Raw genomic sequence first — 72,089 nt, 5'->3', positions numbered from 1 at the left:
CTAAGGGGGCTGTTTTAAAGGCCGCAGGTCCTGATGCGGTACCCTTGGATCTATTTAAACATAACCGGGAGGTTTGGTCCCCACTACTCCTGAATGTTTTCAAGGCAATAACGCTGGGGCCCATTCCGATTTCTTGGAAAGAGGCAGTGGTGGTACCCATTTTTAAGAAGGGTGATAAGTCTGACCCATGTTGTTACAGGCCAATATCACTAAAAGATGCCTCTTGTAAGTTATTGGGTAGGGTGATATTGGCTCGCTTGGAAACATGGGCGGAGTCAGTGGGGGTTATTGTGAACTCCCAATATGGATTTAGAAGAGGGAAAGGAACCACTGAGCAGTGCCTAAATTTAGCATTAATTATAGGCAAGTACATGGGTGCCAGGAATAGTTCCATTCACCTGGCATTCATGGACTTGTCCAGTGCATTTGACACTGTATACAGGGGTAAGCTATGGCGGAGGATGGAGTCTATGGGGTTTGAGGAGCCTTTGGTTACCTTACTTCGAAGGCTCCATGCCGCCACAGTAGTGAGAATTAGATATGGCCTGGGTGGGGAGAAGACTAGACCCATATTATCTACTGAAGGTGTCCGTCAGGGATGTATTTTAGCTCCTTTCTTATTTCTGGTTTATACTAATGGATTCGAATTTTTTTTGTTAGAATCTGGTGCTGACTTTCCACAGATCAATGGTAAAAGAATTCCAATGTTGTCATATGCAGACAATACTGTTCTTATGACCCTTACATCCAACAGCATGCAGATTTGCTTGAATGCTTTTGATCTATTTATGGGAAATTTAGATCTTAGGGTCAATTTCACTAAATCATTTACCATGACTTGCGGTCCGAAAAGCGTAAAAATCCGCAGGTATATGGTGAAGGATTCAATTATAGTGAATGTTGATAACTGTAATTACTTGGGTAACCTTTTTAATAAAAAGTTGAACTGGGAACCTTTGATGTTAGCTCGGGCCCAAAAAGTTACTCAATCAATTGAAGCTCTTTTTCGTTTTGCCAGCAAATTAGGACAACGGCGAATAGCAGAAATAATATCCTTGTTTAAAGCTAAGTGTGTTTCTGTTATTACTTATGGTGCTGGAGTTTGGGGGTCACAAAATTGTGAAAAGTTGCAGATTATGGAGAACAAATTTATAAAACGTCTCCTATCTGTTCCATTGGGTACGTTGAACAGTTTTTGTCATGGGGAGGTTGGTATGGAGTGTGTGAGTGATACCATACATGTAGCTCCATTACTTCTTTGGTCTAAAGTTTGGCAATCTGAGGAATTGAAACTAACAAAAAAATATCCTAAAAGATTGCCTCAAACTCGACCTTTATAAAAAGATTCCATGGCTTCGATATGTTAGGGATACCCTTTATAAGATTGGGTTAGGTGATATGTTTGAAAACCCTGACATGATCAGTAAGGATGCAAAGCTAACTATTAAAAGTGCTTATGGTTCTAATTTAAGGAACAGTGAACATACACTGTGTGTCAGGGGCAAATTGTTGCGACCTTTCTATCTTTCATATATCACCAATACGCAATGGCGTTTTTACTTGACAAGGTTCCGCATTAGCACTTTACACTTCCTTTTTGCATTTCCAAAGCAAGGGGGGTGGTGCGAGAAACTACCATTTTGCCCCTGTAATGATAAGGTTTCGCAAAATACTCTGCACCTTATTCTTTTTTGTGCTCTGTATAAGGTCCCAAGAAACACCTTTATTAGACCATTACTATTATCCTTCGGTTCACGTTATTATAAAGAAGGTTATGAATATCTACTATCTCTGTGAACCCCGAACATCTGTAATGCCGTACTTAATTTCATTAGATCAGCTCTTGTTATTAGAAATCGATACTAAAACATGCTGTGGGTTGAAAATCACATAAAATGTATCTATGTTGGTCTAATGATAAATTTGATTCAGTTTCTTATGCCAAGATTCTAATATTGAAAACCAGAAATATGTAAAATGTATTGTGGCTTTTTTAATAATTAATAATTTGTGTCTTTTTTTTATCTTGATGTATACTTTTATGATTCCTTTGTGGAACCGAAATAAAGTTATTTGAATTGAATTGAATTGAATTGACTACAATAGTTTCAATAAATGTATTGTAAACTTTCATTGTCACTTTCCTTTGTTTAATAAGGGCTTGCATGAGTGAGAAGGAAAAGGTGATGATCTGTTTCCATGGTTCCCTTAGGTGACTAGAGGGTCATGGTCTAGGTTGCTCAAAGCGCCTGCTACTCTGGGAAGGTTAGGAGTTCAGGTAAGGCACTGTGACCTAGTGAGAATTTAGGCAGACAGATATTGATGTTGTAGAGAGACTCGGTCCTTACATTCTGATGTTCTGTCATCCCAAGGCACACTTCTGCTTTGCCAGCAGAATCCCTGCGACAAAAGTACAGAGCATGTGTTAAGTTCCCACAGAGATATTTGGAAGCAACAACAGCCTGACACACATTTATTCCAGTGTAACTTATTATAGCTTTAGCTTGAGGACAACTGTGCTGGGGGCACTCTAAGGTAGAAATGCTCAACCCAGGGCCTTTTAATTGGAACAGATGTGAGGTCTGTGAACACAGCAGAAAGGTGGGGGTGTGGGGCATAGTATCATTCTCTCACATAGAGAGAAATCATACAGGACTCCTTTTTAGGATACAGATATGTTCTTTAAATTCTATTTTTATTAATAACCTGTACTAGAGCAGACCCAAGTATTTAATTATCTGGGCATAACTTATCATCCAAATTAGACCGGAAACAGCACACCAACCAGCTGATCACGAAGCACGCACAATTGACAGGAGCACTCACTAAGGAATTTTACTTATCTCATACCAGGCCAATCACCCCGGTTCTAAAGATTTACAACGCCAAAGTTGGAGCAGCAGTTCTTTATGGGGCGGAACTATGGGGGCTCAGTAACTTAAAAAGGTTGACGGGTGCGCAAAATAAATTTTTGCGCAGCATCACAGGCTTACCGGCTTCCACTCCATTGATCCCTCTCCACTATGATCTAGGGTCTCATGGCCTCGAGGATATGGCCAGATACAGATCGGTTGCCTACTGGAGGAGATTATGGGTCACCCCAGAACTCTCCCAGTATGCACGGGCCTTCCTCGAGGTGAGAGACTCCGATAAGGCCCATAAAATACTATGGATGAAGGAGGTAAAAGCAATATATAAGGCTATGGGATTATCTCCATTGTGGGATGACCCAGTAGGGAATCCTTTTCCACCTAGAAAAACATTTCGAGACCTGTACTGGAACATGCTGGAGGCAAAGAGATTTGGCCGCTCTATTGAACCATCTTTTACGGCAGATTTCCTAGAACTTAAGCATTCTCCGGCCTTTGAGGCTTATTGGGACTGGATTACCATCCCAGGGGACAGGAAGAAATATCATCAGATTAGGGTGGGGACATTACCACTAAATGCTCTCACTGCAAAATGGCGTGGGGGACAAGGTTTGGCCTGTCCCTTTTGTCCCGATCAGCGGGAAGTCATTGGGCACGTTCTCTTTGCCTGTCCAGAATATAAGGTACCTAGGAGATCTTGGTTAAAACCTATTTGTTCCAGTTAAGTGAACAAATCACAAATCGCTGTTTTTTCTTCTTTTTCTTTCTTTTATTTCACGTGATGAATGTTCATAAAATTTCTCTAGCCAATTCTCTAGCCGACACGTGTTTCGTCTGAAATGGTGTTTGTCCACAGACTTCTTCAAGGCTAGAACAATGTAATTTTATAATTAAAATCATCAAACATATGTATATAAATGTGATATTATCATTAAGGAGAGCTCTAATTATACACAGTCCCATTTAAGTTGTTTAACCGATTTTAACACTTTTCAACTAATTCGTTTACACCCAAGTATAAGGTGCTTGAGATAAAAAGGAGGATTCTGACTCCTCAAGAAACAAGGTGTAGAAGTACAGAGAGAGAAAAAAACCCCATCACCGGATTCTTGTCGTGTCATCTTAAACATGCTGACACTGTTTGAGTCTGCCCTGTCATAATTTAGAGTTGAGAAAAGAGATAAAGTAAATGTAAAAAGAAGTGCTCAAATCAAATAAAGTGTTTCACGTCAAGGTCATAATGTGAGGTGAGAGTTATGTTAGTAATTTGTACCTTTTTTTTTCCAATTCGACCTGTAAAACTTCCTTCTTGTCACCCCTACTGCAATGTTTTTTTGGGGTTGATATATCCAGTAAGCTAACAAGAAAAACAGCTATTTAGAACCTAACTCTGGTACATTTATAAACACGTTTTAAAGGCATCGGTAGCTCTATTGGTGAATTACTCACTCAATTCTCCGCGTTCTTCCAGCCCGTTAATAAAAGAAGTAGTGTCATTCTATTTTCTCCGTTCTATATCACTCGGGTATTTTCCTCCTACAACCAAAGTGAAGACAGATGGAACCCTTTTGGTTAGTAAATATGTTCCCATCGTCACTGGAGACATAAATCTTTTGCCATTAATGAATTTAAAATTTAGCTGCTCATAAGACCCATATTTGCGCCAAAATTGTTCTATATATCTATTTAGGCCAGATCTGATCAACTCTACTCTATTATTTTACGTTCTCAAAAGTAACGATCGTCACCCGTATATCAACCCATATATTACTGGGGGCAAGTATTCATGATCTCCATTGGTAATTTTATATGTTAACCTATTCCATTTCGTTCAAATCTTAAACGCGGCACTCACCAACTTAACGACCCAATTCTACTCGTTCTTGTGGCATCCCGTATTACATCGGATTGCCTATGCCCCTATGAATTCCACCCTTAGATTCTTACATTAAGTATACGTGTAGACGCTATCTTACCTGTGACGATATCTCGTCTCCATCAAAAAGTGTCTCTGGCGTTCAGCATCCGCGCCATGTTTCGCTATCTTAAAGTACACATGTCCGGTACCAAACACAAAAAGCGGACTAACTACACTGTGTGTCTTTCCCTTCCCTTCTTAGTTGCGCCATCTTGCAATATGCAATTCCCGTTTTTTGCCATTAAGTAAATTGTATCAAATAGGGATAGTAATAGTGCTCTTAATTCTATTGTCCTGTGTTATTGAACATATTTTCAATTATCGTCGTGTAAGAAGGTTCAATTAAAAAAACAACCACCGAAAAAAACCGTCACCAAGTGTTTCTTCCATATCTATTGATCAGTTACATCATATCGACACATTTCTCATTTTACTTGTCATATACATCATCCTAATTAGTACTCCTTTGTTTCTTAACATTGACTCATATTTCGAAGAATCTATAGTATTATCATGTTGTATCAGCATCACAAAAAAATATTTTTTCGAAATTGCGTTGTATATCTGAGCAACATTATACCGGACAGTGCAATAATTTAAATTCAATATCATATCTTAGTATAATACTTGTAAACAATGTCACATGATTAGAGCACCATAATATAAGTTTACATGCAATGAGGTTAAGATACACAGATTAGTGTATCTTGTACAGTTAGATTTTTAATCATCTGTCATGTTGACACAGTGACTATCCCTTTAAGCATCAGTCCTAGGGAGAGTCATTTCCAGATGATAGTCTAAGGGCCAACTATATAGTAAATTTAAGCATTTGGTAGGTTTGGTCTGGAGTACATCCTAAATTAATTTCCCAGAAAAAATTGAAGCTCATCCTCAAAGTTAAGACCCCTCTCCACCGCATGAACCCGCATTATCCATCTTGCCTCAAGTTGTCTGAGTCTGAGCTCCCTATCACCTCCCCTCACATCCGGAGGCATTGTTTCAATCCCATGAAAGGACATGGATAAATGTTCAGTTTGCAATTTGCACTCCATGGCATGTGCTGTCAAAGGGTGTCTTATGTCCTTATTTTTAAGTGCTCTAAAATGTTCCGCCATGCGGTCCTTAAGTCTGCGTATGGTACTGCCAATGTATACTTGGTCACATTTGCAAGTTATTGCATATACCACGTAGGTGGCATTCACCTACGTGGTGAATGCAATAACTTGCAAATGTGACCAAGTATACATTGGCAGTACCATAACCAGACTTAAGGACCGCATGGCGGAACATTTTAGAGCACTTAAAAATAAGGACATAAGACACCCTTTGACAGCACATGCCATGGAGTGCAAATTGCAAACTGAACATTTATCCATGTCCTTTCATGGGATTGAAACAATGCCTCCGGATGTGAGGGGAGGTGATAGGGAGCTCAGACTCAGACAACTTGAGGTAAGATGGATAATGCGGGTTCATGCGGTGGAGAGGGGTCTTAACTTTGATGATGAGCTTCAATTTTTTCTGGGAAATTAATTTAGGATGTACTCCAGACCAAACCTACCAAATGCTTAAATTTACTATATAGTTGGCCCTTAGACTATCATCTGGAAATGACTCTCCCTAGGACTGATGCTTAAAGGGATAGTCACTGTGTCAACATGACAGATGATTAAAAATCTAACTGTACAAGATACACTAATCTGTGTATCTTAACCTCATTGCATGTAAACTTATATTATGGTGCTCTAATCATGTGACATTGTTTACAAGTATTATACTAAGATATGATATTGAATTTAAATTATTGAACTGTCCGGTATAATGTTGCTCAGATATACAACCCAATTTCGAAAAAATATTTTTTTGTGATGCTGATACAACATGATAATACTATAGATTCTTCGAAATATGAGTCAATGTTAAGAAACAAAGGAGTACTAATTAGGATTATGTATATGACAAGTAAAATGAGAAATGTGTCGATATGATGTAACTGATCAATAGATATGGAAGAAACACTTGGTGACGTTTTTTTTCGGTGGTTGTTTTTTTAATTGAACCTTCTTACACGCCGATAATTGAAAATATGTTCAATAACACAGGACAATAGAATTAAGAGCACTATTACTATCCCTATTTGATACAATTTACTTAATGGCAAAAAACGGGAATTGCATATTGCAAGATGGCGCAACTAAGAAGGGAAGGGAAAGACACTCAGTGTAGTTAGTCCGCTTTTTGTGTTTGGTACCGGACATGTGTACTTTAAGATAGCGAAACATGGCGCGGATGCTGAACGCCAGAGACACTTTTTGATGGAGACGAGATATCGTCACAGGTAAGATAGCGTCTACACGTATACTTAATGTAAGAATCTAAGGGTGGAATTCATAGGGGCATAGGCAATCCGATGTAATACGGGATGCCACAAGAACAAGTAGAATTGGGTCGTTAAGTTGGTGAGTGCCGCGTTTAAGATTTGAACGAAATGGAATAGGTTAACATATAAAATTACCAATGGAGATCATGAATACTTGCCCCCAGTAATATATGGGTTGATATACGGGTGACGATCGTTACTTTTGAGAACGTAAAATAATAGAGTAGAGTTGATCAGATCTGGCCTAAATAGATATATAGAACAATTTTGACGCAAATATGGGTATTATGAGCAGCTAAATTTTAAATTCATTAATGGCAAAAGATTTATGTCTCCAGTGACGATGGGAACATATTTACTAACCAAAAGGGTTCCATCTGTCTTCACTTTGGTTGCAGGAGGAAAATACCCGAGTGATATAGAACGGAGAAAATAGAATGACACTACTTCTTTTATTAACGGGCTGGAAGAACGCGGAGAATTGAGTGAGTAATTCACCAATAGAGCTACCGATGCCTTTAAAACGTGTTTATAAATGTACCAGAGTTAGGTTCTAAATAGCTGTTTTTCTTGTTAGCTTACTGGATATATCAACCCAAAAAAACATTGCAGTAGGGGTGACAAGAAGGAAGTTTTACAGGTCGAATTGGAAAAAAAAGGTACAAATTACTAACATAACTCTCACCTCACATTATGACCTTGACGTGAAACACTTTATTTGATCTGAGCACTTCTTTTTACATTTACTTTATCTCTTTTCTCAACTCTAAATTATAACAGGGCAGACTCAAACAGTGTCAGCATGTTTAAGATGACACGACAAGAATCCGGTGATGGGGTTTTTTTCTCTCTCTGTACTTCTACACCTTGTTTCTTGAGGAGTCAGAATCCTCCTTTTTATCTCAAGCACCTTATACTTGGGTGTAAACGAATTAGTTGAAAAGTGTTAAAATCGGTTAAACAACTTAAATGGGACTGTGTATAATTAGAGCTCTCCTTAATGATAATATCACATTTATATACATATGTTTGATGATTTTAATTATAAAATTACATTGTTCTAGCCTTGAAGAAGTCTGTGGACAAACACCATTTCAGACGAAACACGTGTCGGCTAGAGAATTGGCTAGAGAAATTTTATGAACATTCATCACGTGAAATAAAAGAAAGAAAAAGAAGAAAAAACAACGATTTGTGATTTGTTCACTTAACTGGAACTTTTCTTGGTGTTAGCTCAGGATAAATGCTGTACTTTATAAAAGGGCATTGACTTGATCATGCCTGTTGTGTTTAGAGAGATGGCCTAAACCGTATCCTTGGAGCTTTCCAGATTGTTCTAATCTTGACTGATATCACTGTGACCCAGCGCAAGTGTAACCCAGCCATCATTTCTTGTATTTGCTAAAACCTATTTGTGTCCAGTTAGGTCTCAAAACGGGTTGTGAGGCTGTCAGGATTTTACGAACCGACAACTCCCAAGCCGTAGTTATAGCCATAGCTAAATTCCTCCACTGGATGTGGATAATTCGGGCCCGTAAAATGAGCCTACAGTAATTTTGGCTTATGACACTTGAGACTGTAAAATGTTCTTAGTGATTAATGTACCTAGTGATCAATTTTAAAATATTTTTTTAAAGAATGAAATGAATTATATATCCATGTTCCTCCTTTTTTCTTCTTTTTAACATAACTTATTTAATGACTAATTTATGGGTTTTATGTTTGGTGGTAGGCCAATAATTGTTAATTGAGAGTTGAAGTGACGAACTGTGGATTTTACTAGCTGTCAATGAAGGGTAATTTTAAAATATTAAATTGTAACTGTCTTTTATGATTGAAAAAAATCGAAATAAAGACTTTTTGAATTTGAATAACCTGTACTAATTTTCTAATATTCATTTCAATTATTGATAGCCAATTTTTCTGCACTAGAGTAGTTTACAACTATGATCTCCAGACACCATTTAGTTGTGAATTTGGACTTCACACACCCAAAGTGGAGGCCACAACCTATCTAGCAGTCATCAGGATGGACATCATGTGCAATACCTGACAAGTACGTCAGTGAAACTCCTGTCTTTTCTCCACTCCATAGTCTCACTGGTTATTGACAATTTTCTGGGGGTAAAGGGAGAAATACCAGTATGGCTGAACTCTTTGGCTAACATCAATTTAAGGATTATCGAGCATGTAACTTTGGTGCCCAATTCTAGCATAACAAATAGCAAAGTTGTTGAAAGAATGATTGAATTAATCTCAGCCACTGGCAATAACTCAGACTTATTCCAGTCCATAGTTTTCCACCACCTATGACATTCTAGACCAGGCTTCTCCAATGGGTAACTTGTGTACTCCTTTGCAGATCTTCAGCTACCTTTAAGTAGTTCTCCTCTGTACAACCCAGCCTACTAAATTAGAAGTTGTTGCTTGGTTAAATTATTATATGTAAACTCAAATTGTAAAGTGTGTATTCAAAATGAAAGGTGTGCATGTTCAAAACAGATAAAGTGATGTTTGGAGAACAATGGCAACAGTTTTAAAATATATTCAAAGTTATAATCGAATGATAAATCATGAAGCATTGATGAGATGTATTACTAATATTATTAAATTGGTGCCAGAGTCATTTTATATTGACATTGCTGCTGGCATCCATGCCTGATACACTGTGGTCATCACTGCTGGCAATCTTGTATATGGGGGTCACAAATGTAATCGTGTCTGATGTGGTCATTATTATAACATTAATATTAGTAGCCATGGAGGATTTTTAGAGAGAATATATAGCTCTTAATAGAGAAAAGGCTAGAGGCTACTGCTCTAGAAAAGGACTACTAAACATCTCAGCTCTGGTCCAAATGGAACAGTCCTGCCTGAACTGTCAGTCAGGTCCCCTCCAGAGGGGAACACAAGCAATAAAGATGGTGTGGGATGCAGCTTAAGAGTCCTCTAACACAGTGACCAAGTGATCACATCTGAGCATGCGTGTCACTTAGACCATGACTACAACAAAGTATATAGTGATGGGAGAAATGCTTGAACTAATCACAACCAAGACCTATTGTTCAGGCCTGCAATCCAGACAATAGTTTTTCAATTACTATGCCAATTTAGATAGAGTCCACGCATATAAAAATTAGTTTTTGATCTGCCTAAGTAGAAACAGTCCTGTGCAGACTGCCAGCCCAGATGCCCTGCAGAATTGAACATATGATAAAATGTGGGTGGGTGGGGTTATTTTTGAGTGGGGAGTGGTGTTGTGGTGTGTAGATATGTATATCCATGTAGGGGAGAGGAATTTATCTCTGCAGTGTAGGTGCACACACCTACTCTATGTACCAGATTGGATTGTGAGACCATCTCAGAATACCTGATATTCCAGCTGCTTTGTTAGGGTGTCCTGCAAGCCTCTGTGACTCCTGACATGTGCATTAGTCACCAGCAAAAGGTAGTGGACTGCAGAGTGTTTGGTCCTATATAGGGTTGTGCAGGCTTACATGGCATGGTATGTACATGTTCTGATCTTTGACTGGGAGCATAATTTCTTCCTAGGTCCGATAATGCAGCCTCACCCTAAGGCTGTACTACCTGATAAGCTGTGGGGACACAATGCTGCCCAGAGAAGCCTATGTAAATGCTGTTCATTCTTCCAAATGGGAGCTGGCTGAGGGCAAAGTCGATCTTCTCGTTTCAAAGGGGCTTGCTGGCAGACAAGGGAGGGAACGCCCTCTTTTGAATGACTGATCGCTAGAATGGTGGCCCCATTCAATATGAAGTTCCTCCTAAGGGCAGAGGGCACTTAGTGTCCTTTGAATTTAAGATTCAACTTTCATCATGTGATATTCTTATAAAAGGGATTCATGTGTACATTCCTCCAGGAGAATGTAAGTGAGCATTCCTTCAGAAGGATTACTCTGTGGATTCTTATAGAAGGATGCATGTGTGCATCTTTCCAAAAAGTTGAAAGTGAACATTCCTTCAAAGTATTGATCTGAGCATACTTAAAGAAGGATAAATGTTTGCATCCCTCCAAAAGGATGGAAGTGGACAGCCTTAAAAGTATTGATGTCTGCATGCTAAGAAAATGATACATGTGTGCAGCCCTTCAAAAGAATGAATGTGAACATTCCTTTGAAGTATTGATCTGTACATCTTTAAAGTACAATAAATGTGTGCATCCCTCTAAAAGGATAGAAGTTAACATCCCTTGAAAGTATTGCTTTGTGCATACTTAAAGAAGGATGAATGTTTGCATCCCTCCACATGGATGAAAGTGAACATCTCTTCAAAATATTGATTTGTGCATACTTAGAGAAGGATGAATATGTGCATACCTCCAAAAGAATGAAAGTAAACATTCCTTCAAAGTATTCATCTGTGCATACTTGAAGAAGGATGAAAGAGTGCATCAATCCACACAGATGAAAGTTAACCTCCCTTCAAAGTATTGCTTTGTGCATACTTAGAGCAGGATGAATGTGTGCATCTCTCCAAAAGAATGAAAGTGAACTTTCCTTCAAAGTACTGATCTATGCATACTGAGAGATGGACGAATGTGTACTTCCCTCCATGGGTTTTTCGGTGGTGGTGTATATTAGGATATGACAGTCGAAGCCTAAGCAACATTAATTGTCTGCCTTTCCTGAAAAGGAATGATGGGCCATTAACCCTTAATAAACCTACTTGTAATAATCAGCTTTGCATGCCCACTTCCACTCACCAGGAATCTCCAGTGCGCATGTCCAGCAGTAGCTGGAACAATCACAGGGTACCCAGATTGGTCTGAAGGATAATGATAGCATTTTTAAAAGATGCTGTGCGCTGAAAACAATGTAGCAACAGTTGTAGTCTACAAGCTTGTTTCCAGTTGCTATAAAAGAGCTTTTATATCGAACAGGCCTAATTATGCGGCATAATTTGGCTCTATTTTAGAGCCAGCCGATCCCGGCAGATCTTACCACCACCCTCCTGATCTCGGCTTGCCCCCATCACAAGAAGGCCCAGATTACGTCACCCAGAGGCCGCGGCTTCCTTGTGAGTCCATTGCTCGACGGAATGCTTTGCAAGAATTAACCGCGCTCCCTCACCCCTATCTGTCTCCCTCGGATGTGCTCGGAATCTAATCTCCCGTCCTCAGCCGCCGGATCTCTGCGCCGAGGAAAGGTGGCATTCGGGCCTGACAGGAAGCGCATATGATCAGAGAAGCCCTCCGCGCGCACCTCGGCTGCTTTATCCCCGGCCGTGTCTTTAGCATCCCCGACAAAGCCCGCGGCCTTTCATCTCAGAGGCTCCAGTTAAATGCGCATTCAGCGGGGCTTAGTTTGCTAAGCCTGCCGGCGGGGCCAGGCCCTGAAAGGATTTTGTTTGTGTAAGGGAGGCTGACCTCCCCTGCATCTTCCATGTCCCGTCGCCTGCCTCTGACTCCTGCTTTGATCTCGCTGTCTGTTACTTAGACTTTCACATTAGTACAGGGATTTTTAGAGACCCCCGCTGATCGATTCCGGACAGTAGCTTAGCAAGGATGTCCTGGGCCCTGATGCAAGCAAGAAAAAGAATGACCGGTTTTCCTGACGTTCATGTAATAAAATATAGCAATAATCAGGGTTAAATCGGCCGTCAAGGTCTCTGGTCCTTGGTGCCACCGCACCTGCTGCACAAAGTGTTGCCCTGCCCATGCACGACCTCAGCACCAAATTAATTTCTGCTCTCTAGTATTATGAGATTTTTGAGCAATCGAACAACGAAAACAGTATAAAGGGTCAGCATTGCATAGGGAGGGGTGACCTGAGAAGGAGTTCTCCAAACAGGGCATCCTATTAAGTTAATTGCCTAACCATCATTACTTGCACCATGTGTTGGTTAGCAATGCATTACTTCTGCACCAGATATTGGGGTGCAAGTGCGACGTAATCCTTAGGTGCGATTTATCGAGGGGTTGTATGTCATGACAACGGGTGGTATCACCACGCATGCCATTGCAACGCGGGGATTACAACGAAAGTTGTTACTACGACTATCGCTGGAGGGCGCTGGATAGTGGAATAGTTTAATTTTCTATTCCAACTCCAGCCCACATTGACAGTAGGTAAGGTGTTGCATAGAAAATTAAACTATTCCCTATCCAACAGCGCCCTCCAGCAAAAGTCGTTGTAACGACTTTCGTTGTAATCCCCGCGCTGTAATGGCATTGCGTGGTAATCCCCGCGTTGTCATGGCTGTTCCCCTATCGAGGCATGCAAGGCCATCTTGCATGGCTTGATAAATCTGAAGTAACGCAATACAGCACAAATCGATGTGTTGCATCACTCTGCTCTACGGAGGTATTCTACGGGTGGTGCGTGGGTGTTCTCATGCAACGTCCGTGGATTTTGGTGCAATCCCAGATTTAACATTACTGGTAGACATGGGTAGGTACCAAAATGCTATGCCTTCTCAGGGGAGGTGTAACGAGGAGAAATATCTTTACTTTTACTCATTTTTAACACGTTCTATCCTCTGGAGATTGATTTTGTGCCGGATGGTGTCCCTTCTGGCACAAAAACAATCCTGCTTACAAGGGTGTCTGCATTGGTACTAGGCAGCACATTGTGCACCAGCGGTGGCTCCTCCGCTAAGGTGGAGGAGCATCACCCCACTGCTCAAAACGAAAAATAAAAGAACAGTCAGTGACTCTTGAGCTGGGCTGGCCAGAGCAGGGGAAGAGTAGTTTGCTGTCCCTAAGTGTGCCTCTAGGGCCGGCAAAACAGTTCATGCGCACTTTGCTTGATCCCTACCAAGCTGCATTATACAGCCTTGTGAGGAACATGCACAGGCTCTCTGTCCCCGTCTGAGTTCTGAACCATGGTGCTCAGACCAATCACAACACTGCATTGCAGCATTGTGACTGACTCAGGGGAGCCTGTGTGTCCAGGTGCTTCCTGCTACTGGCCGGGACTGCCGGAAGAAGGAAGATGATGAGGAGGGAGGAGAAGCGGTGGCCAGCCGTAAAAGGCAAGTCCATTTTTTCTTATTTTGTTCATTCCCCCGTTCCCGTGGTCCCGCGCCATCACCCCTGTCAGGTTGCAGTCACTACTGACCAGCGCTGGGAAAAGATAGGAATGTGCAATATAATGTGAAATACAGTGCAGTCCTGTCACGCAGCTCAGCATGGTGGTATGGTAGGCTATGCCGCGTGACTTAAAAAAAATATGCCCCAATACAGTATAAGGTGGTAGTATTTTGCTCTATTTCGTGTAGTACTATTTTGTAAGAGAGAAAAATAATTGTGCTGTAAAAAGAAATAAAAAAAGTGCCCACTTACAATGAACCCTGATCACCTGTGAAAAGGTAACCCTGTTGTGCCTGCACAACTGCAGTTTCCATCTGAAAAGGGCTTGCAAGTTTCAAGGTATTACCTCACCCGAATGTATTAAATCCCTGGCACAGTCTTTTTTCTTTTTCACAGTCTTTTTGCTTTACAAGAGAACCAGATTATACACATTTTTTGGAACTAGGAGATGAAGTGATTTTCCCCAAGCACAGGACGGGAATCATAGGTCAAGAATCAAACCCAATTCCTCAGTATTAAGGAGAGCAGCTCTAGCTAATAGGCCACATCTGTGGAATTTATGTCTGATATATTGGCCAGTAATTGGTAAACTATGCAGTGACACATGCAGTACTTTTGTATCCTGCATGCGATTCGTATTGAGTCATTGTCTCAGGATTGAACAAAAAGGAGGCTGCACAGTAACAGTAATTACAGGTGCTATCACAGTACTACTCGTTATTGAGCCATTAATAGGATGTTTGCACAGATTTTTGCCAGTGGTGTCCCATGGCGCCCATCCTGCATACCCACAAACTGGCCTTCAGCACTTGAATCATAGGATAGTGAGGAAGAACATTACATGTTTGACTCGCGGAGGTGCGGTTGGACACAAACTAAAAACTTAGCAACACATTAAGTAGCACTCAATAAATCATTGTCCAGTCAGTGCATTTTATTTTTAAAAACAAAACATACAACTAAATGCTACACACACAAATTCAAATATTTACAAAATGTCCAGTGCAAAAAGCAAGTGGAACCAATCCTATAGAGGCCTCACAAACTATATAGCATGATAAACATATACCCAAGAAAAAGATTACAGTGGCCAACTCCCTTCTTAAATCTAGACTGGACCCTGTAACCCTGAGGGGCCTTTCAAATATGTGCACCAGCAGACTTTGACCACTAAATTAACTATTGGTTTTGCCACGGTTGTTCAAAATGATAAAATCAGGCAAACACTCTTTGACAATGCATGTACTAAGTCAAACTTTAAGAGTATATGTTTTTTACACTGATTATACAATTGGCCCATTACCATTAAAAGCCAGAGCTACTGCCTTTGACAACATTGCAACACAAAGTGAACATTTCAGTACACATGAATATATTTGTTTTACTTCAGAATTCCCATCAACCGCTTAGGACCAAAAATAAAAAGTGTCAAACACTCAAAGCGTAACGCATAAACTAAGTCCTCAGTGTAACTCAAAAGAAGTATCAACTTCTCTTTGGGTCACTAACTCTCACCAGACTTCAAACAGTGCTTTTCTCCTTGCATGTAGGAGTTTTAGGGTCGGATATGGGCTCCATCTTGTCCAAGAACAAAGTCAACAAAATGATTTCCCTGTCCTCAGGGAGTATCTTTGCCAATATGCACATTTTAACGGACTTCCATGTCTCATTGGGTACACCTTGACCCTAACAGCTTTGATCACTTTATTTTTTGATGTGGCTGGTGAAGCTTTGCTTCTGTTTTTTGCTGTATAATTAATGTTGCTTGTTGGGCTTTCCAATCTGCTATGCAGGTGTTATTTTCTCAACCTTCAATTTCCCCTTTCTCACTGTGCAGCATCTATAAACCTCTTCCATTAGGACCATGCTGTTAAAAACTGTCCATGTGGTCTGCCTGGCTCCTTCTCACCCACTAGACTTTTGCAGGCTAATGTTGAGTTGCAAAACAGAAGCTCACCCCCTCTTCACGCACATCCTCACTTGTGATGTGGTGAGTCCACATTACTCTGAAGGCCTACCGGTGAGGAAGACAGATTTTCAGTCTTCACTTCTAGTGCGCTGACAGGGGTCCCAGCTTAGGGCCATGGTGGTGATACTCAACCTTCTCTCAGAATGACAAATATATGTTTTGCAGTTATCGTAGGACACTGAGGCCCAGATTTATCAAAGGATCCTGTTGCCCTTGCGTCATGCAGTCTCTCTAGCTCTGACACAGGAGAAACCTTTCACTCCATATGACAGCACCAGGTTACCCCAGGGACACCCCACAAAGGGAGTAACTCCTCCACAACAGCTGCACACATTGTAGTTTTCTTTTCTATTGGCATTCTAAGCCCTCCAGGAAGACCTTCTATAAGTGGCCTCTTGAATTTGTAATATTTCAGTCCATGATGCACGGATTTGCATGGCAACTTCTGCATTGTGCTCCCGGTGATGGTCTCCAGACATAAGGGACAATATTCTGGGATCTCCTTATCCCCCCAATTTCAAGGTTAAGAAACATCTACACCATAAAAAAGTTGCCCAGAACGTTGCCTTACTTTGAGGAATTCGTTTTTGTTGTCCATTAGGACTTTGTGCACCTTACTTCTGCTCACCAGTGGTAAAGTATTTGTACTCATTGTAAAAGAGGTGTGCACTTAACTGGCTCATGTAAATTACCTATTGTCCCTAGTAAATGGCTTTATATGTACCATAGGCCTGTAAGTTAAATACTACTAGTGGATAGAAGCATTCATTGTGCTACCCATTAAGGTAACGTCATGAAACATGTCTCAGACCTGACACTGCAGTCTGTAGTGGAGTTTTAAACTGCCATTTTGACCAGGCCAGATAAACCTTTTGCCAGGCCTAAACTTTCCTTTTTAATAATTTTACGTTACGTTACGTTAGAACACAAACACTCATTAGGCAGGGTATTTAAAAAGTAGGATATGTGTATTTCAGTTTTACATGTACTGTAAGAAATTGGGTTGTTGGTTAAGAGGGGGTTAAACCCTTCTCAAGGAGCAACCACAATTCCTCTTATGGTTTGTCACAGGCAAACCATAAATTAACCTGTGCTGAACATTCGGGTAGCTTGGCACAGAGCAGTCAGAATGAACTCAGAGGCAATGTCTAAAGTATTTGTGCAGCACTTTTAATAATAGCACAGTGAAAACACACCACAAAAGGAGCCCACCGCAATTCAGAAAAATAGAGTAATTTTTAATAAGTGAATCAAGACAATAATGCAATTAGTAGAACCAGAAATATTCAATGTGAGAGATTTTGGTAAAAATAGTGCCAAAAGGCATAAAGCGCCAACTCTGGACATCTGGTTGCACCGTACTGGGATAAAGTCACAACATTAGGCTGTCCGCGATGGAGCGTGGGCCAGATACAGGCACCTAGTTACACGTGCTATATAAAGTTCCAAGAATCCTGGTTGGAAGAATGTTGCACGGACCTTCGTTGGAAACCAGTCGCACAGCCGAAGAGATGCATTTATTCCAAAAGGCAGTGAGGCTGCGATGCAAGGACCTGCATCGTCATTGAGAATCTGGTCGAAGAGGGCTTGCTGTGCGACATCCAGCATTGAGAATGCATCACACAGCTGAGGCGATGCATTGGTTCCAAGGACCTCTGAGGCTGTGATGCAGAGTCTGTCTTCGTCATTGAGGCTGCGGTTGAGGGCTGCGACGGCCTGCTCTGAGGATGTGTTGTACAGTGGCAGTTCCAATACATTTAAGGGTGCAATGCATGCCTTCATGGCTGTTCTGATCCACAAAGTAGCGGCGATGCGACAGTCCTGCTCTGGGTTGCACTGGGCAGCAGAGGAGATGCGTTGGTTCTGCTGGATCCACAGAGGGTGGCAAAGCACCTTAGGCCCATTTCTCGATGGATGAAGGCACCACTTGACAGGCTAGGCTCACAGATGGCCACAACCAGGTGCAGGTGCATGGTTGTTGGAATCCTGTTTTATCCCTAAGGCTTCTGATCAGGAGGCCAGTCAATTTTGGTGTTCTTGGTTCAAGAGATGCAGGTGCGGTCCTTCCCAGTCAGGTAAGAAGGCAGCAGGTCAGCACAGAATGGCAACTTTCCAGCAAGGTAGGCGTCCAGCAGGGCAGCAGTCGAGCAGAGTGGCAGTCCATTCAGCAGCACAGCAGTCCTTTTTCGTAGCAGAGTATCCACAGGTTTAGAAGTGGACTGCAGTGGTGGTGTATGAAATCTACTATTTATACCCAGTTGACCTGGGGAAGAAGTTCCAGACATTTCCCTTTGAAGCCCCCAGGCATCCCACCTTCCATGTCCTGGCTCCAGACTAACTACAGGTGGTATGCAGCTCTTCGTGTGGAGGGAGGACACAGCCCAATCAACTGTAAGTGGGGCTGTGCCCAGCTCCTCCCTCCCATCTTTTCAGTGATGGCCCATCCAGGTACACCTACACTCCCTATTGTGTGTGGGTGTCTAGGAAGAATACACTAAGCTCAACTGTCTGGTACACCCAGTCATGTGACCAAAGTACCAGCACTAAATGGCCGGCCAGGAAAATGTATACTTTCTAACAATGGCATTTTTTAAATTGTAAGATAAAATCTGACTTCACCATAAAGTTGGACTTTTCATTACATTTCAAAGACACCACCCATGAATGGGTTACCTGCTCCCATTTGGAAATCACAGCTTATTAGGTATGTTTTTAGCAAAATAAATACAATAAAATTTTCTGTACAACAACACTTGAAAACCAGAGTTTAACTAATGCATCTTTAATCTAAATATACTTCCTTCCTTTATGCATCTATATACTTTCCATGTACTTATGGATCTATATAATTATTACATTCTTCTAATTCGGCATATCCAATGCACCACCATATTTCTCACACTATACCTTTCCCAATATATCTTATACCTTAACTCTCTGACTCATCTCAAACCTCTTTCTACCACTCTTTCCAATGCACTACCCTATTTCTCACCCTGTACCTCTATCAATATATACTCTACATCCACTCTCTCATTCATCCCAAATCCCATACCACTACTATGATCGCCAAAATAACCCTTTCTAGACTCTCCCCTACTCTACCCCTCCTTGCATCATCTGAAACCTCTTTTACTATACTAATCCCCCAAAACAAGCCTTTTAAAACTCTTCCCTCTGACTCTTCTCCTCCAACATTCCTTTTTACTCATCCCAAGCCCCCTTCTACTGATATGACTTCTAAAGCAAACAAAAAAAGGTCTAAATCCTTCATTCTTCTATCCCTCCACTATTCTTTTCAATCAAAATAACAGACTAACTTTTCCAATTCTCAAATTTCATATTTCACTATACTAATTCACCACTAATCCTTTAAGGGTTCTAGAGTAGCGTGCTACTCGCTAAAAAAGCACCTCAACACCTCACCAGGGGTAGCAAACACTATATAAATGCAAACCTTTTTCCCTCCTCTGTCCCTTTGGTACCGTTCTCTATCCAAATAACTACATTCCATACCCACCACTCAAATTACTTTCATATTTCACTATACTAACTTAACACTAACCCTTTAAGGGTTCCAGAGTAGTGTGCTAATCACCCAAAAAGCACTTCAATACCCCATCAGGGGTAAAAAGCGCTATGTAAATGAAAGCCTTTTTCCCTCTTCTATCCCTCCGCTATCCTTCTGAATCCAAACAACCGACTAACCTACCCACCACTCAAATTACTTTCATATTTGACTATACTAATTCAACAGTAATCCTGAATATGTTCCGAAGTAGCGTGCTTACTCGCTGAAAAAACACTTTGACACCCCATTAGGGGTAGTAAGCGCTATATAAATGCAATTGCAACACAATACGATACATGAAATAAGGTAATTCTGCTGCTATCATATGGGAGAAGTAGGCATTGCAGGAGTGAAAAACTAATGTAAGGGTTTTTCACTACCAGGACGTCTAAAACATAAGAGTACATGTCCTACCTTTTAAATACACTGCGGCCTGCCCTAGAGACTGTCCAGTGCCGACTCTAGGGATGACGTCTATGTATAAAAATTGAAGATTTGGGCCTGGCAAAGGCTTAATTTTGCCTGGTGGACATGGCAGTTTAAAACTGCACATACAGGTTGCAAAGTAATCCTTGAAACATGTTTATTGGGCTACTTAGGTGGGTAGCACAATTAGTGCTGCAGGCTCACTAGTAGCATTTAATATAGAGGCCCTAGACACATGTAGTTCCACTTTACTGGTGACTTATAATTAAAAATGCCATTTGGGGATAAGAATTGTTACCATGTTTCAAGGAGTGAACACATACACTTTAGCACTGGTTAACAGTGTTAAAATATGCAGAGTCCTAAGGCCAGCAAAATAAGATCTGCAAAAGTGTAGGTGGCAAGAAACATTTTGGGGGAATACCACCGTACGGACAACAGGTCTACCATGTACCAACAATTAAAACCTACTAAAGTCATTTTTCACTGTGGAAAGGCTATTCCGCCTGCAGAATAACTCTGGGCTAGTCTATTGCACTTAATAAGTGATAACGTCTGTTTGGGTAAAGACACAGAAAAGCTTCTTCCACTCAATTCAATTGTGATTTAAAACACTGTTTAATGGAAAAGTCAAATTCTAAGTTGCTATTCTATAAATGCCACTTTTAGGAAGTTTGCATTTTGCTGCCTAAACCAAATGTGCCTTTCTGCTTGTGTCCAGGGTCATACAACTGTGAATGGTAGTCCTCTAATGGTTTGTGCATTCTTTCTGGATATGGGGGAAAAATGACCTTGGGTTTGATTCCTCACCTGGGCAGGATATTCTGTGGGTTTGTACTCAGCCTGCATGAGCTTTAAAGGGTAACATCAGGGCTATGCCCAGTCCCTCCGTGACTACTGGAGGCTGCCTGCCCGGCCACTGACAAATACACCACACACCTAGACCTTTCTGCCCTTTTTTACCGTGGCCAGTGTTGAGTTCAGTCCAGGAAAGGGGGAAGGTCAGACAAAGGGAGCATCCCAAAACCACAGGCTGGCACTGGGGATAAAAAGTGCCACCTTCAGAGCCTCTCATCAGAACACTTCTGGACCTGTGGAAGATTCAGAAGAAAGAGGGCTCTGCTGTTTGAAAATGGAAGACTTAGCCTGCTTTCCTTGAAGCCTAGCTCTGCAGAAGTGACTGCAAGGGTCAGTTGGCTGACCGCCTGTTTGAACTAAAGGAACACAACAAGCTTCCAAAATCCTCCTTGCAGCTGCCTAGTGACCAGCATCAACTGGGCCTACCTGAACCTGCTTGAGTCCTGCTGCTTGCTCCTCCAGAGTGAGTCCTTATCCCAAGAGACTCCCTTCAGATCCTGGACTCTTGGTTGACATAAGAGTGTGCTCCTCCAGAACTCCAGCTGAAAATACAGAAGTTTTGGACTCCTCGCGACCTGAAAGCAGACTCTACACTAAACAACACATGACTGTGATGTCCTCTAACATGAATCTCCAGCGACTACTGCTCTTCTGATCAGTCACAACAGTTTGCATTAGGAATCACCTGTGTCGACCACCAATGCAAAGCTCCAGGGGAGACTGTCCTCAATGCCCCACCTGCTCCTTGTGCCAGTGGTCTCCTCATGGTCCCCTCCAATGCACTTCTCCACCTGCAGCTCATAGTACTGAATTGGATTTGAGACGGTAACCTCTTCAGCAGGATGAACCTGGTCCCTGGATCCAACCTGTGCTCCATTGCGATCTGCCTGAACTTGTTACTTTACCCCAATGCAGCACGACCGTATAACCTTAAGTGGCATGTTTTGGTGCTATGTTCACCTAAAACATAAACAAATGCATAACTCCAATTGGATTTTTGTTATTTTGGTGTCTTTCTATATTTTTTCATTAGTTTGGGCTTTTATGTGTTGTGTTTTCACTTTATTACTGTTTGAGTGCTGCATAAATATGTTACATATTGCCTCTAAGTTATGCCTGACTTATTTTGTGCCAAGCTTCAGAGGGTTAAGCAAAGGTTTATTTAATGACTTTTGTGGTTCACCCTGACAAGGTTTATTACTTGTGTAGGACTCTCACTCCTCTCAACAAATAACCCCTTTTCTTACACTGCTTATGGTGATATTCTGCCCTCAGGACATAAACACGGGAATGCAACTCTAGGGCAGCAATACCAGGATACCAACACAGGAGCACCAACAAAGATATGAGGACAGAGATATACAGAGGCTTGTAAACTACTCAATTCGCTTCCTATGCTTCAACACATTTTGCTTAACCTTGTCTCTATGAACTATCCAGCATAAGTATCAAGCCTTCGTGTTCGTAAACGGGCCGATTCTCAGAATCGGTCTGTTTGCGAACGGGAAGAAGCCTTTTGGGATGTATAATCCCAAAAGGCCATTGCAAAATAGAGAATGGCAAAATTTGTGATTCCCTATTTTGCAAATGCATTTAGGGATCGCAATTTGCTATGCCTTGAATAGGTGGGTGGTAAACTCCGGCATACGGCCGAATGGAGGTAAGTTAAGAAATAAATAAATAATACTAATTACATTGCGCACGCTACAACGCAAAATGGCAATGCAACGTGCACAATGTAATTTGTTTTATTTATTTATTTTTGTACTTGCCTCAGTTCGGCCATATCCCGGAGTTTATAACCCCCCTCCCTGCCCCTCCCCACCCCGCCTCACCGCCAGTAGCACTCCCTCCAGGAGTCGCTACTGGTGTTAGAGAACTGCTTGTCATTTTAGTCATGAAAGGTGGGCCCTTTCTAAAAAAAAAATTTTTTATTTATACCAATGGGCTACTTCAAAGTCCTTCGGGACCTCATTTCTCAACTACTTGTTATAAATAATCCAATATATATCATCGATTCAGAATAAAAATTACTATAGGCAACTCTGTGTTTTCAATTAATCCATGCTAATTGACCATATTTTATGCAACGCAGCACACTGCGCCATCTGCACTATTTGTACTAACTGTTTTTTGTCTTGTATTATTTGAATGCCAATACAATGCAAGTTCATTATACATAAGTAGTGGGTCCCCTGTGCATTCCTTCCAGATTCTTTTTCTAATGCAGCAGTCTGCATTTTGGTTTACTGTTGAATTCGGAATCTGGTGATAAACTTCCTCTAATAAAACCTGTAGCGCTGCTGTTGCTTAGTTTCATTTAATTTAAAAGTGTAACAAAAAAGATAATGTGTATTTGAAATTAATGTTAAGTTTCCTAGAAAAATGGAAAAGAAATACAAAATGATTTTTTTTTAAACAAAGCAAATGAATAACACCACAGCAGCAATGTTCCTAGTACATCATTAGATAGTGGACTACGGCTGCATGATTAAGCAAGCACTGGCAAAACCAATAAGTTGTTCCTTGAGGCTTTGTCAATGATGTATGCCAATGCTGCATTAACAATGAGATATATTAGGAAAAAAGAGCAATTCTGATGATGTAAACATGGATATGTGTCACTACACATGCACATTTGTTAATTATGACACTATGTTGGCTCCAGTGTGAAGTCGTCTGCATGTGCATACTTAAAAAAAAAAATATATATATATATATATATATAGATTTATTTACCATTCAAAGATGGTGGATGCCCACTCTAGAGCGGTAAATAAAAAATAAATAAAAGGGATTGCTTGAAAGCGCATGTAGGCAAAATAGCAGGCTAGTAGCAAATTTCAGAATTCGAGGCCTTTGTTAAAAAAGAAAAAAGATTACGGAGGAGCCATGGACGTCGACTCACCAAAATGCCAGTGGTAGTGGAAGTGACATCACATGCCATTTCATCCTAATGACATCACAGGAAACGACGCCAGAGGACCCTTGTCCCATTGTTGATCTTCACTCAGCTATCTGTTTCTCTGTTCTCAGTCTTTTTTTTATTATGTCTCTCATCTGCCTCACTCACCTGTTGCTGTCTCTTTCTCACTGCTCCTGTCTCCTCCTTTGTCTCAACTTTTTTGCTCACTTATCTACTTATAACTCCTCTCACTCTCTCCTTTTTACCTCTTCTGTTTCTTTTTCATCTCATTGCCTTTTTGTCTCTTTCTCATTTGTCTCTGTCTCAACAGCACCACTTTCTCATTCTTTCTCTAAACTATATAACTGCTCCATTTCTCATTCTGCTCTGCACCCAGGTGATAGTAAGGGAAGATGGAGTTATAATGGACACCAGGAGGGGTGATGCACCACATCCTGTGTCCAATGTCCACTGAGCACAGCTGCAAGCAATGCCTGACAGGTAGTGGGCACAGTATAGGCTGTTAGTCACATCATGCACCTAATACCAGGAGGGCACCGAGGCAGGAAAAGTCCAAAGTCATACATGCGCTAGGTTCAAGGCAGGTCAATGGCAATGCCTAGCATGAAGCTCATGCAGGGCATGGCGAAGACGACGTGCAGTGGGATCACTAAATGCAAATTTTGTTTTTGTTGCACCTTACTGATTTGCATTAATTGTTTCCCCACGTAAAGAAAATAAACGTATTAAAAAAATCCTAACCAGACAATTAAAGTTATTCAGCCTATGAAGAAAATATATTTTATTATTTACTGCAGAAATAATGTACAAAAAAAATACGACGAAGAAAAAAATAGTTTTCTCTAATGTAAACTCTTTTTCAGTTTTCGTGCCTATTATGTAGGGCACTTTAACTGATTTTGGTCAGTTTAGGATATAAAGTTAACCCCAAGATTGTTTAGACAGATATCTCCAGGTTCTTCGGTTAGCTGTGTCTTATGTGCGACCACAGCCTCCAATGCAAAACCCTTTCTTCCATTGAAACCATCCTTTAAGGCATGTCTTAGCCACCTTTTGGATAGCACCTTGCAATTTCCATGAGGCTTGCTGAGAGACGGCTATCTGCCCATGTTTCCTGTCTATGGGACATAATCCCCTGAAAGATAGCGTCCAGTGCGGCCCAATCGCCACCCATCTCCCGGGATGCCATTAGACTCACTAGCTGAGGCATGACAGAGTAATCCCATTTGAGACCAGCCTCCTCCCTAGTCTTATCTCCTAATTCTCTGAGAGGATTTTTCTTAGAGGATGTACTGATGCCTTTATCACAGGAACTGCTGTCACCCTCTTCACTTGCCTGGCTGGATGGGCCTGTGTCATTCACTTTTTAACGCTACCCCCCCTGTTTATCGTCCAGGGATTCTGTATCCTCCACTGGCCCTTCTGACTGCTCTATCAGAGAAAAACATACTCTAACAGCTCCACTTCTCCAGTTATAGATGTCTCCATCTAGCATCTCGAGACCACCCTTCCCCCATTCTTTCACATGATACTCACTGCTGCTGATCCATTCGGAGGGGGGAGTACTAACAGCACTAGTTTGAGGAGACCAGCTACTCACGTCGTCCGAAAAGCACCCACTGACACGTCTATCTTGTGTATCGTAGGCAGATTCTGTGGAGATTGTCCGGTCAAGACGTCTGTTTGACTCTCCAGCTACACCACCAGGTTCTCTCTCCTAGGAAGCATAAGCTGAGATGCGCCCTCTGAGGATTTATCCCCCAGTCTCTCTGTCACGGTATCCCCCAACATTGGCAATGGCTTTTTCTTGAAAATACTTGCCACGTGTCCAGCCTGGCCCACCAAGCCATCCTTACGCTCTCCCGGCTCTTTCCTATGAGCCCCTGTTGGGAGGTTTCATGCAATGGGCTTACCCCATCCTGCACTGACAAAAGAGGCAATACTGCCACAAGCTCTCACACCTCAGGTGTTTGTAAGATTATGTAAAATATTAAAAGAAGGAAAAAGGAAATTGTGACTGCCTATAAGTAAAGGCATTAACCTGCCAGATAAAAAAATAAGTTAGAATTAAAAATGGTAGTGGATGGTCATCTTTGAATGGTATTGTACATAGTGTACTATTGATTTAAAGTTCCAACAAGGCGACTGCATTTGGATGCAATGTCCTGGCTATCTTTAAATGTTAATGTCACACTTGGTGGCCATCTTGGAAAGTCATGTACCACGTATGTCACTGTATAACTGAGGGTTGCTTTAAGATCAAGAAGCTCAAGATGTAACTGAAGCCCGCTTGGACCTTGAGATTTTGCACAATATTTCTCATTGTATGACCAAACAAAGATGGCCGATATGTTGCTTTCAAATGTGAGGGCATCTTGTAAACATTTCAACACTATTCTAACAGGAATTCATTTTAGAGACTGTAACTATTCAGCATGAGATGCACTGCAGTTGAAAATATGTGGTAAGTGAACAGCTCAGGTAAACACTATATGGGGGCTGCTGGGAGCTCTAAAAATAACAACATTTAAAAAAGGAAAAATAAGCTAATTATCCCCTTAGCTGCTGATGTCTTTCTCCTCCCCATTCTGATCCCCTTTTCAGGTCTAATCTTTGAAACAGCTTTAGTTAAGTCTCCAGACTATATCTTATATAGGGGGGCTCTTTGTCAGTGGGCTTCCGTCATTGGTCTGTTAATCTGTCATTCACACCTTCTTCTGCCCACAATAGCACAGAACTTGGGTCAATACATCAGCCTCACTTCCCTCATTGACTTCCTTCACTTTGAGAGACCTAACAAAGCATGTGCGCATTGTTCACATCCACCTAAAAACAGTTATTTTCACCTCAGTAACAAAGATGGTTTAAAGGGTTTTATATAATGATATTTTTATAATAAATTTAAACACCAGCAATTTATTTTACCTGCAATTTGAATGGCAAGTCAGATGACAAGTTATTGTTATAAATTCTCTAATTGATCATGTAGAACTATAGCTGCCTGAGGATTGAATTCCTGTTTAGGTGCTGAACTACTCTTGGGTCCTTCACAAATATAAATAATCACTAGTAAAACAGCTGCATCAGTATTTTTTTAAGGTTTTTATTGAAGTTATATTGCAACTACACTTATTTTTTGTTTTTTATTTTATTTTATTTATTTAGTTTTATGGCACATGCTTGCAATAAATAATATGAAATAGCCATTACACCAGCTTGCAAAGGTCATACCTATTGGTTTTGCCAATGCTTGTTAATGTTTGGGGCACATAGCAATTAAGCTTTCATAAGTTTTTTTTTTTATACACAAAAGGTATACATTAGAAACTTGCATCCTGTTTTCCTACATTTTGGGGATTCTACAGTTACCAGGGTTTGTGAAGTACCATTAAAGGTACCGAGAAAATACAAAAATATAGCACAATTTTAGATTTTTGGAAAATGGGAAAAAATGCTGTGCAACAAAGCTTTTGTTTTTTCATGAAAATTTCATCAACCAACAATGTGCTGTATGTAGATCACTATATTTCAAACTTTCAAAAAAACCAGAAGCCAGGTTTTTAAAAAAATCTATTTTTTACAACAGTTTTTCCATTTTCTCTAAGTGACAGTCTATTTTACCAATTGTCTGTGGTTTTTACTTTGTTGCACTTTCTGGTGAAAACAGGTGTAAAACCAGTGAGTGAACCCAGAAAGCTATGCATTTTTGAAAAGTAGAGACAATTTTGAATCAGAAAGGTGCCATTGTTGTAGATCGCTCATGGTTTTACCAAAAAAAAACAAATCATTAAAATAAGAAATAATGTAAACATATAGGAAAAAACAGAAATAGACACCAATATTTTCATCTGTAATTTTTTGCTCCGATGGCTGATTTACAAAAGTAGTATACTGTTGTCAGAGGTATATGGTGTTTCTTAATTGCCCATAAATTCGATATAGGCAGAAACAACAACTAAGCTGCACCTTTTTTTTGTTCTTCATTGTGTATAAAAACATTCAGCAATTCAGCAATTCATATTTTAAAATCTAATTAATGAAAAATGGACAAGCAAGAAAACCTATGCATTTTTTTAAACATGACAAAGACAATGAATTTAGTAATTGTGGCTATTTGCACAACTCTAAATGTATACTATCATGTGATGCACAGGGCATTTTGCAAAATGTGTTCTTTATTACATACTTGCTTACATTTAGAAGTCAATAAAAATCAGAAATTCAATTGATATTAACACATGTTCTACTATTCTGCATTTTCTCATTTCCCCCCAATAAAAAACACATTTTGTAGCACCCAGGGGCTTTCGAGGGGGTGTGACTTTCATGGGTCCAATGACCTTTTCTTACCCAGAATGCCCTACAAACATCAAACTTTGGCTAAAATAATGCATTTTCAGAAAGTTCTGGACCATGTAAGGTATACATGAAATTCCTGGTACCCAGCATTCTCACATCTCTCCGATAAAAATGGTACCCCACTCATGTGATGGAGCCCATTGCCAGTGACAGGAAAGGCCCAAAAATGCAACATGGAGACATCAAAATGATTGCATTGCAAATGGACTAATTTTGAAATGTTGGTAGCTGTGGCATGTGGGCTCGCTGTCACCCAGGGAGACCTACTAAAATTAGAGATTTCTGAAAACAAGGCACAAAGGGGGTGTCCAGGGTGGTATAACTTGTGTGAATCCCGCTAAGTTTTCTTTCACAAAATGCCCTGAAAACCTCAACCTTTGGATAAAATCCCACAGTTTCCTCATATTTCTGTGAGGGAAGGTTTCAGCAATTCCTATTACTATGCGTTCCTACACTTCCCCTCCTACAAACTGTACCTCACCAGATCATTTCTCATGTACATCCTTCCTCCTACAGCACCAAGCATACTCGTTATTCTCCCTTAGTCATGTTTCATTTTTCCTCTCTTCCAGATTCAGTTTCCCTCACTTGGGGGCATATCAACAAGCGGCAGCGATATTTATCGCTGACCGCTTTTAGCGTGATAAATCCTAATGCCGTCTATTGCAAGAATCTATCGGCCGGTCAGCTCACTATTAACAAGGTGCATCACCGAGGCGATATAAATCCGGCCAGTAGCAGCGATAAGGGCCAATATCACTGGAATTCCAGAGATAAGGAACAGCGTTAGGGAAGAAAATTGTAAATAGGGAGATGTGGACTCAGGATGATAATCCACCTCCCATGATAGATATGGCATAGTCAAGAAAAAAGCAGGTGTAAGAAAACGGCGAAAAACCTGGTTAGCGCAGCTTATTATGTCACTAGTCAGGTTAGCAATGCCCTTGTAAATACGGAGAAGCCGAATTAACGAAGATTTTCACAGTATTTCAGATGGGCACGCCACCTCACATCTCATTAGCGATGCGAGGCGAGGTGCAAAGTAAATGGGCAAAGATGCATGGATTCACGCATTAGCGTGTCCATGCTAATAGGGCGTTAAAATTATAGCCACTTTTTGTCTGAAAACGGACGCTAAAGCGGCGATAATTTTAACTCCGTGCCTTGTTGATATGCCCCTTCGTTCTTTATTATCTGTCTCCTTCATTTTCCTTCCACCTCCTTACGAGTTTTGTTTAATCCAGCTCTAAGTATTATATCCAGCAAAGCCACTGATGAACACCTGGTATAAACCCCTGTCCTTGCAGGCTCACACCGCTGGCATCCCTGACCTTGTGCGCTCTCATTACAGAAAGAGCCCCTCTCCCTCCCAGACAGGTTATTCAATAACTCGTGCACCGGCCTTGAACTCCACGCTCCCTGCATGTCTCTTGGTATTAGCACCTGCAGAATCAGAGCGAAAATATCAGCAGCAGAATGGTGCGGTTCCTCCTCGGAATCGAGTCAGTGTTGGAACAGCTTTGGAGGGGGCGGCTGGCGCGCGACTTGTTGCCAGGAAGCCGTGGGGAAGCCTTCCTTCTGTGCAGTGCACCGGGTTCAGTGAACACTGCAGTTCAGGGCTGTGTTGTGCATCGCGGCTTCAAGCTTCCATGACACTGGCCGGTTCCAGCACTCTCTCTACGAGGGAATGAAGGAACACGGGGCCATATTATCAAGAAAGGGCGATACACTATCGTCGCCTTTATCGGCAGGAAACTGTCGCTAAAGCGGCGATAATGGGCTTGATAATATGCCCTTGTGAATTCCCATAGAAGCCCAGGTAAGCACCATAACCATGGCTTTCACAAGGGCATATTCACAAGGGCATATTATCAAGCCCATTATCGCCGTTTTAGCGGCAGTTTCCTGCTGATAAAAGCAGCGATAATATATCGCCCTTTCTTGATAATATAGCCCACGGTCAATCATGAACATACGAGACGAAACATGATAAACAAAAGCACCTCAGAGGTGTGGAAACCTTCAGATATACAGAATTAGAAAATCAGCCCAATTTGGAACAGAACTAAAGAGGAGGAAGTTGTACATTTTGGCAACGTTGGTTCCAAGCCATACTGTTTTTTTTCTCTATATTAGTTATGTTTGAAACACCCCTGAAGTCACCTTGGCGCCTGAGGATGTTTTTCATGCTACCACAACACAGGGGAATATACCCTGGCTGGGCACAGCCATTCACCTATATAAGCGCACAAGCTTTTATGCACAAACAGCGGTAAATTTAAAAAAGCTTCCATTTTATCAGAATTATGTTATACCTATGAATTCTACAGTTTTCTATTTTTTGGGAAAGTCAGTGCTCTGGGTAACATGTTATGAGATTGTCGGCATGTTCACAAACTGCATGGTTTATTATCACATAACTGAACCCTTCAATTATGTAATTATAGGACCATTATACGCAGTTATACAATGTTTATCATCTATAAATGTAGGCATATAAGTGTTATACTATAGCTATTAGGGTCCTTTATCTACTATTTTGACCAGCTCAGGCACACACACACTTCATGTTTGTGTTCTTGCAGCATGTAAGGGAGATTTTAAGGTCACCCAATGTCTTAAACCAAATTTCCAAATTGTTCAGCAAGATGATGTGTAATTTTCCAATTAAGAGTTCTTCAACACAAAGGTAAAGTTAGACCAACAGTCTAGCTTAGACCAAAAGTCTAACTTTACTACTTATCAGTATTCACAAAGGTAAGTTACTAGTAGTAGGGTTTACTTCTACTAAGATTGCTAGTAGTAAAGTTACTACCAGTAACGTACCTTGGAAAATACCCCAAAAGTAGTAAACTTAGACTTCCGTCTATAACCTAAGTCTAAGTTTACTACTTTTTGGTATTCACACAGCTAAGTTGCTCCTAGTAACTTTACTGCTAATAAACTTACTACTATTAAACTTACTACTAGTAAAGTTACTACTAGCAAAATTATTACTAGTAAAGTTACTATTAGTAACTTACCTTTGTGAATACTGAAAAGTAGTAAAGTTAGACTTTTGGTCTAAGCTAGAATTTCGATCTAACTTTACCTTTGTGAATCGGGCCTTCAGTGCTCAACACTGCTCAGAATAGAAGCCTCATTCTTGGGATGGAAGGAGGGTTGCAGTGCTAAGATAGAAAGTGGATGAAGAATGGTGAATCGAGTGAAATGGCACCCAAGTCGTGATGTCACAGTGAAGTCTAGTTGAGGCAGGACACAGTGGAGGAGGTGTTGGGCATGGGTAAAGATTGCTGGCAACCTGCCGGGTCCTCAGACTGCCAGATCATCTTGAGGGCAAAATCCAACCTCTTTGATGACAAGTGGTGGCTTCTTCAACAACATGAAGGTGGAATTGCACCCCACATAGCAGAGCACATTGTGTAAGTGGAGCGATGGATATCCAGGAACATTGGCGGTGCCTAGCCCCGAGGCAGTGAGACCCAGAGCCGTCCTCAAGTGGTGAGTAGAGCTTTAGTGGCTTCCAGATCTTAGGTTGGAAGAAGAGCTTGGAAACGGAATGCTTTCACCACCGAACCACAAGGGCCCGACTTCTTCCCACCCTGGTGAAACTATCATAAAAACAGTAGGCAGCACTGTGAACACTGCAGGGATTCTGGAGGTGCAGAGAATTGACGAGGGCTGTACTAACATACAGCAATAAGCAAACGTTTTTTTAGTATGATATTGATGTCATAGTTGTGTCCCTTTAATGACTCATAGCATGTTGTCTTGTACTCCTATCCCACTGTAACTTCTGCTTGCCTTATGTAGACTGCTTATCTAAGCTGTCTGGTACCAGCCAAGAGTTTCTGCTCACCTCTGATAAAGAGTTGTCTGCTGGCACGCGTACCTCAGGGCAATGGTGAAATGGCACTGATGCAAAAATTCTCCATAAAATGGCCCAGTGCGTACCGCTACTCTCGAACGGTTGTACAACAAGTGGGTCACAGCAGCCAATCATTCCAAACACAAGTTAACATGATGGGGTGCTAAATGTCGGCCCCTTAACACTGTAGCCTTTCCAATGGCTCAATGCTAGGGACACGTTCATTGCTGTGGTGGCCATGGATTCATGGAGACCGATACAGCAGACATACATACTTAAGGCCATTCAAATTTTGCAGTGGTGAGTGGAGAACAAAAAAGGAGGCAATGGGTCCTGAAGGTGCACAACTGCACTGTGAGGTGTGCAAGACAGGTGAAAAGGTGACTGAAATGTAAGTGGCTGTACAAGGACTAGAAAAGAGTTTTGGACCAGAAATCAAAGTTATGTGCTGCAGACATAGACCCAATGCTATAATATGGCTCACAAGGTTATCTGTCCTGTGGCCATTGCTTAACCCCGACCGCCCCCCCCCCCCATCCTCCCCAGAGCACCAATCCATTTAGGAGAGATTCCACTGTAAAAAGAGAGACACTTTCCTTTTTAGGGATACCTTTTCTGAGTGGATTCTTGCTATAGAATGTTTTTACATCTAACATAGAAACAACTTTGTCTGTCTCGCTAGCCTGAAGTAAAAAAAAAACAAAAAAAAAAATATATATATATATATATATATAATTCAAGCTCCAGCACTTCGTTCCATTATTCAAACAAAGTATCAGCACTCCGAGGTGGGTGATCAGAAAACTTTTAATCCAGCAAACAAAACAGACGTGTTTCGGACGTCAAGTCCTGACGAAGGACTTGACGTCCGAAACGCGTCTGATCACCCACCTCGGAGTGCTGATACTTTGTTTGAATAATGGAACGAAGTGCTGGAGCTTGAATTCAATACACGCGGTACCGGTGTGTGAAAAGCACCCGCCCACGAGTGCCTTGGGATTTTGGTACCTTGGAGCTAGATATATATATATATATATTACCTACCAGCAGTCGCCAGTAGGTAGTTATAGTTAGGATTGATTTCCTTAGGGAAATCGCAACATTCTATTGGGAATAACTTTGGCGCCGGTTGAGGAATCTGCCTGAATTTTTCCTCAACTTTGCCTCGCAGCTCTCCGCTCCTTCCCTGAAAGTTTGGGGGGGATTTGTTAATCGGGGGCCGAGATAAAAGGGGGATCCCAAAACGTGTTTTCCCCATCTAATTTCCATAGGGCGGTCGAACTCACTTTTAGCTCGAACGGCTGAATGGATTGCCACCAAACTTGGCAAAATTGTAGGGACTGGTAGCCCGATGTGCCTTTGCTATGTCTCAAAATATGCGCTCCAGTGGATTTTGAGTAATTTAGGTTAAAAAAAATATATATATCTATAGGCGCGCCCCGGTACACGCACCGGGGCGCGCACCGGGGCGCGCTGCAGCGCGCTACGCGAGTTCGCGAGCGGAAAGCTGATTGGCTCTCGGGTGTCTGTAAACATTCCAAACAGTCCGGTGCCATCTTGTGTCTCGGTAGGATCGAGACACAAGAGGTGGTAAAAACAAAGGGGGAAATTACCATAAGGGGGCAGGGTAGACCCCCCCTGACCCACTAGGTTTGATGTGGGGGCCATAAAAGGGCACCGCGGGGCAAAAAAAAAAAACGATTTTCGCGGAGGGAGCGCCCGGTACGCGCACCGGGGAGCGTACCAGGGAGCGTACCATGGAGAAAAAAGAATGACAGTTTTTTTAAAAATGTAGCATTTTTTTATAAATTGAAGGTAGTTCTGAAAATAACTTTTTTTTTTCTTTTTGTTGTTTTATATTTTTTAATACTTTTTTAAAACGATTTTATATTTTTTTAGGATTTTTTTCAGGGGAAAAACAAAAACAGGGATTCCAAAACTGCTCAACAGGAGCAAAAAAATGTGAAAAATTAGGGACGGGGAGAGCAGCGGTGTTCCTGTCTCTTTATAGCAATGAGTTCAACGCTCTGCTCCCCATAACAGAGCAGTTCATCACAGTCCACGCATAGAAATTTTATGCCTGCAAACACCGGCTGCACGTTAGGCACCATTCTTCCACGTGGTGTTCCTGAAGGTGATGCTCCACCAGTGGAGGTGCTGCTGCCATCTCTTGGTAAATTCCGTGCCAGGTCCCTGACACTCTCCCTGGCATAGTTATTTGGGTGTCTTCTCTGGACATGCCTAATTAAATTGGCATTTCCAAAGCTATATTTTTTTATTAGGATTGCCTCTGGATAAAATACTGCCACATATCTTGCAGGTTACCTTAGCAGCATTAACCTTTTTTTTTCCTTCAGAAATGTCAAACATTTTCCAAATGAAGTGGTCCTTTGTTTTGTGGTGAGGAGGGTCCTCAGGCAAAAAACCATCAGAATCACTGCTGGATGACTCCCTTGCAGCCATTGCTGTAGATCAGGAAACTGAAGAAGATAATGCACAAAACACCTCTTGCTCTCTCCAAGTACAAAGCAATAGTGAGAGAAATGGGTGGGTTTCTCAATATTTTGAAAAAAAAATGTTCTGAACCAATGAAAAGTGTTATTTTAAAGTCACATGGCTTAACGCGCTTACGCTACGCGCCCTGGGGCGCGTCCCGGGGCGCATAGCGTAAGCGCGTCGGGGTGCTTACGTTGCGCGATTGTATACGCTCGGGCGCTTCCGGGAACGCTTATGCGGTGCATCATAAGACGCATCTCGCGGCTACGCGATACATGTCTTATGACGCAAGGCGTCGCGGATACGTGATACGTCACGATGTTGTTTTCGTTCACGGCAATAGCGCTATCAGGACGCTCACCGGTACGCGCCCCGGGGCGCGCCATAACATTGCGCTTACCCGTGCGTTCACCGGTACGCGCCCCGGGAGCGCTCCGGGCAAAAAATAATATATATATATATTTTTTTTTTAAATAAAAAAAATTACATATTTATACAATATAACATTCGTTATAAAAATATTACATTTCATACCTATAGATATGTGCTATTAAAAAACCTATGAAATTCACTGAAAAAACCATAGGTTTCACACCAGTTATAGTTAGGAATTAGCATTTAAAAAACCTATTAAATTCACTGAAAAAAACATAGGTTTCACACCAGTTTTAGTTAGCTGGAAGTTTTACTCGCATAAAACCATTGAAATTCCCATGTTATAGTTAGTTGGACTCACTATAACTTGCGCGTGCAATGCACTGCTGATGACGTCACATATTACATCACTCATGACATGGTCAGTGACATCACTCATGACATCACTGATGACACCATCCTTGTGACAGAGTGACAGACCTCCTTTCACTGAAATGTAACCCTTGAAACACATATTCAAAAATAGAAACTAAAATTTTCAAAAAAATGGAGATACCCATACCAGTTACAACAACCAATTCAGTAATTCCACCATCTATGTACACATCCACTCATTCACCAACAGTTCTATATAGTCACTCATACATATACTAACTCATCATATGTAGTGATACACCTATACATCCTGTTACACACCGACAGTCATCCAAAAGATACTCTCACACATACTCACACATGCAAATAAAGTATTGAACATCCATTTATTTGCATATACAGCTATACACACACTACCACCTTACTTCTAAGGAAACTTACACATACTTACTCTCTTAAACAATAACTTATAGAAACACATACTTATTTAAACAGGAACTCTTACAATCTCTTACTCTCACATGTACTCACTTATATACATCAATATTCACATATACTAGATTAAAACATATGTAGTTACTGATAAAGACACTAGTGAAACAGTTATTCACTCACTAACACACACATATATACACTCATCCACCCATACAGTCCTGCACATATGCTGTCTTCAAAAGACATACAAAGAGAGAGTCAGTCATTCATGCATTTTTGTGCTAAGTAATACCCCCACCAAACCAGACAAGCACTCATACTGATACTAAGAAAAGCATCTAATAACCCATATACATACACATGTAGCTACTCACCAACCCATGCAGCCACTTATACACAAAGTGAAACACTAATCCATATATTTAAATATTTAAACATTACTCACTAATATATGTATTCACTAAGATATTCAATAACATATACATATATAACACATATTTATTTTTCAGAAAGACACACATTCACTGGATGGTGTCATCAGTGATGTCATGAGTGATGTCACTGACCATGTCATGAGTGATGTAATATGTGACGTCATCAGCAGTGCATTGCACGCGCAAGTTATAGTGAGTCCAACTAACTATAACGTGGGAATTTCAATGGTTTTATGCAAGTAAAACTTCCAGCTAACTATAACTGGTGTCAAATCTATGTTTTTTTCAGTGAACATATATATATAATCATAACAAACATTCAAGGGCTTTGGGCATGCCTCTTCGTCCATTGGTCTGTTCAAGTTTCTTTCATATCTTGATTCTGCCCACAACAACTTATGGCACTTATGGGTCAACTACCTTAATGCACTGGTACTCTTGTACTGTGAGGGCCAGTCATTATTCAGATACAGGTGCACATCAGCTAGGAAAGGGGTGCTCTGCAGTTCCAGCGGTGGTGTCACTGGGCAGCTGGAAAATCCCTTCATTTTCAAATGTTTTCTATTTTTTCCATATTGTATATGTTTGCAAAAATAAATAAAGCAATAAATAACACACTTTGTACACATTTAAAGGTCAGATCTATTTGCTTCAGCAATGTTTGTTTGCAGCAATAGCAGACCCCTTGGCATGAGCAATGGCTCTCCCACCCTCAAGCGGTAATACTCTTTCAGCCACTTCGCCAAGGTAAACAACTACCTGGGACTGTATCAAGGAAAGTGCCCTGAGGGGACAATGGGAGTGTGCGCCCACTTTGTGCAGCCCAGGGGCACTTGGTATTACAGAGTGTGGCGCGGGCACTTGTGCAGCCCCTTCTATAATACTGATAGGGCTGGCACACATGTAGCTCCAGCGCTATCCCAAGAGGACGTTCCCTCATTTGCATAGAGTTGTGGCCCCATGAAAATGAGGGAATCACTCTAATTCTGCCCCCGCAGCATATTATAGATGTGGCTGCAAAGACAAACATGTCCTTAGGAGGCACACTGAAAGTGCTTCACAAAAAGATGGTGCACTGTCAGTGCAACTCCCAGGGGAAGCCCTTTCTAGCGGTGAAAGCGAGTCCCATGGAACCCCCCCAGACAACCTCCTGAAGGTGAGTGCAATCACTCACTGCAACAGCCTGCAAGGGAATCTCTAATCCCTCTTGAAAGTGCAGGCGGGTTGCCACCAGTACTGTGAAACATGGAGAAGCTTTTAAACAGCTCTTCTGTATTTCACTTGAATGCGCTGCCACCAGGCAGCACAAGTTCATGGCTGCCCTGGGAGCAGCGTATTGATCACAATAGGATGCATCGTTCGTGTGTGCGGCCGGCGCAGCTGTTTAAATGTGCGCTGTGGCGTAATAAGAGCCAGTCCATCTAGTGATACTTTATGCTAAACTGAAAGCCATATTGTGGTGGGGGCTGAAAGGCTGATGATAGCTACATATGTACATTTACATTAGTGAATCAATCACAGAACATCTTTGACATCAACAAACCCTGTTTTTAATTCACTTTGGAGAAAGTCCTAGATTGCTTAATAGTATATTGCAAGTCAATAGGTGTCAACAAGTTTTCTATCAGCACTAACCTGTGTTCTGAGGCCAACTCCAGAAGAAATCCAATTTAAGCCACTAACAACTCTGAGCCAGAACTGAAACACTTTCATTAGCATGCAAATTCTCAAAATGCTTTCCTCAACTGCTTAAATATAACCAGGGACACTGGAATTATGTGATTATGCAGCTGCGGTCTTTTTTGCATTATTATGGATTTGCTGTGTTTGCCGCATAATGCATCATCTGCTGTATACTCTATAGATTTGAACAAAAGAAAAATCGTGTCTAGCTCAAACAGAACAAAGGTTACTTAAAGCAAGGTACCACACATTCTCCACATAGTGCAAAGCCCTTCCAAAGGTTGACTGCTAATTTTTCAACTTCTTATTGCTGTATTTATATGTTACATTGTTAGTAACAGGGTGAACAGGGGCGGCTCCTCTACTAGGGTGGAGGAGCGTTGCCCCACTACTTCTCGCAGTGCGAGAAGCAGAAAAATAAAATGGTAAAACTACCATTTTATGTTTCCGCTTCTCGCACTGCAAAAAAGCAGAAGTGTTTGGTTGCAGATGAGCGGGTGGGCGGGGCTGCTCTAGGAGCAGGGCTGGGCATGGAAGGAGTGGTGTAACCACTACTGAATGAGCATGACTGGTTTGGTCGACCCTCTGGGGCCACCCAAACCAGTTATATGCATTCTGCCTTTTCTACATATAGGCTGTGGGCTATTAAAGCCTGGCTGGTCGGCGTACCAACCAATCACAACGCTGCTTGAGGAGCATTGTGATTGGCTTATGGGAGAGAGGGAGCCTGGCTGTCTGCTTCTACTTCCTGTTCCTGGAGATTAGGTGAGCAGAGAAGACGCGAGACCCAGCCAGGTAAGTATAAATTATCTTTATTTTTAATTAAATTAACCGCCAACCCTCCACCCCGGGCGACTCCCCCTCCTGCTCAGCCCTGCGCTCCCCCGCCACACCATCGGCGGGTCATGCCGGCCGTGACCGAGGATGACATTTTTGCTCAGACAGTTATAATGTGTAAAAATAACAAAATAATGAAGTAATACCATCGCAAAATGTGCCGCAATATGCAGCATAATTTGCCTTTCCTTACTGCATCATTTGGTCCTCCCCTGCTTCGTAATTCCAGCGACCCTGAAAATAACTACTTTATATTTCAAGACTAGACGAAAGTGTGACCTGTCCATAGTCAAAGTAACGAAAAAGGAAGTGGAAGATTTGGGGGTGCACATTATGGACACAAAATGGGCAAGAGCATGGTAACTCTTAATAGTAGATTCAAACAGATAATATGCACCCAAAATAAATCCATACATTGAATAGTGTCTGTACCGAGAGTTGCCCAAATGCACTAATAATGGGGTGAAGCTTGATGGGACTGCAGTGTAAATTCATATTTTCGGAGGAAGCCATCTCTTTAATGTGGCCAGATTCCTACAATATAAGTTGCATAAGTCAGAAAAAATATCCATGCTGGGTTGGGTAATGATCTAGGAAAAAGCTTGCCTACGGCTCAGATTACTTGCATTTGGATTAATACTAGCCAACCATCCTTATATGCATTCTATGTCATTCTTGTGGCATGGAAGGCCCACTCTTCCTTTAATTAAGCCCTGGTTGTCTGATAAAAAACAAGAATTGGCAAATCCAAAAGATCTTGCTATTGAAAGCATGCCCTCAATGTAAAAAATTATTAGCATTTAGGCCTCGGCGGTGAACTCCTCTCCGTTTGCAGAGCTTGTGGAGCTTTCCACACTCCGCGCTCCAAGGAGAACGCAGAGTTTTTTCCTCTCTCGCGCTTGCGAAGATCAAGTTGGTGATCAAGTAAAATCCACCTCCCGGCGAAATTTCTCAACTCAGGCAGTCAGATTTCTCCACACCGGCGTAGCAAATGGGTCAACCGCTTGTATCGAGAAAACTTCTGTTTGTGTTGGGAAAGCTGCCACTCGGGTAGGAAATCTACTCGAGCGGCAAGAAAAGAAGCAGTGCCCTCTTGTGCTGTACATGGTGCAGTTCGGGCTGATTTTACAGCATGGGGAAAACACCTGGCGCTGTAAATAAATGCAAACAGCATGACCAAATGCACTCTGCTTCTTGTGAAACACTGCGTAGCGCTGCAGAGTTTTTTGGGTAATTTGCAGAGTTCCGCATTGTGGAACTCCGGCCAGGCCTATTACTGCTTTGTCATTGAAAAAATTACACCAAATTCCCTACATGCATTAACTTCAATGATTGTGGGCCATATGTATCAAGGCCAAATGGGTTCACAGAATTTCGGCGTATGCGAACTCATTTTCGCAAAAAAATGTATGTATGAAAGAATTTGAGTGCAAAATAAGGAATCGCAAGTTTGCCATTCCTTATTTTGCGATTGCATTTAAGGAATCGCACATTTTGCGATTCCTTAAATGCAATGTATTAAGCAAAAAATATTCCAAAATGCCCTTAAGGAATCGCAAATTACCACCAACTTCTAGTAGGTGGTAAGTTGCGATTTCCTTGAAAAATGCACATTTCAGCATTTTTCAAAGTGCCATGTGACGCACATAGATGCCCTTAGGGCATGTATGTGCACCACATATGCACCCATACTTATTTCAGGGGTGCAACAGGGTGTCCTATGGACACCCCTGCACCCTTGAAATTATTCTCAATTTGCGATTAGCAAATTGCGAATCACAAATTGAGAATAAATAAATTCCCATTCCTTCCTATGGGCCTCCTGGCCCATAGAAATGAATGGGAAAGTATTCCTTAATTGCAAATTCGCAAGGAATATCAAGAAATCGCTAAAATATTGCGATTTTCTTGATACATACCAATTAGCGATTCTGAAATAGCGATTTCTTAAAAATCGCTATTACAGAATCGCTAATTGGTATCTTGATACATATGGCTCTGAGTCTATAATGAGCATCAAAGACGAGTCTGTTATAAACACCAAAGGTGAGTTCACATAAAAATGAAAGACAGTCAGTAATACACATCAAATGCAACTCTCTATTAACTTCAAAGGCCAGTAGGTTATGGCCATGAATGGCTAGTCAGTGTTGAAGTAATGAGCATCAAATACCAGTTAGTAAATACCGTCAAACGCCAGTGTTAACGACATCTAAGCTAGTCTACATGAGCATTTAAAGCCAGTCTGCAAGGACATCACAGGCCAATCAGTTACAAAACTTTGGGCAGGGCAGTTGCCTGGTATGCTCAGTTTTATCAGTGCCCTAGGAGGTTGCTGGGTGCGTCAACGAATGGAAACTAAACCTACCATTAAAGGATCGATCCTTCGACATTGCTAGCAACCATAGCAGTCATGGAAGCTGGGCACTTTGCAAAAAACAGGAGTGCTGACAGTATCACAACCTGAGGAAGAGGGGGCTGGCTGAGCTCTTCAGCAGCAGCCTGGCAGCAGAAGTACTGCCAAGCCTTCTGAAAATAAGTGAGCCCATGGCAGCAGGAACGAAGATGCTGGGCATGCCAAAGATGCTTGCTGAGGTTGCCAAAGGCTTTCCTCTAATAGGAAGATAAACACAACATTAGAGGAACAGATCATTGGGCAACTTGAGCGACCACAGCAGTCAGAAATGCCAGGAGAGCTGCAAAATGTTCCGGTGGCATAGAAAGCAGGAGAGGCACAGAGCTGTGGTGGGCATGAGGGGTGCTGAAGCATTGTAGAAGCACACACTTTGAAGTATGCTTCCAAACTCAAAACTAAAAATCATGGTGAACAAAATCATGGTTAAAAAATGTACACATGTGTTGTGACTGGAATGTCCCCAACATGGTATAAAGTTGTATAATTCTGCCGGAGTGTCTGACTGCGAGTATCTGTTTACCTGTTTTTTTAATTGTGCCATATACTGACTCTGATTTAATGTGTGTTACGGGCAGGTGTGCATCAAATGCCCCCTCAGTTAACTAACAGAGGACTACTGTCCCTGCCATGAGTTTAACATGGAGCGCGGGAATAGCAGCATCCTGTGTTTTGTGAATCAGTAACTGTTGCCAGGCCTTTTTATAAGTGCCACTAGAATAGAGGCCTACCGGCCCAGTCTTGTAAAGCTCCGATTCTGTATGCTAAGCCCAGTCCTAGTGCTAACATCCCAAGATGGTTTTATGTATGTGGGCATATGTAGCCTGTGTGGTACATGCCTTGTATGTGTCTGAATGAACCCAAGTAATGGAGCCCTGAGGGTTCTATTTTGTACCCTGTGGCTTGTTCCTGTGCACAAGATAGAGGTGATGGTGGTTTCTCAGACAATGGAAGCATATTACGGGTATTCCTGTAGATAAAGGGATTTTATGTTAATGATATTTATAAAGGGCATGATGAATCACCCCAAAAAGGGTCTCTCTGCGCTGTTTCAGATGAACAAGAAGAAGGGAATAGAGAAAAGCCCATGTTTTGAGGAGTTTTTAAAGCAAGCATTATCAGGGCAGGACAGAATATATAAGGGCTGCCTATTCCAGTGTTGGGCGCATGATAAGAAAAGGATCTCCTGCCTTATTAGCCTGTGCGTATGAGGTGAGGGCATTGCAGAGACTACCCACTGAACCTGAGGTTTTGAGTGGGCAGGAAGTGCTGCAATTTCTTTTGTAAATAGAGTGGGTCCTTACCAGACAAAGACTTGTGACCTAGGCAAAGAAGTTTAAACAGGGAGCGTTTTCTTATTGAGAAGCAATGCAGGGATTTCAGAGTAGGCTCCCAAGGTGTGCAAGGAGGACGTTTATAGACCAGATAGGCAACAGTGTTCTGAACCACCTGAGTTTAGACAAAGGGGTCTCATTTGCTGCTACCATAAGAGCGTTGCCATCGTCCAGGTGGCTTACAATCTGAGCTTGAGTGAGGGTTTTCCTGGTTTGGAGGGGCAGCCAATTGAAAGCCTTTATGAGCAGGCGCATGATCCCAAAGCAGGCACCGTAAGTGAAGCTAACATGCGCTCTCAAAAAAAAGGTTCTTATCTATCCGGATTCCTACATTTTTCACTAACATTTCAGGGAGGGGGCAAGCCCAGTTCTAGTGGCCACCAGTCCTCTGAACAGTAAGCGTGGGCCTTATTGAAGAGCAGAATCTCCATCTTATCACTAGTTTGACGAGATCCAGAGAGCGATCTTCCTCCTACAATTGCTTACTTTGATTTTGGCAGGTTCAGGATTAAGACCCATAGAGATGATCAAACAAGCAAATATTGGGGGGAAGAAGTCCCGGACAAGGGTCGCAATGATGTGTGGGGGTAAAGGGATCAGAAGGTGAGCCTGGTTTAATTTTTTCCATCAATGTTTGAACTTGTTCTGAGGTAATTGGATCAAAATTCTCCAAAAGCGACAAATCGTTAGTGACTGAGGGAATGTGTGAGAGCAGTTCTATCTCTGTGAGGTGGATGGATAGATTACTGTAGATGTTAGAGATTTTTGTTCTCGAAATGATTTGTGAGGGCATCGCGCAGAGTCTGGGATGCTGGCCTTGGAGAGGTACAGGCAGGCGGTTTGGAAAACTCTTTTAGAGTTTCCAACCTTAATAATTAAATTCACTATATGGGTCTTCCAACTTTCCCTAATATTTATATGGTAAATGCCTAATACCGATTTATAGGCAAGTTTATCGGTGGGGGATTGCCATTTCCTTTCATTTTTCTGCATGCCAGTTTTTCTGTTTTAAGATCCTCCGAATACCGGAGAAAGACCTTTATTCAGCTTTGGGCGTTCATGTTTAGCTGGAGCGATGTTGTCTAAAGACTGAGTGAAGAAGCCCCGGAAGTCTTTCAGGACAAGATTAACATCTGAGTGCAGTGTGGAGGGTTCAGTGGGGAAGAACGGCATGAAAGAGGGAAGTGAGACCTACCTCAATGGCCTAATCATTCTTGGGACTGTTATGTTGTGGCTGATCTATTCCTCTAAGGGCCAGATGTAGGTAAATATCATTTACCAATTCTAAAATACAGAATTTTACCGATTCTGTATTTTAGAATCGGTAAATGATATATAGATAATGATTCGGTAAATTTGACTGAATCTGTAAAATTTGGTAAATACCGTTTTGGTATTTACCGAATCGGTATTCCCCATTCATTCCTATGGGCCTGGAGGCCCATAGGAATGATTGAGAATTACCGATTCGGTAAATACCGAATCGGTAATAGGGGGTAGACCTACAAGGGTGGCAGGGTATCACATTGACACCCTGTTGCACCCCTGTATAGTGCATGGGTGCACATGTGGAACACATACATGACCTAAGGGCATGAATGTCGGCCACATGGCACTGTTAGAAAAAAGCACAAAATTGCTTTTTTACGGTTTTCGTTATTTACCACCAACTTTGTAACGAATACTTACAAGTGAAAAGCACTCACTTGAGTGCTTCCTACATTAAGGATTCAGTAATTTACGAAATCGGTATTTAAGAATTCGGTAATTTACCGATTCGTTAAATTACCCCATCCTTAAATTAGGCCCCTACATCCCAAAATCCTAATACCGGTCGGTAACGGCTGAAATTCGGTAATTTCGGCCGTTACCGACCGGTATTAGGCTTCCTACATCTGGCCCTAAGTGAAGATGGAATTTTATGAAGAAATGATCTGTCCAGACAAGTGGGATGAAGGAGTCTACCTGTAGATTTGCTGAGTTGGTGAAAATGAGGTCCAAATTATGACCCACTATGTGAGTAGGGCCAGAAACGTTTGGATGTGGTTTTAGCAACTCAAAATCTGAAAGCAGAAGTGTAGTATCTGGATCAGAGTCCAGCTCTGCATGGTAGTTGAAGTCGCCTATCAGCCTAAAATTAACAGATGCTAGGATCTACATTTCTAGACATTCATTCAGCTTATATGGAAGTCTTTTTCAGGTTCTGGAGGGCGGTAAACTAAATCACCCTTCCAAATAACACCAAGAAGAGTCTCACATTTGAAAATACAGAGTTCAACCCAGCCGGTGAGAAGTGATTCCAATAAAGTGATTTTGGCTGGATTGTGGAAAGTGATAGCGACTCCACCTCCAGTTTTTAGACTCTCTATCTAGTCTGATCAGTCTCTATTCAGCAGGAACTGCTAAAGGGATACTGGAGAGTACTGAAGGATGAAGCCATGTTTCAGAAATGAACCAAATATTGGGTTAGTCTTTGGCAAGAAGATCCCATAATTCCAATGCATGTTTGGGGATGGGTCAAGAGTTACAATAGAGGCCACGAAACAGAGATTGGCTTGTGGTGAGCTTCAATAGAGGACCTGATGCTGCACCATGAGGAGGAGAGACATCCATACGCGGCAGCCTAAGATTGATGTCAGTCTGGAAGTTGCAGATCTCCTGAGACGTAGGTAGTGAGCATACAAAGTAGCAAAATATGCAAACATAGGGGCCTTCCTATTCCAGAGGGAGTGAGGAAGTGCAGAGCAGACTAGGGGTGCTAGAAAGAACACCCTTGTCCCTAATACCTGTGAGGTTATTACAGGTGGAGCACAAAGGAGGTATTTTGTTTAACTTTTTAAGAAAAGGAGCAGGTGGCTGGCAGCGTTTGGGTGAGGACAGTCTTGCCTTTGGCATGCCTTTGGTTCGCTTGCAGCACACCTGCTGTGCTTCTGCACAAGGAAACCTCTTTTATAGCCCTCGGGTTCTGAAAGACTAGACTGCCAACCATGCTAAAAATGGCAGAGAAAGTAGTCTTGAAATAGTAGCATGGTTCCCTCCACTTAAATGGCGTAAGCCGGGGCGGACGGGGAAACCCTTGGGCAAGTGCAAAGAATGCCAAAATCAGTGCGGGCAGAGAAACTGTGGTGAAGCAGGTGCGGTAGTGCCAAGTAAAGTGACTGGGTGCTAATACAGTACAGAGTAAAGTTATTCAATGTTTTAAATACCTAAAAACATTAAAGTATTTCTATATAAAATAGAGTGGAGTAACCTGTTTACCGCTGGTGGGGGTGAAGGGCAGCAATTTAGTTTCCATTAAGGGCGAGAAGGGTCCCTTAGGTGAGGACAATTTTTTGTTTGTTTCATGATCACTGTCAGTGTAGCTGTTGAGCAGAGAGCAAAAATCTCACACCTCTTTGTGCCTTATTATAAGTACTCCAGACTGGAGACTACCTTGCATAGAGGAGGAACCTTTGAACAAAGGGTGTGTCTGGAGAACAGCATGGGAGGACAGAAGAAAGAAAAACAACCCCAAATTGGTCCTAAAAGTGAAGACAGAGACAACATAAAAATGGGAACTACTTGTCCTTCCAGTTTCAGGTTCTCTGGAACGAAGGACGGAAATGCTTCTCAGAATACTCAGAGGACTGTAGTGAAACTAGAGCTGGTGTCTGTCTAAAAGCCAACTTCCATGTCTGGTCTTGCAGGAAGAAGCTGAATCTCCGAACAGTAGTGCCTTGAAGCCAACCTGTTTTTGAGAGAGGGAAGGAGCTCAGCCACACTTCAGATGTGTGACTGAACTGAAGCACCAGTGCAGCCGAACCCCTGGTGCCATGTGGGTCCACAGGCTGAAGAGAGCAACCTGCATTCCCCAAGGGATGTAGGCTGCAGACTTTCTAGGTGGACAATTCCCATAGGAATCGTGGACAGTGGCCCTCGCCATTACCCCTCGCCATTACCCCTAAGAAGCTGGTGCCCAAGGCGGACTGTTTACTAACAAGACGTTTTGTGTTGAGGCAAAGCATGCTGCAACCAAGACATTTGGTGACAAAGGCGGAGTATACCACAGCCTAGAAATGTGTGTGGAGAAGGGCCATGTCGCGACCATTAAGCTGTAACCAAGCAGTGCTATACTGCTGAATTCATGAACCCTGCAGATGCTGCATTCATACTCGTGTGATCTCTGACTTTGGCAGCCCGCCACCTGCATCTCACCTGTGTAGCAGAAGAGGGTCCTTCGCTCACTAGAGTCAACACCTGCCTACAAAGAGTCAGCTTCCACTGTTGTACTGCTGTGGACTTCATTCGTTCGTGGGTCGAGCCTCCAGCCAGCACGTCTCTCTCAGAAAAGGGGGTGAATTGAAATGTATGCTACAGGCCTCTGCTGGAACCAGACTCAGAAACCTGCAGTGTGGTGAGTCTGTAAAGTTTGAGACTTGCTAAAGGCACTTAATGTTAAAAATTCAATTTAAGTCTAATATGCACATGACATGGAACGACTGCAGGCCCTTTTTGTTGGCACTACTTCGTGTGATGTATACTACAAAAACGAGACTGAAGATTGTCTATCCTGATTCCTTGCCTTGAGAAAGCCACTGACGTTCCAGCCACTTTGGCGAAACAAATGTCGGCTGTGTTTCCTTTTACATCAGGCTCTAAGGGGCCGATTACGATGGCGGGGGTACAAAGTTTGCCCACCATCGCTGCTGGAAAAGGGACCGCCCGCCATAGGTGCGGCGGTCCGGCAAAATGAATTAGGATGCGCCCGCCACACTGGCGGGCGAATCCTGTATGTTTACATTGTGGTGGGTGCAGCACCCGCCACAATGTAAAAATACATGTTTTATATTTACATGTACAACGTGGCAGGCACCGTGCGGTGCCTGCCACCTTGTACATGCAAATGTAGCCCCTTTGTGCAGCACCACACCCCCCTGTGGACCCGCAACGGGCCCCCAAAGGCATTTTTCATCTGTCTTTTTGCGTCGGGAACTCCGCCGCAAAAGACAGGCATCATAATGCCCACGGCGCCGCCTCCATAGGCCCATTGTACCTGGTCCCACAAGGCGGACGGAAAAGGCCCGCCTTGCCGGACCACGGCGGATGGTCTTTCCGTCCACCGAGGTACCTTCCCCTTCCCACTGCCATCCTAATTTGGCGGTGGGAATTCTAAGGGTGATGTGATAAGTACGCCACCGCCGGGCCGGCGGTCCTCACCACCGGCCCAGTGGTGGCAGACTTACCACCATCGTATTCGGCCCCTAAATCCGTATGCTCTCAATAAAAACCAAGCAAAGATACAGAGAACTTTTTGGGCATTTATACCTAAAAAAAACACACACACACACAAAACCAGGTCTCTCTCATACTTCCTGTAAATGAGCATTCATATTTGAGGCCTGAGGGATACTCATCGAGGGAGGAGACATACCCAGTCTTGCTAAGGGGGTATAACATTGGGAAGAGAGGTGGGTGAGGTGCGGCAGTATACAAAGTGCTATGGCCCAAGTGCAAGTCTGTAAATGATGCTTGTTTATGTGCTGTAGAGTACTACGTTTTAAGTGTGAACGTTCGATGGAGTATGGTGTGTGTTGCAGCTTGTGTGACAACAGGTTTGGCCAGACAGCCAATAATGTCTGTAGCAAGACCTAAAAATTTGTCAAAGTATAAAAACGGGGTGAACTGAAGGACAATCCACCCATTGCACGATCCAGGATTAAGCTGTATTTATACTTACGCTGGTGGAAAACGCGATAATGTATTTTAAGAAAAGAAGAAAGTGTTGCAACTCTACACGAGTGATAAACGAGTTGCTAACCACCCTCCGCCCCCAACTCCCCTCTCACAGCAAAAAAAAAATGTTAACCAATGGAGAACACATCGAGTCATGTCCCAAGTTAACCTTTGCACCCACCATTAAAGCACCTGCGCTCTTGAGCTCCCACGCATGAAAGGCGCACACCCTGCTCTCTCCCCCGTGCACAGCACCAGTGACAAGGTGAGAAACTGTGTCTGGCTGTGCAGTTTATCAGCTCTCCGGGCCCCGCGCGCGGGAACAGTCAGTGTGCTTGCTCTCTGAAGTGTCTCGATGCTGACACGCGCACGTGCCTCCCGTGGATGGCAGGCTGGGGCAGCCCGTCTGGAAGCTTCCATCAGGCGCCGCCATTATGAGGTGACAGTAATGAAACAGAGGCCGGCCCTAAATCACCAGGGTCGTTATGTCCTTATCCTTACCACGAAAGCTGCGCTCAGCGACGTGGAAGTGATTAAGCTGCAACCGCCTCCAAATGCGAGTGCGTAAAGTAAACACTGTGTACCAAGAATAGCGAACACAGGGCCATATTATCAAGGAAGCTGCGGTAGTTTATCGCCGCTTTACCGGCAGGAAACTGCCGATAGAGCGGCGATAACGGCCTTGATAATATGCGATTCGAATTTCAATCGCTGCCCAGGTTAGATGTGTGAACATCTAACCTGGGCTTCGATTGAAATTCGAATCGCATATTATCAAGGCCATTATCGCCGCTATATCGGCAGTTTCCTGCCGGTAAAGCGGCGATAAACTACCGCAGCTTCCTTGATAATATGTCCCACAGTGACTACTGTTTTCCAGTGCATTCCACGAATTTAGGGGCATATTATCAAGGGGTTTTATCTCCGCTTTTTTGGCTGTAAAAGCCAAGAAAGCGGAGATAAAATTATCTCCCTATTACCAAGCTGTCGCTAACACCAGTTAGCGACAGCTAATAGGAGATAGCGACCATCATGGGCCCCACTTTGCATGTCAGTGATATATATCACTAATGACATGCAAAGTGGGCGTGCCAAGATGTTAGCGACTGGAAACAGTCGCTAACATCGCTATCTCCTATTACCAACTTTTGGAGATATTCGCGCTAAGCGCGAATATCTCCAAAAGCTAACACCTGCCCTGAGCAGTTCTTAGCCATGTTATCCAATGGGAGGTGGATAACATGGCTAAGAGCATTTGCTCGATAATGCATGAATATCGCTGACTTTTCAGCGATATTCATGCATTGCGGCCGTTTTTTATCGCATTTGCGATAAACCTTGCTAATAGCAAGGTTTATCTGCGATAAAAATCGCCGATGTGCGGCGATAATTTTTGTCTCTAAACAAGTTAGAGACAAAAATTATCGCTAGTTGTTGGTAATATGCCCCTTAGCACCCTCTGTGCGCTGAGCTCCAAACCTTCAAAGTCCTATGTCCGAGTAGCTCGTTACTTTTTTCTTTGCTTTCTGGGATTTGTAGTCCTCTGGATCCTATTATACAACAAAAACTGCAAGTTACAAAAATGCTAAGAAAAACCCATGACGGTTTAGTAACTCATGCATGCAAAACATTCCGGCTCCACTGCAGCTGTTTGGACGTACACACAATAACACTATACATTTTCTATTGGGTGGGGGCGGGGGAGTGTGCAGCATTCTAGTAGAGTAGGAAAGTATTCTCAAATCTGGCTCACTTCCAGATTCAAAGAGTTCTTATACACAATTCTTACATAGTAAATTTGAAAAACTGGAGGATCATCATGGTGTGAGCAAAAGTATAATTTCTTTTGCAAATCAGAACAGAAGATTAATGTATGTCAGTTGAACAGAGCAAGGCAACTACTGCAGTGGAAATAAACCACTAAGTCATCAGCTTAACTGCATGCTCTGCGAAGACTGTGGCAGGAGGATGTGTGCTATGTGGAAGCATAAAGGAGTGACAGGTATGGCATCCATCATATTCAAAATGAAGATGTATACAGACATGTACTCTAACTAAAACACATTAATAACTTCACTTCTATGCACCATATGAAATTGTTTTCAGTTTGATTATAATAATTCAGTCTATACAAGTAGGATGTTGTGTAAAGTTACATATTATACATTATTATTAGTACACAAAAAATGTGCACTTGAAATAATTCAACACACCCAAATCTGTGAATCATTCAGTGCCTTAGAACTGTTTTACCGGAAATTACACATTCAACCTGTGGGATAAATATCGTTCTATGCACTCCAGTGAATGAAACTTGTTGCTCCTAGGGTATCGTAGATATTGAGGTAGTTACAAAGCAGCCTCAGAATACTTCTTGTACATAAAACATGGAACCACTATTCCAAGTAATAGATGACCCTGTTCCTATTCCTGAATATGTCTTGAATAAATCACTGCCTCTAGGTCTGTCAAGTTGATTAGTTCAGTGGAACCAAGCTAAGACTACACAAAGACAGACTGCATTCAGTTGTCAAATGAAAGCACAGGATTTTAATATGTTCCATGAAGTTAAGCACACAGATCTGTATGGGGGTATAAAACTCGCCTAGCGTTCCTTCTGATATTGAAATATGGACCCTGCAATTTAAAGCAGGTCTCTGCCACAGGGGTTCAATCTACTGAGCTATCTTAATGGGATTTTAATCTGTTACCAATTGGCATTCCTTCTGGCATTGGAATGTGGGTCCTGCAAATTACCCACATATCTCTGCAGCAGGTGTTCAATCCTCTGAGCTATCTTAATTGAACTGTAAAAAGCAACTTTCAAGAGACAGAGTTCTCTGTGGTGCATATTCTGGTAAATGAGCTACTATCATTTTTTTTTTAAACCGTTTTTATTGCAGAACCAAATCATACATCATACATTTATAAACACCTTGCATTGCCAACACCAATGCTTATTTCTTGTTTGGGAGGTTCGTATACACGGCCTATAAGCCCACAACCCGGAGGTCGGGCGGCGTCAAACAGTAAATCACTACTCCCAGCGACCCCCGAGCGCCATTAGTCCTCGTGCAAGGATATCTTCAGTCTGCTTTTGTATTTTTCACCCCTCCATCCCCCCCAAGCCTTTCCTCCCCCCCAACTTCTTAACCCCTAATCCCCCCCCCACCCGTCTCACAGTGCCTGCGCCTACGCCTGGGCTCGCTGCTAGTGTGTGTATATGAGCTCTGTCAGGAGTGATTTAAAATTCACAAAGAAAGTGCACCTGGTGTGCCAGTAGGATCTTCAATTCCTGAGTTGGAAAGTCCTTCCTCCTCCTCCAGCATACTATCTCGTAGTGCTTGCACCAGCGCCTCCCACGCTGCTGCCGCTTCCAATGCCCTATCGTCAGAGTTGCGGCGAGCCAGTTGATACCTAAGCGTGCTTTCGCTTGCCGCCCACTTGAGACATTCATTAAACCATCTGATGTGCGTGGGACCCCTTTTTGATTTCCAATATCTAGTTATTTCCCTCTTGGCCAATATCAATCCCATATCTATAAACTTACTCGTGATCCTATTCTTGGGTGTGTGCGGAAACCAATGCAGCACTCCTACCGCCTTAGTATATTGTAGGTCCCTGTCCGATACGTTGTTTAATGTATCGCCAATCTCCTGCCAGTAGTCCCGTAAGTGTGCGCAATCCCATAGCATATGGCCTAGGTCCGCCTCTGCTGTGTTACATCTGGGGCAAGCCGCATTTTCAACCCCAAAATATTTTCCGATTTTCCCTGGTGTGAGGTAGGCTCTATGGAGAATATAAAAATGTATCAGTTGGAAGCGTGCGTTCCTCGTGCTCTTCCTTGCCCGCCTCAGTAATTTCACCCATGTTGTGTCAGGGATCTCCAACTGGAGGTCTAATTCCCATTTGGCCTTCAGTTTTGTCAGAGGTTTTAGAGTTTCTCGCAGCATTCTAGAATAAAGGCACGTTAGTACCTTATAGGTACCAGCTGCCATCATAGTGTACTGCCAGGCCATGGAAGTCGCGGCCTCCAGCAGTACTTCCCCCCAGTGCGCCTGCATGGCTCTGGTCACAGCAGCGTGCATCAGATAGTCTCCTCTTGGGAGATCAAATCGATCCTGTAAGGTTTGGTATGGGAGTAACGCCCCGTCTTTGTACAGGTCTCCCAGCATTTGTATCCCTGCATCTTCCCACCCCTGTAATCGCGACCAATCACCGCCATGAGGGAGGGCTTTCACCATTCCCAGCGGTATCTTGGGCGCATACATACGCCGCACTCCCGCTCTCCGCCCTGCTCGATTCCAACAGAGCCTAAACGTTTGCTCCTCCAGAGATAAATCTCTGAGGGTGAGCCTCTGTTGTAGAGTGATGTACGCAAGCACATGTCGGGGGGTTCCCTCGTCCCTCTCCCGCTCCGGGCCTCGGTACACCCTCGCCACTTCCTGCGTGAAGACTTGTAATTGAGCCGCTAGGTAATAGAACTCAAAATCCGGTACTGCCATGCCCCCCTCGTCCTTTGGCTGGACCAACATATCTAGCGCTATTCTACGTCTGCCCGTGCCCCACAGGATTGATATCAGCAATGATCTCAGCTGTTGAAAGATAGAGCTAGGTATCCACACAGGCAGTGTACGGATGTAGCAGAGGAAGCGCGGTAAAGCTATCATTTTCACTAAGGAGATGCGGCCTGTTACCGAGAGCGGAAGGGTGGCCCAAAAGGACATGCTTCCCTTCAATGCCCGGACACAGCGGCCCACATTGCCCTCTAGCATATCTGCCGTCTTATGGTACACATATACTCCCAGATATTTCAAACAAGTAGGTTGCTTCTCTCCCTGTCGCAGTGGGAATAAACAGGATTTAGACCAATTAACTTTTAAGCCCGACAGCCTACCAAAGAGTTCGAGAAGTCTTTCTGCGCCCTCCAGCACCTCGTTTTCATCCTCTAAAAATAATAAGAGGTCGTCTGCGTACAGCGAGATAACCTGCAGGCTTCCCCTGTAGACTAGCCCCCTGTAATAACGTCCTGTCCGTGCTGCCGCCGCAAATGGCTCTATCGCTAAGGCAAACAGCAGGGGGGATAGCGAGCACCCCTGCCTAGTGCCACGGCAGACTTGGTATTGGTGCGATATAAGGGAGCCTACCCGCACTCGTGCCGTCGCCGATGTGTACAACACTTTGGTCCAACCTATATAATTATCACCAAGGCCAAAGCGCTTCATGACCCTGTAGAGATATTCCCACTCCAAGCTATCAAACGCCTTTTCGATATCAATGGATAATACAAAGGGCATTCGCGCCTCTGGCATCGGGTCACCCATTAACCGTACCAGCCGGCGTACATTGATGGTAGTATTTCGTGTGGGAATAAAGCCGGATTGATCACTATGGATCAGCTCCATCATGTAGTGCAACAATCTAGTGGCCAGTATTGTACTCAGGATTTTGTAGTCCGTCGTCAGCATGGATAGCGGTCGATAAGAGGCCAGTCTATTGTTCTCCCTCCCCGGCTTCAGCAATGGGATCATCAATGCTTCGCACATGGATTGAGGCAGTCTTCCCCTAGACTTAGCTTCTTTGTAAACCGCTTGGAGCCGCGGAGCTAGTTGCTCCAAGTATTTAATGTAAAACTCTATGGGCAAGCCGTCCAAGCCCGGGGTTTTGTTTCGAGCCATCCGTTTTACCGCGCTTCCTATCTCCCCCAGTGTAATATCTCCGCCCAGGCCTTCTGACTGCTCTTGGTCTAGCTGCGGCAATTGAAGTCCCTCCAAGAAGGCGTCGATTTCACATTCTCGTCCTTTCAACCCGCTTTCGTATAGCGTTCCGTAATAATATCGGAAGCTGTCCAAGATTTCTGTTTGGGTGTTGGATATGCAACCCCCTTCTCCCTCGATGGCCAAGATCGGGCGGCTGCGCCTATTTGGGTTAGCCAACCAAGCAAGCATCGTCCCCGCCTTGTCCCCCTCAGCGTGTGCCCTCGTCAGATAGGTCTTATGGTCAAAACTCCGGAGCCGCTCCATTTCAATCGCCACTGTTTCCTTGGCCTCACTGACAACTTCCTGTAGCTCGGGATGATTAGGACGCGCCAACTCGGCGTTCCGCAATGCCCTCTCTGCCTTATCCAAGTCATCTAATAGCGTCTTGCGGACTCCCGCATATTTCCCAATACAATGGCCTCTGATTACAACTTTGAAGGCATTTCACTCCATCGCTCTGGAGACCGTGGTGCCATTATTTTCCTCGAAATATTGCGTTATTCTCTCTCCTAGCGCCTCTCTAAACATTGGGTCGTCCAGGGTGTCAGGTCGTAGTTGCCACTTCGGGACTCGGGAGGTCTCAGTCATCCAGTTTAGCGTCAATAGTAGGGGGTTATGGTCGGACAGCGTGCGAGTTAAGTACTCAGCGTTCGCCACAGCAGAGACCACGAGCGGGGAGCACAAAATCACGTCCAGGCGGACGTGGAGGTCAGGCAGGCTAGAGTAATACGAGTAATCTCTCATCATAGGGTGTCGTGCTCTCCAAGCGTCTACCAACTCCCATCTCCCCTGCCATTCGAGTCTACGCTTCGCCAGTCGGTGCACTGGCAATGCTCCCAGCGGTGGGTGGGAACTGTCCAGAGCAGTGTCTACCACTGAGTTAAAATCTCCGCCCATGACGACAGGGCCTGCCAAGTAACTCGCCAGCGCACCAGACAGCTTCGTTAAGAAGGCCGATTGATCAACATTGGGAGCGTACACACTGCATAGCACTCTATCCCGGCCCCTAAGCGTCCCCTCCACGGCCACAAATCTACCCTCTGGGTCTAATACCTGTCTAACCACTTGGAAGGGTACCCCTGCTCGAATCCAGATCAGCGCTCCCCTTGCAAATGCGGAGTACGTAGTGTTGAACAGTTGCCCTCTCCACCTTCGCTGTAGCGCAATACCCTCCTGTTTTGTTAGGTGTGTTTCCTGTAATAGTGCAATCTGAACCCCTCTTCGAACTAAATAAGCATGCACCTTGTTTCTCCTTGCCACAGTGTGGAGTCCCCGCACATTCCAGGTCACACATTTCATTGCTCCAGAATTAGCCATAATCCCATAGTAACCAGCATAAGACAGCGTAAATCCGCACCCGGGCGTATGTAGTGGCACCCCCCCACCCCAAACCCAATCCCAAAACAACCATCTTCTCCCCCCAAGTCCTCCGCCTTGAGCCTCCCCAACTACTCTCGGCATCCTCCCCCCAGAACAGGACCTGACTTCGAAAAAGTAGCTCCCATCCAAACTTTAAACAATGGAAAACTAATCCCCCACTACCACCCACCTATGCCGCAGTCTGCACTACAGCGGCCTTACGGGCCAAGAGGGCGCGACCCGACCCCGAGGGTGGTTACCACAGTCCCAGCCCCTCCGCCCCGCAATCCCCCACATTCACTCACGAATATCCCATCTGCTTTGTTGTATGCTGCAGCATCGGAAGCTTCCGGCTCCCCCAGGTGCCGCTCACAGTGAGCACTGTTCAATTCTCTCATTAGGCCTCTATAATTTCTTCCGATGTCTGTGGGGTTACCACTGGGCCCTTGGCTCCATCAAGTTCCGACAGATCAGTTTCCGATCCTGTACGATGACCCTCCGATTCCGACCCTCTGTGTGAGCGGGTGCTCCCCGTCCGCGACAGGTCTTCCACTGCCTGCAGCGCCGCCCTCCTCTCCCCTTCCATTTGCGATTCCGTCGGTTTCCTAGATTTCTGCCAGTGGCTCCGAATTCTCTGCGATTGTCGCACCGGCTGCTGGCATTTCTCCTCTGCAGCTCGAAATTTTGCTCCGTCCGTCCCAGGTTTGTAAGTGTCCCACCACGCCCAGGCGTCTGCTAATGTCGGAAAGAAAAGCGTCTCGCCATCCACCACTACTCTAAGCTTGGCTGGGAAAAGAAGCAAGTATTTTATTCCCTCTGCTCGGAGTTCTCGCTTGAGCGATAGGAAAGAGGCTCGCAGTTTCTGAGTTTCATATGTAAAATCAGGGAACAATGTTACATTGCTATTATCCACTTGGAATGGACCTACATCTCTGGCCCTTTGTAGCAGCCAGTCCCTGTCTTTATAGTGTAACAGTTTTATCACAACTGGACGGGGCGGTTGGCCCGGTTTAGGGGGCCTGGCCGGGACCCGGTGCGCCCGTTCCAGAGTGAAGAAGGGTGAAAGACCCTCCGGCGCCACTTCCGTCCGCAACCAGTTGTCGAGGTATCCCACCATGTCCACACCCTCTTTTTTCTCCGGCAGACCCACCAAGCGTACGTTGTTGCGCCTGCTGCGATTTTCAGCATCCTCCGCTCGTCGTTCCAGTGCTTGTATACGGTTGACCGCATCCACCAATCGCCCCTCCATAGATTTATGCTCCGGTGCTATCTCCTGCAGCGTATCCTCCGCGTTCTTGACCCTATCTTTCAATTTGTCATGATCCGCTCGAAGAAGCCCCAGTCCTGACGCCACCTGAGCTATATCCTGCCGCAGAGCGTCTTTCGTGGCCGTTATGGCTTCTAGGATACGTTCTTGCAACTGTTGTAAATCCGTAGGGCTTTGCGTTGTGCCATCCGGCACATCAGATCCGGCAGCTCCCTCCACTCTTCCCTTAGGTTTCCCCATCTTGCACTGTTTTCCAGTCAGCAGCGCTCTGCTTGTAATTCCCGGGAAGGGTCTCCCTGCGCCCCTCCGCAGCAGGTGCCCTCTCCAAGCCAACAGGGTCGCCCACCTGCGCCTTTAAGTCGTTGCCAGGTCTCTTCCGAGGATAATTCACGGGACGGTCCGATGTCTTTCTGCGGCTCAGCACTTTGTCGCAATAATTGCAGGGAACAGCAGGCAGTTCCGAGGGGCCACTCTCGTCGTAAGTGCGCCCAGTTCTTCAACTCAGAGCCCGTCCAACTGCGGTGCAATTTTCCATTTGCCAGTGCTCCACCAGGCAGTCCAATCACCAAAGTGCAGAGGTTCCCCTGTACTGTGCCCGCTCCTCCACGCTTTCTCTGATGTGGAACGTGGCTTTAGTCCACAACAGTGTCCCAGCTCGCGCTGCTGTTCAGCTTTTGAATCTAGCCCTTCACAGGACTCTAAGCACTACTGCAGCTTGGGCGCAGGGTCCGTCCACTGTTGGATTTCGTATCGTAGCACTGGAGCTCCTCTTCAGACAGCGCTAGTCTTGGAGCTGCTCTTTCAGGGTGGGCTCTCGCTAGAGGCGCTCCTCTAGCCGTCCGCTTCTAAGTGATACAGGCGCTGCCACCCCCGGTGGTGGTCCAATCCCAAATCCGCCCTTATTTAGCCCACTTCCCAGGGTTCCTCACTGCTTCAGTCTGGTCAAAGCACTTAGCACCGCTGCCTCGGGGGGCGCCGTTAGTCCTAGCTCTGCTCGTGTATCGTGCTCACCCAAACCCGGCTTGCAAGCGGAAGGTGTTCCTCACTCCCTTGTTGCCCGATTCTTCTCGTCCGCCCGTGATGCTGCTGGGCACATCTTGTTTCGCTCTCCGGCTGACGGGCGGACGGCGCTTCGATTGGGCACGTGTGTCGCTTCCCCCGCCAGTGGGCCCTGGGGTAGGGGTCTCGTTGTCCACCACTCGCGGGTCCCGTGTCTTGCCCGAGGCGCCGCGGACTTCTCTGTCCCCGATTCACGGGGTGGCCGCCATCTTCCGAATCCCCTTGTTAGCGACGGACGGCTATCGGCCGTGACTTCTCCCGCTGGCAGGGGTCAACGCCTCGGTATTCAGCAGGCTTGGGCGACTCCTCTACCTTTTCGGTGTCTCCGGGGGGGGGCGCTACACCTCCTCAGCCTCAGCTGCGTCAGCTCCGAGCCCCGTCCGCCATTTTGGGCTAGCGCGCCCCGGAAAACTTTTGGTCTCGTTGGCAAGGCTTAGAGCCTTCGGATCAGTTTTTTGCTCGGCTCCTGGGCGCTCTTCGGCCCTCCGATGCTTCGTGCTGTCCGGAGATTTCTAGGCACGTCGGATGTCGTGACTTTCTCAGGATATCATTGGGGATCGGGCGCGGAGCTCCGGGCTCATGCCGCCATTCCCCTCGGCATCCAAGCCACGCCTCATACATGAGCTACTATCATCTTCCTTAAAATGGTAGTTATTTGGTCCAAATAGGCTTCCCAGCTTGGATTTGTACTAAGGGCCTCTTTTTACGCAATTCTGTACAGATGCTTATTTAAGAGCTTGGGCTGTACAGATAAAATTGGCAGTATTAATTGTCTATCTCTTTTAAAATAAAGTAGGTTGAAACAAACAATGCCTACATTTCTTAATAGTACTTATGTGCTCTTAATTCTACTCTTTCACCTCATAACATTGTTGAGAATTGGGTTACTGGTTGAGGAGGGTGAAATCCTACTCAAGCCCCAACCACAATTTTTGTTAGAGTGAAAGACATGCAAATCCCAATTCAAACTGTGCTAAACCCTCTGTTAGCCTGGCAAAAAAGTAGTCAAACTGAATTTAGAGGTAGTGTAATGTATTTATGCAGTACACAAACAGCAATAAAGTGGCAACAATGCAAGAAAAATACCACAACAATTTCGAAAGATAGAGTAAAATGTAAATAATTATGTGAAACTATAATGACAAAAATCTAATCAGTAGAAGTGAAGCGATGCAAGTTTTAGGATTTCAGTTAAATGAACCACCTAAAAGCACAAAGAGCCACTCACGGTTATCTGGCCATGCGATATTGGGACAAAGTAATAAGTTTAGGCCGACAGCGGTGGAGCGTGAGCCTGATACAGAGACCAGGTCAGTCCTGCTGAAAAAATTACATTCAATACTCCAGCACAAAGAGTTCTGTTTGTGGTGAAGGGGGCTGTGAGGAGCACTGAGAGCATCATAGATAATCATCGATGTAGCACAAAGAGCAGGCCGAGCGCTGCAGACAGTCATTACTGTAGTGCGAAGATTCTTTTGGCCATTGCTGGAGCTTTGGGTTAGTGGCCACCATGGGCTGCCGATGCTGTAGCATAAATGCCGCTCTCGTGTTGCTGGGCATCACTGGCATTCACTGTTGCATGAAGAGGCGGGGTGATCAGAGCTTCGCGGTGGCATTGGTGGCAAGATTGTGGTGTGAACAGGACTGTACGCAGTCATGAAGAGCCTAGAACTAGGATTTCTTATTTTCTTCAGGGTAGAGTTCAGCTGATGCCACACAAAGGGTCCAAGAACTGAGGGGTACCTCATGGGGGTCAGGAATGCACTCAGAGGCTAGCAGGGATCAGGCTGGTCCAATTGCAGGTCCAGGTAGCAGGTCAGCCCGGTAGATGCAGAAAACCTCTGGAACTTGTTATGTCCCTGTAGCTCAGAACAGGAGGTCAGTCAGCTCGCCCTTGGAGTCACTTCATCCTGGGATGAAGACTGCAGGTCCAGGCGTCCTGCTTAACAAGCAGGGCAGCAGGCAGCAATGGCTGGGAAGCAGAGTAGCAGGGCCGTAGTTTAGCAGTCCCTCTGGCAGCAGAGCTGCATAGCAGTCCTTCTTCTGCAGTATCCACAGGTCAGGAGTGTACTGAAGAGTGGGTCTGAGGGTCCTATTCTTATACCTAGTGCCAGCTTTAAAGTAGGAGGCGATTCTAGAGCATTCCTTTTGATGTCCTTCAAGCTTCTTGCCTCCCCTGCTCTGCCTCCAAACTGGGTGCCTAAAGAATGCAGTGGTGACAAGTCCTTTGTATGAAGGCAGGGCATAGCCTATTCAGTTGCAAGTATGGATGTGTCCAGCTCCACTTTCCATCCTGCTAGTTGATGGCCATTCCAGGCACACTTAGTTCCTCTATTGTGTGGCTGTCTGAGAGGACTAAACAACCATTTGCCCGTTCAGACCAAGTCAGTGTTACACAGCAAATTTGGTTGTGATAGCACTTCCCTACAGAAAATTACCAAGTCATGATTTTAATATGTGTTTCAGGCTAAGGATATATCCTGCAACTTTGCTGAAGAAAATAGATACCTGCACAAAAGGCATATTATGATTTAGGTGTTAAGAAGACAAACACTTTATTCATTCCTAAATTTTCTATTTTTCTTTATAGCTAAGTAGGAGCTCTGTGCACAGGCCGTTGATTTATGTGAGCAGTAGTTGTGGCCCGTTGACTCTAAACAATTGCCCTTGTAAGCAATCTGCATGTGTATGAGGCATACTTAACAGGTTTTCAACCCCTGTAGTGCTAAAAATTACTTTAGCCCGAATTATCTATTGTCCCTGTTTGTTCTGTGCAGGATCAATAAGTTGGTGTTTCCAGCTCTGACTGGGGCTGTGCACTCGACTGCACAACAAATGAGCAGTGCTCACCACAGGCAAGAACTCTTGATAGTTCTCTTCTGAACTAAGGTGAGTATATCAGTTAAAGGCCAAACCTGCAGTTTGAAACAGCCACTCTGTCTTTCATTTGAGGTTGACCAGCTTTTGTTGGAAAGGGGGAAATGCATTCCACTGTTGGTGCGTGCAGTGTGTTACGACAGTCACCTGCAAGAGTACGGCTGGACACCCCTCTCAAACCCATGCCCTCTTACCTAGGGCTGCCTGTGAGAGGTACACTGGCTGTGCACCACCTCTATTTGGAACATAGCTAGAGGGCCTCTGGCTCACGTCAGTAATACAGCACATGTTAAGACAGCATGCTCCATCATTTACATGTGTCCACATCCCCATGCAAAATGAGGACATGTCCCATTGTAGTCAGCCCAGTGCTAAATGTGCACTGGCTAAACCCATATTATAGAAAGGGCTGCATAAGCATTTGCAGCCTCTTGCACCGGGGGGAGGGGGGGGGGGGCTTATTTAGAAGCCCAATGCTCCACTGGTGCTTCACTTTTTTTTAATGCACCAGGGGCACAGTGTGCCAGTCAATATTTACAAGGTCACGTAAAGCCACCCTGCGTGGCTTTTCATGGCCTTGTAAATATGGGAGCCTTTCTTGCATTACTCAGCATGAAAGGGGCGTACCATGAGTGTTTCTGTGGGTTTTCCTACACAACATCCATGGAACCTGACACATTCCTAGATTTACAAGGTTTTGTAAACCTGGAAATGCATCTAGGACTGGTGCAATGAGGAGAAATGCCTTTATTTCTTTTCGTTTCTACTTTTTTCTATGTGGGCTGCATTCAAACACCTCTCATGATTGCTTTTGTGCAGGAAAGGGTCCCTTCTCGCACAAAAACAATCACCCCTAAAATGCAGAGACCCTTGCATTCTGGTGCAAGCGTGCCTGAGCTGGCGCATGGCAGCCCATTGTGTGTCAGCACAGGGGAAAAGGACAGGAATGCACTGTATCTTGTAGATACAGCGCATTCCTGTCCTTTTCTTTAGACACACAGCAGTGCAGCAGAAAGGCCTGCTGCACTGACGTGCATGAAAATATGGTAAATAGCCCAGGGTTGCAAGAAATTGGCGCACACGCTAGTTACACCTCTGGGTCACTTTTTGCAGTATGGTTCCCAAAATCAGGAGTGAAAATAATGTGAGGAGTGTATGTTAAAGAATGAATTTCCCTACACTGACTGTTGGTTACATGCCTTAATATTTAGAAAAAATAATCTTCAAGGCATTACATAGCCAGCAGTCAGACAGCAGTATGATTTCATGGCCTGTTGTGTTCAAAGAATAATCTTGCTTACTAGCCCTCATACTCATAATGTTGTGGCCAAAGGACCATGCCCAGCAAGATAACGCAGGCATGTTGCCATCCTCTTGGCTGCCCTCATGGTAAAATCCATCTAGAAGGGGTTTTCTTTGTTCACTCTAAGGGCTTGATTTAATGTTCAGAGGATGAATTACACAGTAGCGGCCCATCCCCTGCCAAAGTGGCGGGGCGGGCTGGAGGAGGGAGCTGGGGACGAAATAATACAAAAATATATTTTTTTTAACTTACCTGATTGCTGCCACCGTCCAATGCATCACGCTCTTCCATATCTGCTGCATGAAAGCAGTTTCAGGATTGGCCTGAGTGCTGGGACTTTGCGTTCCCAGGCAGACTGAGAGCCTCTGCGTTCTTTCTCCAGCCTGAGCAACGCGGCTTGAAAAAAAGCTTCACTGCACAAGAGTGCTTAGATGGCTGGCCAAACCCTCATGCGCAGTGAAGGGAGTGCATTACCACTCCCCCACCACAGTGCCACCCCACTGGACCCACTCCCAAGACTCGTCAGAGTCCTGGGGGCGGGTCCAGGGGGATTAAAATAAAACCATAATAAAACAGGTTTAAAACCCGCTTTGTTATCATTTTATTTGTGGATGGTGGCAGGGGGGCAGTACTCCTCCGCCCTTATGGAAGGGCCGCAGCTGAAATTACTCCTTCACAACCCTGGGTGATATTCCATCCACCTCATTACAAGTCATATGGGATATTCACTGCGTTTGTTTTTTTGTTTTTTTTAAAATCCTCATTAGCCTATTTGCCACCCATTTTTCGAACAAGCGATACCACCCATGGGCTTTTATCTCATATACCAAGTTTACCGACCATGGCATATGCAGCGCTATTACAGAAATAAAGACTCCTATACGGACCGACCCAAATCTAAGAGTCCAGTTCTTAAAGCGCAGCTACCACTTCAGTTCACCACTGGTGAGATAGGCTAAGGCGTTTGTTAGTGGGTATCCCATCTGGGAAATTCTAACTCCGCCCATTTGATCTCCTTGTCTGCATTGTTGTTCCAATCATATTAAGAAACACAAAAACAACTGAAGTTTTTTTTAGTGGGCAGAACTACTATTTCATTGAGTTACTACACGTCAGTGTTCTTCTGCAGTTCAATTGCCAAAGGGTATAGCAAGAATGAAAGCAAGGTTTATGCACGTGGAAGCGAAAATCCTGAAACCTGAAAACCATTACATGGCGTGTCATGGCATGATATACCTTGTTTGGGCGGCAAGCGTTTATGGATCTAAGTAACAGTCCACAGTCCTTGTTCCATCTTGATATATAGCTCCTAAATCATCTAAGAATCTAGGCGCTAAGCACAGTCTCAGATGACTGCCCAGATCCTTTTGAGTAGTCGAGTTTTCAACTTCATTTCGAAAGTAACCAAGCCTGTTGATTTGTAATGTCCATGGAAAGGTGATTCCAAAAAGAGCATTGCTACTATATGTACTTCTTCTTGGGTCAGGTACCACCAAGAGATTTGGGTCCCTCAATCTAAGATATGTTACGAGTTATACTTAAGCTTGAATAAATAACTTTTATTGTATTTAACTAACTGCAAACTGTTCATGTTCTTTGTTTATTTGGTTAAACTGCAATTGTTGATTATGCCCACGGAAATCTTTGTGAGCGAAACTTTCCTTCGGTTTGCCAGCATTGAGCAGCTGTTTCTTCGTGGCGCTGGTGCTGCCTCTTTCTGCCAGCCTGACTCAGCCTGACTTGCTGGAAGCTTTCACTCTGACTCACCAGAACCCGTCCACATTCAGTCTATCGTGCTGGTGACTTCAGCCTGTGACACATCTGTGCCGTTCCAGTCACACAGCATGGACTGCAAGGCCTGGAGGCAGAAGAGAGCCTGGAAGTGAGAACAGCCAGTCTCATTCCAGAAACAATTTCAGCGTCCATTTTGTGAAAAAGCAGAGCCTTTTGAAGGTTTGTTCGATATGCGCCTTTCACTCTGTGAATTGAAGGTCAAAGAATACAAGAGGGTGTAAAGTGGGAGGGGTCAAAGAGTTAACATTGTGCCCCGAGGTGCAATGATGAAGCTATGAATGTGCTATTGTCACTAATGCCAGGGTCTTTGCAGAAACTCACACCTGACACAACAAGCTTTAAAACTGCAACACTGCAACCTGTGCTCACCTAATTACAGATTATTGTATTATGGTAATATAGGAGTAACAAGCATTGGCAATGCCAATAGGTCTGGCATTAAAGACACGTATGATATTGTAAAGCATATGAATGGATATGTATTTGTGTGGAAGTAAAAAACTGTACAATAATAATGGTGTAGGTTAAAAGGTCAGGTGAGAGTTGGACTGTCAAGCCAGACCTAAATATCGATGTAGGTTAATGACTGCCATCCTCCCACCTGTCCTGCTGTCAGAGAGAAACATCATAAATTATCTAGTTACCTAAGGCACCTTAATAACATTACAATGTGATGTGTGTGCCCCTGAAAGTTCACGCTTAGGCCGTGAGAAGAATAAAGAAAATGATCACAGCGTTGTAGAGGATAATGATTTTTTGTAGAAGCACACTACCTCCAGCCAATCAAAACACACTCCTGGCTCCCAACACGTGTGAGCAGCCTCTAGTGATTCTCACATAATTGTCTGACAACAGCTGTGCTGTCAAGCCAGGCCATAAAAATCAGTAAAATTCCCTCATGATTAAAATCAACCATGGACAGAAAACATCTTGAGAAGAAAATGGTTAAACCAGAGAAAATCCAGATGTCAAATTGATGGAACATCCATGTAATCTGTGACCCCATCATACTTATACCATCACTGAACATTTGCTATTAACCTGGTGTAGCACTGCTTTGGTCTATACTGCTGCAAGTTGGATTGTATTCTGGTAAGGCTTTGCTCTCCCTCAACATGCTTTCCTCTGCTGCTGTGGGAAGAATTCATCTCTGCCAATTCTATTCTTATTAAAGACATGGAAGTTCATTAGTGTGTGTGGGTGGTATTGTTTAGATGTGTGATTATACTGTGTTCAGTTTACCTATATCATACTTTTGAGATCGGTGTATGGGTTCACTACAATAGTGAGGCACTACACACTGAGAAAACTATCTTCCTCAAACGCTTACTCTGTTTGCCTACCTCAGCCTCTTCTGAGATTATCCATAGAGAGGTAGGGCTACAGTACCTCACAGATATAGTCACACTCTGCCCCCTGTTGCTTTGTTGTTACATCTGATCCAAAGATGATACCAGTTTCGCCAAGTTAATTATTTCTGATTGTTTGTCTCTGGATAATGCAGTGGCTATTCCCTGGCTAAGGTATATTTGTTTTATGTATAATAAATTATTTAAGATTCCTTCTTCGGGCTAACCCCTAATCGGTAACACCACTTACCAAATTGTCTATCTGAGAAACTTTTCTGATTTACAAAAGGGAAGCCCGGATGGACTGCGAGAAGGAAATCGACTCTCATGTTTTATCTATCACTTAGGTTACTGGAGGGCTGCCAAGATTACTTAATTTATACTTCTAATCTAATGCACCGTTTTGTAATTGTTAGACATAGACTGGTGATTGCTCGTCATTTAGTTGCCTTCCCTAATATGAAAACTTGTCCCTCAGATATGTCCCCTTGCCCATGTGATGGCCAGAGCAAGCAAGCAAACCACTATGCACTTTATACTGTTCTGTAAAATAATTTCAAGTTTTAGATGTTAAATCTAGGTATCACAAGGTATCAGATTGCATATTGCTGTTTTAAAAAATTAGTGTGAGCTAAATGATATAAAGGTCTGTCTTAATGTAGCACTTTTTATCGTAAATCTAATTAATATACGCAAAATTATTTGTTGCACCGACATAGTGATGACCTAGCGCTATCTATATGGACATCTTATCTTTTCCTGCGCCATTGGCATGATTAATTGTGGTATCACGTTGTATACTGGGTGTTGACGTATCTTTCTTAATTTTTAAATATTAACTGTGAAATGTGATTCGTTTTTGTTTTCTGAATACTTTTATGGTTATTTTACACATACTGTGTAAAGTTCTCGAACTGAAATATTTTTGGTATCAGTAGGAGGGAGGTGAAGCTGGGAGGGGGCTGCTCATTTCATCATCCTTACATTCACCCTGGGTGTTGAGTGCAGCAGGTGCGTTAGTACCCTAGAATTACTGAAAACATGCCAAGGGACTGCTGTTTAAGGAAATATCTGGCAGGCAGGTGGAAGGCTCCAAACTAAAATTCATATGCCCTCTCTCAAGAAGATGAGAATAAGATTCAGGTACCTGAGAACAGCAAATTGGGGTTTGTAGACCCATTTCCGTCACACTATAGTAACTGATACTGAGATGGGCGCTTTAGCTCTATTTCAGAAGCAAAATGCTTGTGGTGTGTTGTGTATTGTTCATTGCACCACAAGAACCATTACAGAAGCAGTGGTAATTGCTGGTAGAGAACTTTAAAAGATTTGTTTTCATGTATGGGCAGGATAGCCACCATGAAGATGACAATTCTCCCTAGAATATTATATAAATTTAAAACCTTGCCCGTTCGGCCTCCACAGGGCACACTTGGGACTCTTCAGAAAGTCCTTCAAATCTTTGTCTGGGTGGGTAAGTGTCCTAGGATGAGACGAGACCATAGCTGACGGCCCCTGAAGAGGGAGGCCTGGGTAATCCTTGTGCAGCGCAATATTATCACGCTTCACCAGTAAGGTACTTGGTAGAATGGTCCAGGCCTGAATCGGAGAATAGATGGCTATTTATGGACAGGGCACTAGCTAACACAGCGCTCTGGAAGATCCCCTTCCTGCCCCGTGCTCACCTCCAGCCGAATTTATATTGATCGGCCATTGTGGAGCCTACCTTAAAGGTCTGGAATGCAACTGTGACGCGAGCGGGGCTGGCGTCTTTCCCGTCCCCTCTCTCTCCTATAGTCAGGAACAGAGCGTTTCCCCCAGGGATGGATAGCACCACATTTTCAGTATGGAAGGACACAGGATGCAGATCTATTGGTCACTTCATGACTTGAAACAGGATTATGGGATCCCTGAGAGTGAATACTACAGATATAGACAGATACAGCACTGGGGGCTAGATGTACGACCATGACAATTTGTGACTCGGAAATTGCGAGTCGCAAAATGCCATGTACAACAGTGACTGAGACACTGTTTGCGATTCCCAATGGGGTCGCAAATTGCATGCCTCATGAATGTTCAATATGCGACCCCATTGGGAATGGCTGGCCCTCGCAAGGTTGGTGGCCTGCTGGACTCAGCAGACCGCCATGTCTGGGACTGCTTTTAAATAAAGCATTTTTTTTTAAAAATGCACCCCGTTTTCCTTAAAGGAAAATGGAACGCATTTAAAAAAAGAAAAATTAAACCACAATTGAGGTCGCAAAATAGTCATACATAGCGCTCGGATTCGCTATTAGGAAGGGACGCTCTCTGGACGCCCCTTCCTTATAGCGAGTCGCTAATCCTATTTAGCGAGTCGCAAATAAATTGCCACTTGCTAAATAGAGTAAGTACATGGCCCTTCAGTATTTTGCATGCACAAACAGGTCACCAACCCGTTTGCACATGCAAAATAGGGTCATACATCTTGCCCTGGGTGATGCAACCGATTGAGAGGGGGGCAGCACAGTCTCATCTTACGGGCTTTGAGAAGTGGCTTCTCTTAAAACATTCAGACAAGCGCCTGACCTTTGAGAACTATAAAGACCTGGGAGGGGAAGAGCAGAGGATCAAGACGCCCTCCCAGTGCCAGTGGGAGCAAAAATTGGGATGGTCACTTTCTCAGAAGGCGTGGTGTTACATATTTTATAGAGTGCAACACACCTTCACACGCGTGGCTAGCATGGAAATGGCAACAAAGTTTGCCACATGCTGGTATGTCACCCCAGAACGGCTAAAGAAAGTGAACCCAGACAGGGATGACAGATGCTGGTGAGGATGTGATCAGCTGGGGACACTGGTTCACATATTGTGGGAATGCTATCGTCTGACTGGCTTCTGGGAGGCAATCCTAGCAAACATAGACACACAATGTGATACCCAACTTTCCAGATTCCCCTCATTTGTAATAATGGGCCTCCCTATACCTCTCACCTACCCCAAATTCTTGTAGATCATATACTATTTCATCATGTTTGACACCCCCCAGAGAATCGGTCCTGTAACCTATGTCATGTAATCCTAGGTTAACTAAGGCTGAAAGGTTACTCACGTATAAGTAGCATAAAGGAACTGGTCCTAGTCAACAGAACTCATCAGAAATTATAAACGAGTATTTGCAATGCAATACGTCTCACATTACTGAAAGTTTGAGCTGTTGGCATTAAAAATAATAATGCTTGTTAGATTCTTATTTTTTGTAATACCCCAGCAGTAGTATAAGTAAGGGTGCAGTAAGTTATGCGACTAATATAGGTCCCCTCAACCCCTTCTATGCTGATGACGGCCGGGAGCCGTCATGGCACACAGTGCCCGTGTGCTGATGATGGCTCCCGGATGTCATGACCGCACCCGCGATCGGAATGTGCCGCACAGGCGCAGAATCGCTGCCACGCCCAAGGGGTTAAAACTCCACACCCTTTTCATGCTTTGTGGATTTTATTTCATTGCTTATGCTACTGCTAAGATATTTCTTAACAAAAAAAAAACTAACAAACATTATCATTTGCAACGCCAATAGCTCAAACTTTTAGTAATGGAGACCTATTGCATTAAAATGTTTGTTATTATGTATGGGTCTGAAAATCCACATAAAAGAAACCTAAAATTCATCATCAGCATCACATTTGTTATGATGCTACTGGATCACAATCTCAGTAAAATCTGCCTCCCTCCCCCATGTCATTTTGAAAGAAAGAAAGGTAGGCAGGCAGGCAGGCAGGAGGAAGGGAGGGAGGGACCTATGAGTGGCATGTTCACGTTGTGTTCCACAGGGAACGTTGACCACAGAGAAAACTTGCAACACAAGAGAATCCAGAATTGTGTGGCTCATTTCATCTTACATGCGTTTTCTTTCCACACTTTAATTTCAGGTTGTAATACTCACAAATTATTGGTTTTATGGGAGAAATTGGGCTGTTGATTGACTGGCGTGTGAAACCTGGTCAGCAGCAACCACAATCCATGTCAGGGTGAGGCACAAGACAACCCTAAATTAACCTGTGCTCAACCTTCTGGTAGCCTGGCATAGAACAGTCAGGTTTAACTTTGAGGCAATGTGTAAAGTGTTTGTTCGACACTTCAAATAGTAATAAAGTGAAAACACAACACAAAAAGGATCCCACGTCAAGCTAGAAAAATAGAACTTTCTTTAACAAATAAAATAAAAACAAAACAACAAACATTCAAGCAGTAGAACTGAAGACGGTCAATTTTTAAAAATTTATTAAAATACTGCACCAAAAAGCAAAAGGCACCAACTGTGGTTATCTGGTCATGACGGACAAGAACAAAGTCACAAGTTCGGGCCAACCGTCATGGAGCGCGAGCTGCCTACAGTGGCCCAGTTAGGCCTGCTGAACAAAATGACCTTAACTCCCGGTTTGTGGAGCTTTGTGTGAACCCATGTCGAAGATGCCTCACACAGCTGAAGCGTATTGAAGAGCTGGTGTCTGAGTCCATTATTTATGTCTAGGTATACTTTAAAGTGAGGAGAAGCTTCTATAGGCATGCCTTTAAAGTGCGCAGGTGCCCGGCCTTCCTGGCCCTGGCTCCAGAATAGCTATAGGGAGTATACAACCCTATATGTGTAGGCAGGTGTCACTCCCAGACTAACCACTAACCAGGGGTTTGCCAGAATCCACAGGAACGATGAGGAGTCCCCCTTGCTCCCAGAAGATAGTACCATGATGACAAAAAAAATGCTACTCCAATGTAGACCACTCTCCCCTGAGAGACAGTGGAGGGGAGAAAGATCCAAGGAAAAACCACACCGCTTCCACACAGCCACAAAAGCAGTCTGATGGTAAAGCATAAGAATTTTGTAACTGTATGTGAGAGAACCAGACAACCTATTAGCACATCCTAATACCCCTATTATGGCTACTAATATTGAAGTCTAGTGCAATTCATGTATGAGAGACGATCCACTTATCCAATTCACATGCCTTTCATCCTTCCTAGAAGTGTTGAAGGTAGGAGTTATCATCACTCCTGGTAGTTCCTCCCTTCCATCCTGCCTGTGATGGCCCATCCAGTCAAACCTACGCTCCCCATTATGTATGGATGTATAGGAGGACTACACAAAGCTCAACTACACCCAGTCATCTGACTCAGAAACTGACTGCAGACAAAAAGTGTCTTAAAATGAAACTTCACCATAAGTAAGTATTTTTCATTACAATTTCAGTGACACCAAATATGAATTGGATACCTGTTCCCATATGGAATTTACACTTCTAAAATGTAATAGGCTAACTCCAATGTTATGCTAGGAGGGAGGTAGGTATTGCAGTAATGAAAAGCAAATTTAAAAGGTTTTCACTACCAGGACATGTAAGACTTAACATGTACATGTCCAACTTTTTAAATACACTGCACCCTGCCCTCTGGGCTGGTCAGTGCCTACCCTGGGCATGACTTATGTGTATTAAAAATGAAGGTTTTGACCTGGCAAAGAGTTAACTTTGCCAGGTTGAAATTGCAGTCTAAAACTGCACACACACACGCACACAAAAGCTGCTTTGGCAGGTCTGAGACATGTTTAAAGTGCTACTTGAGTAGGTGGCACAATCAATGCTGCGTACCTACTAGTAGTATTTAAATGACAGGCCCTGGGCACTGTTTGTGCTAATTTGCCAGGGACTTATAAGTATATTCAATGTGTCAGTTGGGTATAAGCCAACCTAACATGTTTTAAAGAGAGAGAACAAGTCCTTAGGCCAGAAACAATAAAGTCAGCACAAACATGAGGTGTGAAAGCAAAACGTAAGAAGGAAACCATGATAAGGATTCCAGGTCTAACATTTTACAAGATTAAATCATCCTAAAACAAACTGGATTCCACTTCAAAGAGTGATTGTCATAGTAGCTCATTGTAACCCAGGTCTAACAGTAAAAATGTGTAATTCCAGAGTGCATTTCGCTCAGCTTAGAAACAAGCATTGAAGTTATCATCTGAAGAGACAATAGGACATGTAATAATGACTTCCTTTGCAGAACCTGAGGTAGTGAGGTAAACCAAGTGCTGTATATTAATATGAACTATTGATTCATGGGGAATGCAGCTTAGACATTTTTATCTTACTCGAACTGAAAAGTTTGATTCTGCAGGCCTGAAGCAAGATTACCACATGGAGAATATTACATTTACCAAGCACACACATTGTCAAGAAATTGGTGGTGGAAGAACTTTAGAGTTTCCTCTATAGGTTTCAAATAGTGCATCGTTTTCAGAAGTTCATAGCACTGTCCGACAAAGGCAGGATTCTTTGTTCAGAATGGCTAACAATTCTTATGGTTCGAAATTCCATACATTTCTAGCATCCTTTTCTCAAGTGGATCCCAGGGTTCGGGACAGCTACCGCATTCATTGTTTATAGCTTTATTGAGCATGTTGAAGGATTTTGGACCTATCACAGAAGAGAAACATTCTCAGTAGAAAACTTACAAGAAAATAGTTTGAATTGTATTGCTATACAGCACCTTATACCACATTTCTACTGTTTTAAAGTACATTTATTGGGTGTTACTAGTACCCAATTTAATGGTACTCAATTAACCTGTTGTCAAGAAGGAAGGAAGGGTGAAATGGCCTTGTTGGAATTCGTTCTTGTGACAAGTAAATCACTGCTTATTTCAGAGGTGAGTGTTCTTCATTCACTTTCCAATGTCTCCTTTAATGTGGACTGTAACTGCAACATCTGTGTGGGCTTCATTGGTGGCTTGATGGAATCTGATCCTGAATTACTGAAATACAGATGCCTTCATCTGCCATTAGGTGCTACCCAGCTGTTTAAGTCAAATTTGAGGACAATATGCATTGAACCTTCAAGAAAAGTGTTCTTTTTGGCAACAATATCAGGTTTCATTTACTTCAACTCCCAGGACGTCTGATCAGTAGCCATAGGGAAATGATTTTATGAGCTACTACAGCCAGAATCTTAAGCTGAGCTCTCTTGAATAGTTACAAGATTCTCGTCTATGGGAGGC

Source organism: Lissotriton helveticus, chromosome 9, assembly GCF_964261635.1.
Source record: "Lissotriton helveticus chromosome 9, aLisHel1.1, whole genome shotgun sequence".
Classification (NCBI taxonomy): domain Eukaryota; kingdom Metazoa; phylum Chordata; class Amphibia; order Caudata; family Salamandridae; genus Lissotriton; species Lissotriton helveticus.
This window is presented reverse-complemented; position numbering follows the sequence as displayed.